General features: G+C 40.5%; 3 protein-coding genes across 3 annotated transcripts in view; all 3 read left to right on the top strand.

The window, feature by feature from the left end:
* Positions 1 to 17,762: 17,762 nt before the first annotated feature.
* LOC137024866 (complement C1q-like protein 4) lies at positions 17,763 to 24,327 on the top strand. The gene is made up of 4 exons (XM_067392804.1): positions 17,763 to 18,728; positions 18,894 to 18,944; positions 19,035 to 19,166; positions 23,636 to 24,327. The coding sequence occupies exons 1-4, from the start codon at positions 18,581 to 18,583 to the stop codon at positions 23,914 to 23,916; spliced, it is 612 nt and encodes a 203-aa protein (XP_067248905.1). The 5' UTR covers positions 17,763 to 18,580; the 3' UTR covers positions 23,917 to 24,327.
* Positions 24,328 to 56,242: 31,915 nt separating this feature from the next.
* LOC137024046 (complement C1q-like protein 2) lies at positions 56,243 to 57,768 on the top strand. The gene is made up of 4 exons (XM_067391199.1): positions 56,243 to 56,573; positions 56,748 to 56,801; positions 56,897 to 57,028; positions 57,217 to 57,768. Exons 1-4 carry the CDS (start codon positions 56,276 to 56,278, stop codon positions 57,495 to 57,497), a joined length of 765 nt encoding a protein of 254 aa, XP_067247300.1. The 5' UTR covers positions 56,243 to 56,275; the 3' UTR covers positions 57,498 to 57,768.
* Positions 57,769 to 69,274: 11,506 nt separating this feature from the next.
* LOC137025211 (uncharacterized) overlaps positions 69,275 to 72,089 on the top strand; it is a 5,390-nt gene continuing 2,575 nt past the window's right edge. The window contains exons 1-3 of the mRNA XM_067393237.1: positions 69,275 to 69,658; positions 69,833 to 69,886; positions 69,976 to 70,107. Coding sequence (XP_067249338.1) covers positions 69,319 to 69,658; positions 69,833 to 69,886; positions 69,976 to 70,107 — 526 coding nt within the window. The 5' untranslated portion in view covers positions 69,275 to 69,318. The remainder of the gene's footprint in view (positions 69,659 to 69,832; positions 69,887 to 69,975; positions 70,108 to 72,089) is intronic.

Raw genomic sequence — 72,089 nt, 5'->3', positions numbered from 1 at the left:
CAAATGGCATGTATTTCAAAGTTTCCTTTGAGTTCTGGACGTTTGCCCTACATTTGGTATGTGAGCTTGATATGCTGCCACAGGTTGGCACCTGCTTATGATAGTAGGCCTTCTTAAAAGCAGCCTCTATGTAAGTATTTGGTGAATCCTTTCCCCAGTGTTACTGAGTGCATCACCTGTTGGATTGCATACTCAGGGTAGCTAGATCACTTTTTGAGAAAAGTTAGTATCTGTCAGCTCCCTTTCAGTTATCTGTTTATCAGCTATATTGCATATACGGTGATTGTAGGCTAGACTGTTCAGCCTCCTTCTAGTTAGCAATAGTTTTATACTGCTGTATAATAGATTTCAGTCTGCTCACATACTGTTTTTGGATTTTACACTGCTTCAGGCCCTGCAGCATGTTGTTTGAGGTAGCAGGCTCAACTAGCCTATCTTAAGCCATGTTGGTTGTGTGTGGTTCCCTTTAGTCACAAAACTTAGGGTACTTTGCCTGTTTGGAAAGTGTAGCCTAGCACAGGTAGCAGTTAGCTTCCCATAGTTAATTGGGTTAGAGCTGGTTCCCTGTAGCTTGGTTCCCTGGAAATTCACGAACTGAAGCCACGTATCATTGAATCGGCAGGCCCCTTCAGGCCTCCTTTTTAGTTTACATGTTGGCACAGATTGTGTTTTTCTGTGCGGCTTAGGATGAGATGACAGTAGTGAAACCTTACTGAAGTTTGGTTTAGCCTATTGTTGCCTCTCTGAGTCGATGATTCTAGTTGAGCTAAGAGCCACCTAGCGCTTAGGTTGGATCTTTAGGCTCCTGGAAACGGCCACGAGACTTACGCCATGTGTCCTAGAGGATGCTAAGCCCGCGGGCCGCCTTTTTGGACACACTGGTGTTTGTTTTGGGTGTATTTCTCTCTGAGAACTATTTCTATACACTTTCACTGGCCAGGGGCCCAAGTGGTAGATACAACCCCCTCTTTTGCGGGTTGTTTACCAGGCTTGGGACCTAAACACTGCCACGAGCTGATGCCACGTGTCTGTTGAGGTTATAGGCCCCTTCAGGCCTTCCTTAATACGTGTTGGCGTACGCGGTACTCCTCTTGCTGTAAGAGTAAAAGGTACTTTTACTGAGTACACTGTTCATGGGATCGTGGCAGGTAAGGACCACCCCAAAAGGCCATGCCCCACCCCGATGGATAGGCCCTAATCAGGCCTGTTCACGTTGGGTGGCAGCATTCTATGTATTTCTTCTGAGGAAGTTTTAATACATGGCTTTTTGGTGGTCTGGTTATCTTATTCTAGTTGAACTAAGAGCCACCTAGCGCCTAGGTTGGACCTTGTGCTCCTGGAAACGGCCACGAGACTTACGCCATGTGTCCTGGAGGATGCTAAGCCTGCGGGCCGCCTTTTTGAACACACTGGTGTTTGTTTAGGTGTATTTCTCTCTGAGAACAATTTCTATACACTTTCGCTGGCCAGGGGCCCAAGTGGTAGATCCAACCCCCTCTTTTGCGGGTTGTTTACCAGGCTTGGGACCTAAACACTGCCACGAGCTGATGCCACGTGTCTGTTGAGGTTATAGGCCTTCCAGGCCTTCCTTAATACGTGTTGGCGTACGCTGTACTCCTCTTGCTTAAAGAGTAAAAAGTTGTTTTTACTGAGTACACTGCTTGTCGGATTGTGTTGGGTGGATTATCATAAGAGCACTGTGCAGCTTCTTTTGCTGCCATGGAAGTTATCTGTCTGCCGCAGGCTTAGACAGATGTTCAGAATGGCTTTTACCAAAAACGGGCCACTTTCTGAAGTTTACTTCTGTTTTTATATAAAACTGTTGTCATGTTGTAAGCCCTCTCGGGCCTCCATGATTATGTGCTCTTGGCATAGTCTACCTGTTAGGTGAGCTCTGCGCTTCCCCCTTGGGGTTGGGCTTGTAATAGTGCTTAGCTCCCTAAGCTGATTATGATGGTCAGGCCTTGATCAGGCCCCGTCTTAAGAATCAGCCCCAGGCTGGTTTGTGCTCCCCTTTCAGGGTTTTCAGCGCACAGCCTCCTCAGTGCGTTAATTAAGCACTGGGTAGATCCTAGGTGAGCGGATTATCTCCCCTCGATGTGAGGGTTCATAGCATTCAGCTGAGTTCTGCTCTCCAGGATGCCCGTCTCTACGCGTGGGTCTGAGCTGGTTTCTGCCTTTCTGCAGTCACTCTTACCTATTTTCTTCTTCAAGAATGCATTCTAGAGGCTCTGTATTCAGACAGGGTTGGCCTGGACTAAGTCTGTTCCCTTAGAAGACCAGGTCGGCCTCCCTGGTGGCAATTAGGGTGACCCCGTTCCCCTCATGAGTGGCTGGCCGAGGTTCCCTTTGGTTCCTTGGCCACATTCCCTTAAAGGGACCACTTTTTCCTTCGGGAAAGTGGGTCCCGGACGCCTTAGCGATTTCTTTAGGCTCTATTTTGTTGGAAGGGAAAGGTAGAAGCCTTTTGGAAGTTCAGCTTGGGCTGTTGGCCAAAGGGAATGCTGTCACTGACAGCCTGGTGTGACCCGAGGGGGAGTTGCTGAGCAGTTCGAGGACTGCTTTTGAGACCTTTGTTTCAGCCATATTTTTTGGCAGGCACTCTCCTTAATCATGGCGGCGTTGGTATATCGTTCCCCAAAGCGTGGCAACGCAGAGTGGAGTTCCCTTCGAAAGGGAACGTCTCAGGTTACGTATGTAACCATAGTTCCCTGAGAACAGGGAATGAGACTCTGCGTTCCTTTGCCATGCTTCAGGCGGCCTGCTGGGCAGTCCCTTCAAGACGATGGATAATGACTGCTCCCGCGGGCGCGCTTTTATACATCCGGGTCGCGCCCCTATGACGTCATAGGCTGTCGCCGGCCAATGAGCATTGGAGTTGTTGGATAGTTGGTTTTTCAGACACCGAGTCACGTGTGACGTTCCCCAAAGCGTGGCAACGCAGAGTCTCGTTCCCTGTTCTCAGGGAACTATGGTTACATACGTAACCTGAGACGGTATGCAGCCAGTGCTTCCCATCCCATTATATCTCTCTAAGGTCCAAACCATTTGTAGAGTTATATCTTGCAATAGTTTTTATGATGCAAAATCTGACTTCAGTTTACAAGCAATGCAAGTAACAGACACACACATTTTATTTGCACTTTTTAGTATGTTGTTTCTCTCTGTTAAACTTGAAGTATTATTTTTTTTCTGGCATTGTCATGTGATGCTATTTTATTTATTATGTTTTTATTTATTTTATTTAAATTTATGTGTGTGTGCTTCTAACATGTTTAGTTGGTAAAATAAAGATAGACTAAAATGTCAACAGTTTTCGTCGACTAAAACTAGATGAAAATAGTCATGGATAATTCTGACTAAAATAAGACTAAAATGCTCAGACTTTTAGTTGACTGAAACTTGACTAGACTAAAAAGAGTATGAACGTGACTAAAACTAATAAAAAATAAAATGACAGCTTGACACAAAGACTAGACTAAGGCCCAATCCCAATTCTACCCCTTCCCCCTTCCCCTTTCCCCTTCCCCTTTGTTTCGCGCATTCACGTGAAGGGGTAGGGGTGTCCCAATTCTCATTTGGTTGGAGGAGAAGGGCCAGGTAGCCCTTCAAACGAAGATTTTTCGGGACCACACTTCAGACGAAGGGGTATGATAAACTTCCAACATGGCCAACTGAGCGAGCAAAGAGACCCATAAATGTAAGTATTTTTTTTTTTTTTACGGTAAACAGTATTTTAGTAATAAATAATTACTTGCTTTATGTTGCATGTGTTCATGTATACGGTTATGTTCTCCGAAAAAAGATTTGTTAAAATCGCTATGAAAAAAGTTTGCTCATGTTTTTTACTTTATGATAGTTCCACAACATATTTTTTTATATTTTATTGAAACCCGCGTTGATTTGACAACATAAATTCAAATCCGGTGGCAGCTAACTTGTCTTTTTGCCGCATGCCTGGTTAATGTATTGTTTTGTTGTGGTTCCGTCCATAAATACGTGTACGTTACATGATATAAACAAAAAGTGCATTCAGTTTGCGTGCTTATTCATCAGTATTGCATGTTCTGTATCAACCAGGGACTCCTGAGGAAACATGCAGGCTCATACGTTTTCATGCAGAAAACGAGCACTGCAGCTATCGATGGCATCTTAGAAGTGTGTGATAAACATCGGCGCATCTATGACGTAGGAGCTAGCGACGACTTATGATGACGTGTAGAGGTCTAGTAGTGGTGTCCCATTTCTTAGGGGAATATATTCAGCCCTACCCCTTGACACTCTGTTTCAAGGGGAAAGGGAAGGGGAAGGGGTATAAAATAGAATTGGGATTGGGCCTTAACATGGGCTTTATAAAAAGTTCAGTGATCCGTCAGATCCTGTAGGCAGGTTAGTACAGTTTACTGCTGAACAACTAATTTTGTCGGTGTGAAATAACACAGAAATTCAAAATTAATATTTATATATTATTTATATATCTTCAATCTCCCCTCGAAGCTCCACAGTCCTCAGAGAAGCTGTCAGTCACAAATGTCAATCATAATGACACGCCCCGTTTCTACAGCATCAAATCGCTAGCTGTCAGCGTGATAACTAACTTAAATGACCAAAACCATCTTTCGGAAAATTTTATTTGAAGCGTAATTTATTTTTTTATTTTCATTCATTCCCATTCGTTAGGGCGAAGTTTATGGTCTGTACTTCATCCAGCCACCAGGGGGCGATCAAAGAGCCCGCAACTTTTCCAGGACGTATGAGGCACACCCGGGCTCCTGTCGCTTGCTGCACGCCCACATTTGAAATAATGAACTTGCGCAAAAATGCGATATGTGAACGTCCCCTTTAGCAGCAAAACAGACTTAAAATACTCCGTCATTTCTTGTCATAGAGACATAAGTAATATATCAATTGAAACTATAGAATATCTTCTTTTATTTATATACACTCAAAGTAAAAACAAAATGTTGTGCTTTTTGTAAAATAAAGAAAACTAACATGATGCGTGATCTCTCGTCTCCCTCTGAACGAACTCCAATCTGATAATTCTCAGAAAATGAACTATAACTTAGTGAATACTAATCACAGAAAAATTAAACTTATGTCTAAAAAAACGTTAAGATGTCAGGTTTTAAATCATGTAAGTCAAATCGAAAACAAACATTCTGTGTTTATGTAATCTGTATGAAAAGAGAGCCATGTCAGAAGTCTGTGATTCAGCTCATTATACGCTAATGCGGCCACGCCCACGGAGCCAGCGCTATTCAGAGGCAAATTCAGAGGAAATACATGCATTCATCGTCTCAATCGTGTATTTATTGTCTTGAAAAGTGTTTATCTGGATGTTAAAGTCATGGTTAGCGATCTCTAGAAGACATGCAGTTAGTTCTTGTTTACTTTTCTTCTACAGATAAAGTTTAGATGAGTTTTTGTTTCTTTAGCGCCCTCCGGCTGCAGTATGAATTGGAAACTCCATTCATGGAATAGCCTCTTCTTTTTTTAGATGAATTTGTGGACTAAAATGCACAGAGAGCGCCCTCCGACTTCAAGGATGAATTAAAAACACCAGCGCTTATAGTAATGACAGTGAATATTAAATAAAAATAACTCCTCTGTATAGAAAATTGACATAAGCATATGAGAATCCAATATTTCTCTAAATGTGCATGCTTTTAAACTAAAAGCCTATATTCAGACTCTTTGCATCACAGAAATACATTTTAAAGTATAATATAAAACCATTACTTCATATTGTAATAATATTTTTCTGTATGTTTCATATATCATAATGAGCTTGAGACATCACAGAAGGTTTTTTTTCACAGCCTACCTGACTGAAATGCCTCATTAATATGCAAGTCATTTCAGCTCATTACTATCCAATTCTTTTGTCTTCTCAGGTGAGAATGGCCCATTATTCAGTGGTGATTCACGTCTCCTCGCATACTGTGTTTCTTGGCAAAAAGTGTCTTACAAAAACTAAATCAATATATTGTTTTATATGAAGAAGTAGGCAACATAATTTTTACATAATTTTGAAGCAAAAACTCCTACAACCTCCAATACCCTGAAGTCTTGTGAACACAGATTTACTATACTTTTTTGGGCTTATTTCAGTGACTTAAGTTTTTTGTTTTTTCAATAACCACGCATAAATGTTATTCCTTCAAAAACACAAACATGTACATACATGTTCCTCACATATTATTGTCGCCTAGTTTGTGCTGAATACAGTCTAATGACACTTTTGTCATTTATATGTTTATGAACAACTGAAAAAAGCACAAATGTCAGGGCATGTCAAAACTTCTCCAAGCCCCAAATCAGCCTCAGACTCCAGAGGGTTAAAGGACAGTGGATTTAAATGTTCTGCCTACAAAGGCTGAGGTAATTTAATGGACAAAAGCGCTTACGGTGGCTTTGCCTTTACTGGCGGCCCATCATCGAGCTTGTGCTGCTGTGGTATGCCAAGAAAACCAGAGTGTACAAACTACCTTTTTATTATGAGCTAATCTGAGGTACTCCCATACTTTAGACCCCTCAGCCTTTAAAAAAAACTTTTGCTAACAAACTCGTTTGACATCGCACTCAACTCCGCTTCACCCGCTACCTTGGAAACTTTGACGTGATGCGCGTAACGTTAGCTCTGACTAGTGGTTTGGAGGAAACAGTTGTTATTTTAGTCAAAGTTTGAAAACAAAATTTAAAAGGTAAAATAATATAAAATGATCAGTCGATTAAAAATATTGAAGTCGACTAACTATCAGCGTTGACGCAGTCGATTATATCGATCAATCGCAACAGGCCTAGTGATGTTCTATTATTCAAATTAAACATAACTAAACAAATTAATAATTAATTAGGTGAAACTGTGTGCTTGAATTTGCTGTTGCTTTATTGGCTACATCTTATGCAGCACTGTAGAATAATAAAGAAGACGCTGTAAGACAGGAGTACTGGCTGCAGTCTTCAACAATATTTAATTGACTCTCAATATTTTCTTTCCTTTCAATGTATTCACAAAATGAACATTTTTAACTTTACAGAACAACCAATATTTGCTTCTAAGTAAAACATTTTTCAATAAAGACAGTTACATTACAATAAAGGCCTTTCATAAATTATTTGTGTCTTCAGTTCTGTAACATATTACTATCAAACACAATACATTCACCTTTTACAGCATTTTCAGTCAAACATCATGTATTTCACATCACCATAACATTCATGAGACATTAATCTCATTTTTAGACTGTCACAAATGAATATAGCAATTCATTTCATGCAGTCCTCGTGTTTTACATGTATTTCACCATTTTGGCTCTAGATAACTTCCAGTTGCAAATGCACATTTAACTCACTTAAACTTTCTCACACCTCAGTCATACAATGAAAAGGTGTCATGCCTCAGACTAAAAGGCTTCAGTCATCGGACAAAACAGCAACGTGCCTCAGACTGAAAGGCTTCAGGTCTCAGGAAAAATAATGTCACGTCTCGTAAAATTAGGCATTGAATGAAACAGCCTCAGACCAAAAGGCATCAGATGAAACGGACTCAGATAAAAAGGCATCAGACAAAGCTAATTTCCTCCACTTATGTGACGTCACATGCACACAGTTTTCTGTTAAATGTTACACTAAGATGTATAAAACATATCCCATTGAGATTGTAAATTTGTATTTATTATTTGCATGTAGAAAAAGTTAGCTAAATAACTCATTGCAACTTGCTTGCATTGCAAACTATTGTGAACACATAGGCTGCAAAAATTAATGGTTAAGATTAACCATGATTTTTTTGTCAGACTGATAGGCTACTATTTGTATAAGAATAATTTTTCTACAAATACCATAGCCTATAGTGTAGCAAAACTGGTTAATTTGTTGTTACCATGGTTAAGAACGGAACTATTCAAGGTGTTTTTGAAAGATATGGCAGATTAACATCACCAATAAAAATGATTCCACTCGGTCTGAAACATCTGGATATCAAGCATGTTATGTCTTTTCAGCGATATACCACAGGATATTGAATGCACAACAAGATCCACTCCACTTGGCTGTAAAGAAAACAAATGAAGGCAAAGATTACACAATCTTTTGCTCGGATCACATGTTTTTTTGTGTGGAGAGCAAGGGCATGATAGACAAACATTGTCATTTCAAGATTCCAGTAAATACGAGGTGACGTGAACACAGCTTTAGACAAACATTTAACTCATTTAAGCCAACACAGATAAGCCATCTAATTTGCAAACAATTGAGCAACGTGTTCGATAAAATAATGACCTTGTTCCAGGTTGCTGACAGTAAATGAAAAAGAACTAACAGGTATAAAAAATAATAAAGCAGTCTTTGGACACAGTCTTACTGTACACAGTAAAGCAAATGAATGACTTTCTAGATGAAACAAATTGACAAATCCAAGATAGCAGAGCTGAAGAAATTATACCAGGCAGAATGCAAACGATAGATATTAATATTTGCATTTGCCTGAGGCTGTCCTCTTTGCTCTACAGAAAACACAGGTCAGATGTGTCCACGTGTGATGGGTGGTAAATCTAAAACATATCCCACTGCAAATTTAAATCATATCACATGCTTAATGCACTTATTACAGTGGAAAAAAATAGAAAAAAGAATATGGGTGATCTTTTTTTCTCAATACTCACACTTGGCAGCCACAAACATGCCACAAAAGTGAAGGAAGCACGCAACATCTGCTCGCTCTCATTGGCTATTGCAGATATCACATCAAAGGCAGCCTGACCAAGAGTTGTAAATATCAAACATGTTTTATATTTATGATTTAAGATCAGGGATGCTCTGTCTTGATCAGGAGCAGTTAAATATTCGTAATGACACCACACAAGATCATTTTTTTGGACATTACATTTTTTGCGACAAGCTTACTTTCAATCTGGTCGCATCCCCCAATCGCTCAGGGGTTCAAATCGGGCTTAAAATCTTCAAATGTGTGGCCACAGCCTTAGCAAGCATTTTCAAAACATGCTCATGTACACAAAAGAAAAAATTGTTGGAGCCACAAAAGTCAAATTATATAGAAATATAGTCGAAATAAAGCACTTTCCTCTTTGTACAAAGAAAACTGGATCTAGTTGAGTGTTTACTCATGGTTATTTAATGATTGATAGAAGCAGAACCACACTGACAGTTTTCTAAGAGATAATAATAATAATGTTTAATTTGTATAGCGCTTTTCCAGAGCTCAAACCGCTTTACATACAAAACATAAACACAACACTGCAAAAAATGCTGTTCTTACTTAGAGTTTTTGTCTTGTTTCTAGTCAAAATATCTTAACGTTCTTAAATCAAGAAACATTTTCTTGACAAGTAAAAATTATTTTCTTGTTTTCAGGAAAAATAAGTCAAAATTAAGTAAGTTTTTCCTTAAAACAAGCAAAATAATCTGCCAATGGGGTAAGCAAAATAATCTTATTTCAAACCAAAAATAAGTTATATAATCTTGTTTTCAATTTGGATTAAGATTAGTTTGCTTACCCCATTGGCAGATTATTTTGCTTGTTTTAAGGAAAAACTCACTTAATTTTGACTTATTTTCCCCAAAAACAAGAAAATAAATTTTACTTGTCAAGAAAATGCTTCTTGATCTAAGAATTTTTAGATATTTGGACTAGAAACAAGACAAAAATTCTAAGTAAGAACAGCATTTTTTTGCAGTGAAGAAAACACATATATACATATACATATCATTCATCACAGATAATCATGTTATCGGAATAAAATGCTTAATGCGGAGTGAGACACATAAAATTATCTGACTAGATTGTCTGTGCAACAGAAGCAGTAGGAAAAAAATGCAGGAAAAAGTCCCTTGTGCAAGCAAACCGTGTCAAACTGCACCTCGATGTTTGAATGCAACGTCCAAAAAGTACAAACTCCAGGACCTCAAGCGGCAAACAGGAACACTCGATGATAACTTGATGATAACCACAGAGCCCGATCGAGTGCAGACCAGACCCCAAACGGCAAGCGGGAAAAGCACACTGACCATGAACTCTCTCTCTGAAGTGCAAATCAACTCGAGTTGTTTATATGTTCAATGTTCAAACTAATCCAATGATTCTCATTTGTATGACGTAAATTCAGTTTGCTTTGCATTCATTCTTGAGGTCATTCTCAGGTTGCAATGAAATCAATTTCACTGAAACTTTATTGACATGACAATTAGACAAATCTGTGGATCAACAAACTCTGTCCAATAATCATCTATCGACCCGTCTGCTCTTTTAGGACATTATTCCTACAGGCACATTGATTAACATCAGTTTACACACACTTGCTCACGTCTCTGTCTGACTTTGAGACTGAGGCAATCAGTCGCTATTCATACTGTCACAGAGACGATTAACATACAAATACACCCAGAGGAACATTTTATTGTTTAGAAATTATAATGACATCTTCATGTGGACATCTCAGAGTTTTGATAGCAGACTTTGCTATCTATGCCATCCTAAGCACAGTTTGAGACATTCTGAAACTCTCGTGTAGTCCATTATCTCAGAATAAAAAAACTCCATTTGCTCTACATTTAATCTCACGGCTGCCTAGCAGAAATTTGACCAAGTCGCTCTGCTACTGTAGCATCAGTTAGAAAAACCACACGCCACACAGTAGGTATTCAACCAAAATGCCTATTGCTGCCACGTTTCCGAGACCGTGGCGTTAAATACAACCCAGTCATGTGCAACACTCATTCGTGAAATTACCAGCAGATGGCGCAAATGTATGGAACATTTGACTTCTGTTACATTTAACTATTTCTGGGACAGCAGTGCATAAATGTGCTTATACTGTATACTACTAGTCAGTATTTTAGATTATTACACAATAAATATATTGATAGAAAAGGTGGATTACTCTTAAAGGAACGCTCCACTTTTTTTGAATATAGGCTCATTTTTGAATCCATTCAGCTGATCTCCGGGTCTGCCGGTACTACTTTTAGCATAGCTTAGCATAGTTCATTGAATCTGATTAGACTGTTAGCATCTTGATAAAAAGACCAAAACGTTTTGATATTTTTCCTATTTAAAACTTGACTCAGTAGTTCATTAGTTACATCACGTACTATGGCCGATGGAAAATGAAAAGTTGCAGTTTTCTAGGCCGATATGGCTAGGAAATATACTCTCATTCCAGCGTAATAATCAAGGAACTGCTGCCGTAACATAGGTGCAGCAGATACAATGATATTACGCAGCATCTCTCACATTTGCTGTGCAGCCAAAATTATACACCAGTTATCACTGTAAAGCTGCTTTGACACAATCTGCATTGTAAAAAGCGCTATATAAATAAATAAACGTGACTTGACTTAGATGCATTTACATTTTCACTGTACCTCAGATACATTCAGCTCTATCTGTGTCTGTAAAGGTGTGAACCAAATGGCCCATTCAGACGTATGGCCCACAGAAACTGATGGCTGTGAATGACAAACAAGCAGCATTGCTCAGATCAGATTGCAGGGTAGATCGATCTCCTGTGGGAGGTCCTAACTGTTCCCTTTCAGTCGGTCACGTTCGACGTACGTCAGTAGTGACCGACGAATTGGGATATCGCTTAGAGAGCCCTATCATCTTCGTGTAAACTAAAACAAGCCAATGGAATTGGCGTGCGATATTTGCATAATGCGCACCGCCCCCGACAGGTGTATATAAATAGGAAGCAGATGCAATCGCACTCTGTCTTTCGCTTCGGAGCCATTCACTGGTGTCCTATTTAGAAGACTCCTTTCTTCGTGTGTTTTTCTTACTAAAACACTGCCTCAGAAGAGGATCTGCAGCGAGCTTTGGTGCTGGTGAAGAGGGCACGTGCAGCGAGGTCGCGAGTGTCTGAGGAGCCGAGCTATAAGCTCTAAACTGCTGTTTTCACAGCAACACAAAAAAGAGTGTGTGTGAGGCAGCGATTTGGGCCGGTTCCTCGGTGTGTCAGGGAGTGGTGTACCTGACACATCGCGTCGCTCCCTGGGTGCTTCAGCACGAGTGAGTTGACTTCCCCTTCTAAAAGAGCTTTACAGACGAACCCTGACAGTATGTCATTTCGTCTGTGCGTTACTGGGTGCGGTCATTCCCTGGTCCCTGCTGATGGGCACAATCGCTGCATCTCGTGTTTGGGCGTTCAGCACGCTGAAGCAGCGTTTGTGGATGGTTCATGTTCCCATTGCGGGAACATGACCATCGCGGTGCTGAGGTCGAGGCTCTCCTTCCTGAAGTCTCAGGAAGCGGGAGTCCCCTCTCCTATGCCGCGTACGACCGTTTTTTCCGGCCCCGGGAACCGGAATGACGGTACGGCGCTATATAGGGAGGGCGACCTGAGGATAACGGTCAGGGCTCCCCCGTCGAGCGGAAACGCTCCGCGGGCCCCTGCCCCCTCATCAGCACCGCAACCCATCCTGCCGCCGTTGGTTTCCGCTGGGCCCTCTTCGGACTGTCCAGCCGTTACCTTTGGTGCGCCGGCGGAGGATCAGATGTCGATCGCTGCGTCGGAAGGCGAGTTTGAGTGTTCGGGGGAGGAAGATCCGGACGCGCTGCCGCCCGAATCGGATCCCGAACTCTCGGCTGTGCTCTCCCGGGCCGCCTTGTGTGTCGGGCTCGAGTGGAACCCTCCACCCTGTCCCGGCCCATCGCGGCTGGATGATTGGTATTTGGGGGCGGGTCGCGCTGGCCAGCCCCAGCGTCCCGCCCCAATGCCTTTCTTCCCGGAGGTGCACGATGAGGTGACCAGGTCTTGGCAGACACCGTATAGTGTTCGTTCGAGGCCTGGCCCCCTGTCCGCCTTCACCTCCCTGGACGGCGGGGCAGCCAGGGGGTACGCGAGGATCCCGCCAGTCGAGCGGTCTGTTGCGATGCAACTGTGTCCAACGGCCGCTGGCTGGCGTGGTGAGCCGCGACTCCCGTCCCGGGCCTGTAAATTCTCAGCCGGTCTGACTGAGAAAGCTTACAGTTCCTGTGGGCAGGCTGCCTCTGCCCTGCATGCGATGGCGCTTTTGCAGGTCTACCAGGCAAAAGCGCTGTCGGAAATGCCCCAGGAAGGTCCTGACCAACAGCTGCTGGGGGAGCTGCGCGCTGCCACCGACCTCGCCCTCCGAGCGACGAAGGTGACAGCACGCGCTGTTGGTCATGCGATGTCTACCTTGGTAGTCCAGCAACGCCATCTCTGGCTGACCCTGGCGGACATGCGGGATGCCGACAAGCAGAGGTTCCTAAATTCCCCCGTGTCCCCGGTCGGCCTATTCGGCGACGCGGTGGAGAGCTTCGCCCATCGGTTCTCCGCTGCACAGAAGCAGGCTGAGGCTATCAGTCACGTTATGCCACGGCGGTCCGCTGCTGCCTCCACCCAGCCGCCCGTGGCTCAGCCTCAGCCCGCTCGTCGCCGAGGGCGCCCGCTTGCATCGTCCTCCGCCCCTGCTAAGACGGCAAAGCAGCAGCCTACACCAGCCAGACAGCAGGGTGCCGGTCGCGGGCGTGGTGCCCAGCCTGTCTCCGCTAAGCCCGGTGGTAAGCGTAAGAGCAAAACACGGCACTGAGACGGGCAACCTGGAGGGGAAGGATCTTGCTCTTCGGGAGAGTTTTCCACCATCTCTCCCACCCCCGGAGGAGGGCCGGGGGGAATTTGTGTTTGTCTGTCTACCGCCGCTGGCTCTCCGGAGTCCAGCGGTACCCACTTTTTCACAAAAAGAGCAGTTTCCTCAAACTCCAGGTCACAACAAGGGGTGTCTGTCAGTGTGCCAGGCTCCGCCTCGCCGCTGACAGCTCCCCCATTCGCCAGCAGGTGGCAGTGTGATGGTGCAGACCGCGTCCCGTGCGCGGTCTCCCATGCACACTGCTGCCTCGCAGAGTCTGACCCCACTCCGGGCCGCCCCCAAGCCGTCCGGGTCGGGTCCCTCTCTGCCTTGCTGCCCCACCCCCGGTGCGTCTGTGGTGCCTTTGGTCCTGCTGGCTCAGTGTCTGGAAGCGTGGAGCACGCTCCCCAGCCTGTCCAGTTGGCTCATTCGTACTATCAGACTCGGCTATGCGATTCAGTTCGCCCGGCGTCCCCCGGTCTTCAGGGCTGTCCACTTCACTCCGGTGTCGTTGGACAGTGCTCCTGTTCTCCGGGTGGAGATTGCTGTCCTCCTGGCGAAGGGTACAATCAAGCCGGTCCCTCCAGCCGATATGAAGTCGGGGTTTTACAGCCCCTACTTCATTGTACCGTAAAAGGGCGGTGGGCTACGGCCAATCCTGGACCGTCCCCAGGATTGGTTTGCAGCAATAGACCTGAAGGACGCATACTTTCATGTCTCGATTCTGCCTCGACGCAGACCCTTCCTAGGTCGGTCTGCGTTCGAGGGTCGGGCATGTCAGTACAAAGTCCTACCCGACATGGTTGTAGCTCCCAACCGGTTGGGTCTTCAGGTCAACTGGGACAAGAGCAAACTCGCCCCCGGGTAGAGGATCTCTTGTTTCGGTCTCGAGCTAGACTCGGTCGCACGGACTGCGCGTCTCACCGAGGTGCGCGTCCAGTCGGTGTTGAACTGCCTGAGCTCGCTCAAGTGCAGGACAGCGGCTCCACTGAAAGATTTTCAGAGGCTCCTGGGGCATATGGCATCTGCAGCCGCGGTAACGCCGCTCGGATTGCTTCATATGAGACCGCTTCAACACTGGCTCCGCGGCCGGGTCCCGAGATGGGCGTGGCAGTGCGGCACGCTCCGTGTCCCCGTGACACCGAGCTGCCGTCGCACCCTTATCCGGTGGTTGGACCCTTCGTTTCTGTGGGCCGGAGTACCCCTCGAACGAGTGTCCAGGCACGCTGTGGTCTCCACAGATGTCTCTGCCACGGGATGGGGGGCCACGTACAACGGGCATGCAGTGACAGGTCTTTGGACGGGGCCTCAGCTGCATTGGCATACCAATTGCCTCGAGTTGCTAGCGGTTCGTCTTGCGCTGGCCCGCTTCAAGGAGCTGTTGTCAGGCAAGCACGTTCTAGTCCGCTCACTAAGCATTGCGGCCGTTGCGTACACCTACCGTCAAGGTGGTCTACGCTTCCGTCGCATGTTGCAACTCGCCCGCCATCTCTTGTTGTGGAGTCAGAAGGATCTGAGGTCCCTTCGGGCCACTCGTGTCTCAGGTGTGCTCAACCGTGCAGCCGACGAGCTGTCACGGCAGCATCTACTTGCGGGCGAGTGGCGGCTCCACCCCCAGGCAGTCCAGCTGATTTGGCAGCGGTTCGGCGAGGCCCAGGTAGTCCTGCTTGCCTCCCCGGAAACTGCCCTCCGCCAGTGGTTTTATTCCCTGACCGGCGGCACGCCTGGCACGGATGCCCTGGCACACAGCTGGCCCCCGGGTCTGCGCAAACATGCGCTTCCCCCAGTGAGCCTTCTCGCACTATTCATGTGCAAGGTCAGGGAGGACGGGGAGCAGGTTCTGTTAGTGGCTCCGTACTGGCCCACTCGGACCTGATTCTCAGACCTCATTCTCCTCGTGACAGCACCTCCCTGGCCGATTCCTCTGAGGAAGGACACCCTGACTCAGAGACGGGGCACCCTGTGGCACCCGCCTCCCGATCTGTGGAACCTCCATGTGTGGTCCCTGGACGGGATGCGGAGGTTCTGAGTGATCTCCCGCAAGCGGTCGTAGACACCATCACTTCCGCTAGAGCTCCTTCTACTAGGAATCTCTACGCGCTGAAGTGGAACCTGTTCGTCGAATGGTGCGCCTCTCGCCGAGAGGACCCCCGATCATGTTCGGTCGGATCCGTGCTTTCCTTTCTGCAAGATGGGTTGGAGCGAAGGCTGTCTCCCTCCACCCTCAAGGTGTATGTTGCCGCCATTGCCGCACATCACCATGCAGTTGAGGGTAAGTCCCTGGGGAAACACGATCTGATCGTCAGATTCCTGAGGGGGCCAGGAGACTGAATCCTCCTCGCCCTTCCTCCGTACCCTCTTGGGATTTGACCCTGGTTCTCACAGCTCTCCGGGGTCATCCCTTCGAACCTTTGCAATCAGTCGACCTGAAACTAATGTCCCTTAAGACGGTTCTTCTGGTTGCATTGGCTTCCCTGAAGAGGGTAGGGGATCTGCATGCATTTTCGGTCGACGAAACGTGCCTAGAATTCGGGCCCGGTGCTTCTCACGTCATCCTGAGACCCCGGCCTGGATACGTGCCCAAGGTTCCTACCACTCCCTTCAGAGATCAGGTAGTGAACCTGCAAGCGCTGCCCTCGGAGGAGGCAGACCCAGCCCTAGCTTTGCTCTGTCCCGTCCGCGCTCTGCGCGTTTACGTGGACAGAACGCGAAGCTTTAGGACCTCAGATCAGCTCTTCATCTGTTACGGAGGCCAGCAGAAGGGAAAGGCTGTCTCCAAGCAGAGGATGGCCCACTGGATAGTGGATGCCATCGCCTTGGCGTACGAATCCCAGGGCGTGCCTTGCCCGCTCGGGTTGAGAGCCCACTCCACCAGAGGGGTGGCCTCTTCCTGGGCGCTGGCTCATGGCGCCTCGCTGACAGATATCTGTAGAGCTGCGGGCTGGGCGACACCTAACACGTTCGCTAGGTTTTATAGCCTACGTGTAGAGCCGGTATCCTCGCGTGTACTCGCATCCACTAGTCGGTAGACGTGTTGTACCCACTCTAAGTGTCGGCTTGCAATGCCATTCCCGCCTCTGGCCGGATACGTGCATACTTTCACTCCAGTCGTGTTCCCCGCTTGGCGAACCCTGTCGAGTTCCTCCGCCTCCCACTTCGGCTCGGACATTGCGGAGTGTCTGATGCCAGGCCTACATCCGTCGCTGACGCTGTCTGTTGGCTGGGGCCCATATGTCGTGACCCCTCTACGTGAGCGGTCCCATATGTGTATTTTCCACGGTTTAAAACTCCCTACGGGCCGAGTCCGTGTCTTTCCCTTAGCAGAGCCAGCTCTGCTGTCACCTGTCAGATGAGTCTCCCCCTAACCAGGTGGAGCCATCCCAGGGACTCCATATGCGTACTGCCCCCTGGGCCAGTCCATATGTGTATTCCCACGTAAACTCCTCCCCCATTGGGTAGGTAGTGGTCTCCGCAGCGTCCCTTCGGGTTCGCTTTCCCAGTGTGTCTAGTTTACTTAGTGGGTAGTGGTAGACAGCAGTAGACTCTCTCGGTGTAAGCTCGCCCCCTTCACCGCCAGCCGGTGCTATGGGCGGCTGAGCTTGCGCTGGGCACTGGAAGGGGTTTCGTAACTGTGGCGCTTTAGTTGGGATCCCAATTCGTCGGTCACTACTGACGTACGTCGAACGTGACCGACTGAAAGGGAACGTCTCGGTTACGTATGTAACCCTCGTTCCCTGAAGGAGGGAACGGAGACGTACGTCCCGTCGCCACAGTTTCTGTACCCTCGCTGTAGTGCGGACACCAGTTGTCTCCTCAGCGAAAAACAGAGTGCGATTGCATCTGCTTCCTATTTATATACACCTGTCGGGGGCGGTGCGCATTATGCAAATATCGCACGCCAATTCCATTGGCTTGTTTTAGTTTACACGAAGATGATAGGGCTCTCTAAGCGATATCCCAATTCGTCGGTCACTACTGACGTACGTCTCCGTTCCCTCCTTCAGGGAACGAGGGTTACATACGTAACCGAGACGTTTTCTATTGTTTGTAGCCGTTTTGTCTTCATGTATAAAGTTCTGTCCCACAGACAGAACTTTGGATTACGATCTTTTGAAGGCTGAGGTGCTAACATCGCTGCTGAAGTACTGTGCTACACTACTACCTTCAATAAATTCTTCTTCCCGCAAGAACTCTGGTCAAGCTTACTTATTTTATGTGTTAGAGAAATCTAATACATTGGCGAGCCATCAAAACGACTGCTATTTTTGATGATGTCCATCACCACAGAAATAAATGTTAAATCATTCTTTAGTTAAAAAATGTCAGGCACTCTTACAATAGATGTAAATGGGCCAAGCAGTAAACGTTTAAATACACACTGTTTCAATAGTATAGCCACAAGGCTTAAACATTGTGTGTAAATGTCACTTTTTAATTTTTTCTGTGTAAATTTCCGTACAATTTTTTTGTTATTATTATTTAAATAAAGACACTCAAACTTGCATATGGATGTACATTTTTGAGGTAATCATTCCTCATAGTCACACAGCCTGTTTTATTAAATAGGGTGCCATAAATATTACTGCCATAAATAGATATTTTATCCTGATCCGACAATGTATCAAATATATCTGATCATCCCTCCTCATCCAATAAGGATGTCAAACGCTGATCTATAATTTTTTTTATATATAATACAAATACAAATAAAATTAATAGACTCAAAAGTGACTTTTTATTATTAAGTTATTTTCTGTTGAGATCCACATTGTTCCACAAATGTTGTGAATAGAGTTAAACATCTACTGAACCTGGAACATTCCACTAATGATTAACAGTTAACTTGAGTTACTTATTTATCTGAAGCAATGTAAATCAAGTACTGAAGACTGAATCAGGACACTATAAAAGGAACGTGAGAGGCTGTGAGGATGACAGAGCAAGAGCTGGAAACAAACATCAGTGAAGAATGAAGGCTTTAGTATGTATACTGCTGCTGTTGGAAACCTTTGTGTTTGTCGTTCAGCAGGTAGATGGAGGACACAATGAGTATGAGATCGCTGACATCCCTACAGCAGTGAGAGAACTGAGGGAAGAGATGAAGAAGAAAAATGAAGGTACTTCACCAAAACATTTAATCTTATATCAATGATCTTCAAAGTAAAACACCAATGCAGTACAATGTATATGTTAGTGTAAAGTTGAGTGTATACTGTGTAAACTGTGTTATCTATTATAGTAATCAGTGTAAATGTAATTTAACAGAATCTTTTTTCCTTCAGAAATTTCATATCTTACAAGTCAAGTGGTGGAGTTGAGAAAGGAAAATAAAGGTGAAAGTGTGCTTGAATGATGTTAAATTCAGTGTATTTATTCTCAGCATAATCCAGTAGTATATAATATTGCTTGTTTTTTAATAACAGACAGAGAAATAGCTTTTTCAGCTGGACTGTTGGAATCTGGCGAAGGATATACTGGTTCTTTTTCCACTGATTTGACACTAACCTACAAGAACGTCTTCACAAACATAGGGAATGCCTACAACCCAATTACAGGTAATTATCAATGAAACTCAGTCATAAAACTCAGTTTATATTAATGCAAACAGTAACGCTTTAGATTACAGCCCGGAAAGTACTGCGTAATTACAACAAATTTACAGCATAACTTTCAATAATTATAGCGTACCTATACATTAAATACGTGTAAGTATAGGGGAACAATATGTAAAGTCTTGGGAATAAAGGGGTAACAACCAGGAAAATAACAAATTAATTATACTGTAAGTATTTTATAACTAAGGGGTACTTATACTGTTATGATAGACAACAATCTTACATTTGGGAGCAATTTAAAAAATGAGAAAGTTTTCTTAGTTTTCTTCACTTCAGAAGACATTGATTCATTCATTGGCGTCATATGGATTACTGTAGTTATTGCTGTACTGTATGTGCTGTTTGATGCTTCGACTTTTAGGAACACGTGAGCTTGCATTATAAAGCGTTTAATTTACCCGCAATGTCATACTTACCCTGTAACTACATGAAACAAAAGCATATTTCCCCATGTATTAAAAAAGATTGCAATAGTTCTTTTTACAACCTTGAAACAACTTAATCAGTGCATTTTCTTGCTAAATTTCTCCCAAATGTAAGATCATAATAGTATTAGTACCCCTTAGTTCTGAAATACTTACAGTATAAATCATTTGTTATTTTCCTGGTTGTTACCCCTTTATTCCCAAGACTTGCATATTGTTCCCCTATACTTACACGTACTTACTGTATAGGTACGCTATAACTATCGAAAGTTACGCTGTAAATTCATTGTAATTATGCAGTACTTTGCAGTACTCTCTGCAGTTGTTTTATATGTGCATAAAAAAATTAGGAGCCGTTTACATGACACTAGTGTCTAGCGCAATTGGGAATGCCTCCACGGGAAATGGTGTCTGAAACACTGTCAAATCACGACAACCGTATTGGCCGGTGACAGCCTATGACGTCATTATAGGGCTAGTGTTTATTTACAGTGTTTATTTCGTATGATTCAGCAGCTGACGAGAGTGTTGTGCTGGATGCATTGTCTCTTGCATCATCAATATCAGCAGACTGTGCTCTTTATACGTTCGAGTGTTGTGTGGATTTGTGTTCAAGCTTTTGACACTTAATCACACATTACTTGTCCATTGTTTGTTTGTTTGTTTGCGACTGGAAAACACTGCTTCCTCTTGTTTGAGAGTCTCTATTTGTAGCCACTGCTCCATAGAGCTCCAGGTGGTGAGTACACCTGTGTGTTGTGAGCCGGCCTCCCTTTATTTTGGGCTGCACCGATATCCGGCCTAGGCTAGTACTTTAGGAATATGTCTTTTAGAAAGAGGCTGTTCTGCTGTAGCTTTTCTGTTTCCTAACATGCCATAGCTCGGTGTAGGCTACTCCTAGGAGAGCCTCTCCAGCTTAGGACTGGCAGCTAGTAATACTAGTACACCTCCTCTCATTGTGGTCGGGGCCCACCTTCTGCATTAGGCTATTAATGCGAGTAGCAGGCTTTATGGCCTCTTCAGTTTGTTCTTGTCTAGGAGCAAGAGTTTTTACTTAGGCTTTCACCCTTGAGCCCTTTCTCTGGTTTAGCTCATTTCACTCCCAGAGCTCCCTAACTGAGGCCTCCTTGTAAGCCCGATCACACAGATTTGTACTCCCCTTGTTTTAAGGGTAGAAAGTGATGCTGAGTACACGGCTCATGATAGCAATGCAAACAAGTATCACAAGCCCGCAATACCTCTAGTGGCTGTTCCTGCTTGAGTTAGATTTGCTACCAAGTAGTTGGCCCTCCTTGGGTCTCCTTGAGAGTGATCCTATGGGTTGAGCTAGGTTCCTGATTGTCCTAGTTCCCTAGAGTTGACCATACGGTTATCAGGTAGCTCAGGCTCCAGTGGAGCCTCCCTGATACTAGCCCTGTAATTTTAGATCTGCTACCAAGTAGTTAGCCCTCGAGCGGGCCATCTTGAATGCGATCCTCTGAGTCGAGTAAGTCTTTAGCACTTTGAACTAAGTTAGTATCTTGACTCCCTAGAGTTATATTAAGAGTGTAGGCTCTTCAGGAGCCTCCCTGGTACTTAGTCTAGTTGGTAATCCCCTCACATTGAGGATCATTCTTTAGAGTACAGCGCTCCCGAGGTTTGGTCGGAAGGACGAAGGTCTCTTGTGAGACCTCCCTGGTAGATCAGTATTTTAGGCTGTAGGTACTCCACTTTCTTGCGTGTGTTGTCATATAGAGGACCTCGCCCCTAAGGTGGACTTAGAGGTTTAAGAGATTATTTTAGTAAGAACTCCCTTGGTAGACCATCTCCTGTTGAAGCTGGAGGTATGACTCTCATTAGGGACCCTTTGTAGAGTACTCAGCCTCAAGTGTGCTTTGTTAAAATTTTCATTAAGCTTTTGACATATAAGATATATATGTATAACTTGTATTGCTTTGGTGTGTTGTATTCTTATTTGCTTGTTTTATGTAAAGCTTGAAAAGCTACTTTAAAGGCACTATATAAAAATAAAGTTATTATTATTATTATTGTAGTGAAGATCTAAATATAGTGCTATAGATCTAAATGTAATGCAGCACTTTTATTAACACTATTATTAGTTAACCTTGAGAGCTGTAATAATAAAAATGTGCTAGAAGAGAGAGTAAGTTCAAATGGAAAGATGTCAGCCAATCACAGCAGTGGGCGTTTACACTGAAGTCTCACAGCAGACACACCCCTTAAAACATTGCGATCCAACCAGAGGGCTAAAATCAGGGTAGGAAAATGCCTTTTATTTCTAAATTATGACAATTTTTGATGTAAAAAGCATAATAACATTAAAAGTGCACCCCAGGAAACATTAAACAATTAAACAACGCAGTTCATGACCCCTTTAAGAAGTGCTCTGTAGATCATAAGTTGAGCAGAGTAACTCCCCTTGATTGCAAGGGTTCAAGTCAAGTCAGGTTACCTTTATTTATATAGCGCTTTTTACAATGCAGATTATGTCAAAGCAGCTTTACAGTAATAACTGGCAATTAATTTTTCTTAAAGAAAATGGCGTCATTGTCTAGCTTAATTAAATCCAGTATCGATTCATTCTATAGTAAATATCAATAATTAGTTAAATTATCTATATATCAGCACTAGAGAAAACAGTGATGTCATCGTCCAGCTCTGTTCTGTTTGCATACAATGTTGTCAATGCAGGCAGATCAAAAAACTTTGTTGAATATTAAGTGTCCCCAACTAAGCAAGCCAAAGGCGACAGCAGAAAAAAAACAAACTCCATCAGGTGACATCAGATGACAATCAAGTGATTAAAAAATGGAGAAAAAAAAAACCTTGGGAGAAACCAGGCTCAGTCAGGGGCCAGTACTCCTCTGGCCATCAGCGAACAGTACGTGATTATGATTCAGGCAGCGTTACAGGTCAGAAGTCCGATAGGGATTGCAACAGTCAAAATATTTGGTCCAGTTCCATATAGTTGAAGAATGTATTCATCACACCAGTATAAGAACGATTTGTTGGGAATCTGTGCCACTGGCTGTCGTATCGATGAGGCCTTCACAGGGGATGATCTAGTTGACTCAGTCTCTGCTGACACTTAAGGGCTGCATTGTCGTTATGTCTAGGCAAAGGTCCTCCATCTGATCTGGATACGGCCCGGATCCGTCTGACTACGGTAAACCTCAGGATAAATAGAGACTAATATTAGCGTAGATGCTATTCTTCTTCTGATGTAAGAAGTACATCTGGTGTTACAGAAAGTGTTCCCGGTTGCGGATGACCTAATTTATACAGCCTAACAATCCTTTAATGGATTTGAAAATATAAATTGATAATGTGTTATGTGTATGCTAGGTTCAAAAGTGCTATGCTGAGTCCTGCTTCCCAGGATGGATCTCTATGATCCGGTCTCAGTTGATTACTGCCAGTTTGCAGTCCATTTTTCTTGATGCCTCCCCTGGAGGCAAGTGCATTTAGAGACTTTGTTTAGGTAACAGACAGGTTGCTGGCCAGACTCGGTTATTACTAAAGTAGGACCAGCTACCGACCAGGACATAATAGCTTTTGACATTTGTCACAGCCATTCTTTGGCATGCACTGCCCTCAGGTTACACATGTAACCATGGTTCCCTGAGAACAGGGAACGAGACACTGCGTCTCCCTGCCATGCCTCGGGGGCCGTCTGCTGAACAGTCCCTTCAGACGTTAAGTGGATGACTTGTTCTCTAGGTGCCCCTTATGTGCGTTCGGGTCGCACTTAGTAGAGATGTCATAGGTTGTCGTCGACCAACACAATTGTCGTGATTTCATAGTGTTTCAGACACGGCAGAGGCGTTCCACATAGCGCTAGACGCAGTGTCTTTTTAGGAGATTGTTGCTGGGTACATGTAGTCTGAATTTATCTTCCATCAATCAAAACTATTTCACAGTGTGTTTGGTAATTAATAAATCATACAGGAAACAGATGATTCTGTGTCTTGTTATTTGATTTAGGTATTTTCACAGCCCCACTGAAAGGAGCGTACATGTTCAGAGTCTCTGCATTTGGTAATGGAGGAACTGCAGCATCTGTCTTCATTGTTAAGAATGGACAGCAGATGGTTATAGCACATGATAATCAGCCTCATTATGATTTAAGCTCCTCCAATGGAGTTGTGTTGATCCTGGAGGTTGGAGATGTTGTTTATGTGAGGCTTGTGGCTGGTAGGAGGTTATATGATAGCGAGAAAAACTACAACACTTTCAGTGGTTATCTACTGTTTCCCTTAAGATAACAGGAGGTTTGCAGAATGTGATTCCAATAATTCATAATGTGATTCCAAAAATTCTTAACCTTCAGTGCATGATTTAAGATGAGATGATACAGTGATAGTATATTAAAAGCACATTTTAGTTCATATTTCATGGTGTGTAAAAATAACACAGTTGAGTACACTTAAAAAGTACAAAAGAAGAATTTTTAGTATATTAAATACAAAATTAGTGTGCGAAATTAAAATGATTAAAATGTGCTTTTCACCTGGGGAATGAAGATGAATTAATTACATTGTATTCATACAGCAAAGAATATGCAGTTTTACACTAGAGAATACATCAATGTGTTTCTAAATATGTAAACTGTTCATTGTGATTTCAAAATAAAAGTTTTAACCCTTGCTCTGTGTTTGCATGTTTTGATGTCCACATATTCTTGCAAGAAATTACAGTGTCCGTTGCATTTCTATCAGAAAGAAGCGGCCAAATATTAAAGAATAAGTGAACATTTTAAAGGAACACTCCACTTTTTTTGAAAATAGGCTCATTTTCCAACTCCCCTAAAGTTAAACAGTTGAGTTTTACCGTTTTCGAATCCATTCAGCCGATCTCCGGTTCTGGCGGTACCACTTTAAGCATAGCTTAGCATAGTTCATTGAATCTGATTAGACCGTTAGCCGTTCCATGGCTGCAGCAGTGCAATGATATTACACAGCGCCCGTGAGCCCCTGCTTGCACAGGGAATGTGCCTTGCAACCATGGAGACGTATGTGAGAGACACTGCGTAATATCATTGCACTGCTGCAGCCATGGAACGGCAGCAAAGTTCCTTGATTATTACGCCTGAATGAGAGTATAGTTCCTAGCCATATCAGCCTAGAAAATCGCAACTTTTCATTTTCTGTCGGTCTTAGTACACGAAGAGTCAAGTTTTAAATAGGAAAAATATCAAAACTCTTTGGTCATTTTTAAGCGCGATGCTAACGGTCTAATCAGATTCAATGAACTATGCTAAGCTATGCTAAAAGTGGTACCGCCAAAACCGGAGATCGGCTGAATGGATTCGAAAACAGTAAAACTCAACTGTTTAACTCTAGGGGAGTTGGAAAATGAGCCTATTTTCAAAAAAAGTGGAGTGTTCCTTTAATCAAATGTCATTTGGCCAATATTAATGGTGCCCTAGATTATAAAATTGAATTTACCTTGGCATAGTTGAATAATTAGAGTTCTGTACATAGAAATGACATACAGTGAGTCTCAAACTCCATTGTTTCCTACTTCTTATGTAAATTTGATTTGTGCAAAAGACCTCAGAAGAACAGGCGAATCTCAACATAACACCGACTGTGACGCAACAGTCAGGATCATTAATATGTACGCCCCCAATATTTGCATATGCCAGCCCATGTTCAAGGCATTACACAAGCCAGTATTAACATTGTGGAACTGCACAGCCGAATCAACAGAAGTTCTGCAGGTATTGTGAAGCAAGCAAGTAAGGACAATAGCAAAAATGGCAGATGGAGCAATAATAACTGTTCATGATCCATGATCATGATATTTTTAATGATATTTGTAAATGTCACCTGATCCAGCAAAATGAGTCACAGTGACCCAAATCAATGGAAAGATGACAATAAGCTTTAAAATGATATCCTAGTCAAAGTCATACCTTGAATGGTTTTAAAGATATACCCATTTGAATTATGGTTGTCTGCCCTCTTTTTCCAATTGAAAACATGAGAAAATTTCAAAGTTTTCAAAGCTTTTAAAGTTTTTTGCCCGTTTTTTGGTTGATATCTTTCAAAATCCATTGCATTTAAAGGGATAATCTATTTATTTTACAGCTTAATTTGACCAAAGACATTTATATATATATATATATATATATATAAATGCTATTAAACCAGGCTGAAGCTCAAATTATTTGAAAGTATTTATTTGAATTAACCCTTTAAGACCTGAAGGCTTTTTTAGAGGTTTTTTTTTTTCTTTTCTGAGCGACACACACAAAAGTAAAGACTCATAACTCCAAAACTCTAGCAAGGAGAGTCAAAGGGTAGGTATCATTTAATAGAAAACATTTAAAATTTTAAGAAAATATAAATGACATTACATTTGGACATTTTTTTTTTTTGCTGAGAAACAGCTGATAAAAGACAAAAATATATATACTTTTTTTAAAAATATTTTTTCTTTTTTTTTTCTTTTTTTTGACATGGAATAACTCAGGAACACAATAAAATTGCTAAAAAATATTTTTTGGTGATGCTCTCCTATATGTGAGCTGCACCTGGTTCAAATTTCGTGGTGATATTATAAAGAATAGTTTGAAAAATTGTTTTTTCTGCAGCCAGGTGGCGCCAACGGGCAGTAAACTCTGGTTTAGAGGTGCTTCTCAGCACTCGTTAGGAGTTTTTCAAAATGGTTAGATGCATTAAAAAGATGAGATTCTAAGCTTTAAAATTATATCTATTTTCTGTTGTTCCACATTGGAAAAGGAACATGGATGGGTCCGGGAACATTGGATACACACTGCATCCCGGAAAGATGAGAGACATGTTTTTAGCCAAGTATGTTAAATCATTCCGTGAGTAATATCTTGTGATCAACGCAATATATTATATTGATTTTGGATTCATTTTAATCTTGAGAATCTGCTTTAAATATTGATGTGCCATTTTTATGATCTGTCCCAGTTAAAGCACAACGTAACAGTTACGTAATTTATTAGTAATTTTTGGTCATTTCATGACTTACCAACTGACAATGTAGGGAGAGTGGGGTAAAGTGAGACACTTTTTACATTTGCTCCCCTCTAAGCGAGCTAAAATGATATATCAGTAAAATGTACGCATTTCCCATTAATTCAGGATGTTTCCTAGCCATAGAAATTATCAGAATGCATTCAGGACGAAGGTCAGTGAAAATATGATTGTTTTTAAAAAAGTCACATTGTGTCTCACTTTACCCCAGCTTAGGGGTAAACTGAGACAGACCAGAGAAATCAAGGGGGTAAACTGATCCACTTACTTTTTCCACTCTGAAACTACCATAACAACACATGTTATAACAGTTCGAATCCTGACAGCTAGCTTGACAACCACACATTCCAGAACTAATGTCGGACTAGTAACAGAATCATGGGGATATGTCAATGGACTATATGCACGGGTTACTTCCTGGTTGTCGTTAAGCCAGCTCGAGCACTTCCGGTGAACTGTTAGCTGTTCATTCTGTAGTCGTTGTACATCGACACAAAACCATCTATGGTTGACTTTTTAATGTTGTATTTATATTTTAATGCAGTTATCACATTTACCTAATTTGCCAATAAACCAGTTTTATTGATTGCAATAAAGACGAAGCTATTGGGACTGTTTAAAAATGCCGTGTCTGTAATTAGACACGCACACACATTTTTTCCCAGCACTTCAAATGTTATTTTTAATGCGATGACCACAAACATTATTTGTTCATCCTTCTGAGATTGTCCCCATTGTAAAACCGAACTTTTAAAAATATAGGAAATTTAACATTTGATAGAAAATAAAAAAGACAGTAATTAGCATTTTAACCACCAGATGGCGGCAAAGTAGCATTTATTTGCGCACATATCAGCCATTTCTTCTAAACGTTTTTCACTTCGTTTTTGACTAAATATTAAACATTATAAAATAACTAGGTTTAAAATACATTTTGTCAATGTGAAGTATGAAATACTCACAAAATCTTATGAAAAACAATAACTTTTATTGTGAATGACAGAGAAAGCGAGCACCGTGCTCTCCCTTTGTATTCACAGCAGCTGTCAGTCAGTGCAGTGCAAGATCAATGATTTCAGCACACTTGTGAAAACACACATTTATTCAATCAATCTAACTAAAGTGCACAATAAATATTTAATTTTTGAAGCTTTTTTTTCACATAAAAGTGTGAAAAATAATGGTCGAATTGAATTTAGCCGAGGAGGAACATTGAGGTACGTCTTTATTTATTTATTTTTTTATGCTGTCTTGCGTTTGAATAACTAAATTAACTGAAGCAATCGATTTCCCCATTGACATAGCTAGGTTCCTAATTTTGTATTTCATTATTTCCCAATTTTCCCCATACACATTCATTATTTTAGCCTGTGACCATTGCTTGTCTATTAACTTTGATACCATCTTTTGGAAATTATCATCATCTAATAACCTTTTATTCAATTTCCAATAACCCCTTTTTAACTTAAATTCAGCTGGACCATGTATATTAATCAAGATTGATATACCCTTATGGTCAGTTAAAACTGACGGCTCTATCGAAACAGTCTGGACACACTGTTCCAATTCATGTGATATTAGGAAAAAATCAATCCGTGATTGTTTGGAATAATCTTTGTTGCTCCATGTATATATTCTTTTGTCTGGATTTTTGAGGCGCCAGATGTCAGCTAAACCTATACGGGTACATACATTCCTGATTTCACATCGAGTTTCATTGCTCCTTGATGGCCATCGATCCAAATCTTCATCAAACACACTATTGAAATCACCTCCCCATATTATTTTTGCCAAGGGAAATTTATTTTTTATTTGCTTCAGTTTAACTTCGATATTTGTGAAAAACGTTTCATTAAGTTGTCTATTATTGGTGGCATATGAGTTCACAAGAGTGTAATGAGTTTGATTAATGTTAACATGCATTATTACCATTCTTCCCAAACTATCAATTTCGTGACTAAGAACTTGACCCTTGAAATTCCCCTTTAGTATAGCGACCCCCGCAGACCTAGTGCTGAAATGTGAAAACCATACGTCATTTCCCCATTGACTTCTCCAGAACCTTTCATCTTCCTTACAAGTATGCGTTTCTTGAACAAAATAAAAATCGACACCCTTTCCTTTACAGTATAAAAATAAGGATTTCCTTTTCAAAGGATCACGTAAACCTCTGGCATTAATCGAAAAAACTGAAATAGACATCAAAACTTACACTTGCTCTTTTTACAAAAAATAAACTCTTAAATTAGGGTCTTTAAGGTGCTGTTGTTGCGTAAATATCTTCTATATAATCCTCTGCAATATACAATGTAAATGTAACAGCCTGTAAATGCAGATTAAAAATCTACAGTTACATATGAACACATTTTTAAATAGACTGTAAAGGTATCATTCTTAACATAACTACAACTTGTTACCAATATAGCCTACATAAGCTACTTCTTACTCAAAAATAGAGAAGTTGCTTGAGAGCAATATATGTTCCAGTTAACAAAACTTTATGTAACTCGAACCTCTTTCTTATCTATGTAAGCCTTGTTACCTACAAAGTATGCTCTTTTACCCTCTTTGCGTGCCTTTTCTACAAGAGGCCATAACTTAGTGCGTGCTTCTTTGTCTGCAGCAGTCAGATCCTCTTTGAAGCGAAGATGCTTTCTTTGCAGATAATCATTGGCCTTGGCAGATCTCCACACCAAGTCTCTTGCAGTCCGCGAAAGAAACCTGATGATTACTGGTCACGGCGTGACGTTGTTCTTCATCTCTGGAGGTTTGCCAATCCTGTGGACTACATCGGTGGCACCTGCCACAAGTGTGCACTCATCTTCTGGAAGGATCTCTCTACATATTTCTTTCACGACCGCTTTAATGTCTTCTTCTGTTCTCTCAGGGACTCCGTAAAGACGCAAGTTCCATCGCCTGTTATATCGCTCAGCATCATTCAGCTTTTGTTCCATTTCTTGAATCTTTTTTTGAGATTCCACGCACTGTGTTTTAAGACATGCACTTTCCTTTTTTAAATCAGCAATGTCTTGATAACAGTTATCAAGTGACTTCTTAAGTCCTTCAATTTGCAGAGTGTTTTGTTTGACTGCCATATCAATTTGGTCAGCTCTTTGGTCGATTTTTGCCGTCAGAACGCGAATGATGTTCTCTTGCATCTCGGTCAAAGACGGTTCATTCTCTCCATCATTCTTAGCTTTCTTTGGTGGACGTTTCTCTGGAGTATTGGGGTTGGTGTTACATGCACCTCCTTCAGCCACTTTACAGGCATAAGAGTGAAGATCTTTACGACACCTCTTTTCTTTCGCTAATTCAATCTCCATCTCCACAGAGTCCTCCATCTCAATGATCCGAACGCAAATCAGTTGTTAAAAGTCTCCAAAGTGTCTTTACAAATGTATCGCTAACAGTAATTGGCAACCACACTGGTTAAAACTTATTATAAAAAGTGGACCCTATATTCTCTGTCTCAGCTCGAAACACCACAACCGCTCACGTCGCCATCTTGAGCGCCCCCTCTGCCTACGAACTCCTTGTGAGACCTGAAGCTGGCTTCTGCTGATGAAACTGCAAACTATTCTTCATTAAATTTTTCTTCAATTTATTATTTTTTTAAACTTTGACTCCGGGTCTTTATTCAACATATCTGGTTTCAAGGGTCCTAAACTGTTTATCCCCAACAATAGTATTAGTGGACAGCACATGTGTCCTGTGAAGCAAAGGGTTCAGATGTGTCATAACACCCTACTTAAAGGGATAATTCACCCAAAATGAAAATTGTCTATTTTGGTTTTGGTACGGTACGGTACCACAATCTAATACCGAAATATCAATATTAAATTGATACCATACTGTGTCAAGATTTTCGCAGCTATTGAGCAAAATTTTACAGGTTTTGCGTTTACAAAGCGGGAAATTACCGCAAATTTTTATTAGTAAATTAATTAATGCAGATTATCCCATCAAATCAGTAATTTAAAAACTTAGTAATAGCAGCAATACTTTCTCTCCTCTCTCTAACTCTCAAAATGAGCAAATTGCTTCTGGCTTCAAAAGACATCGCACTTATACTATAAACGATACAACACTCTCCCTTGCCAATTCGAACATCCAAGCAATTTTATCATTCGCGCACACAAGCCGCCTGTACAGAGCTTGCGATTTTCCATGTTGAGTTGTTTTACCTTAAACGGTCAAATACACACAAAATTGTCAAAATGTCTGTCTTATTGAGTATTCACATAAACAGTCTGTTATTTCTTACGTGAATTTAAATAGTTTAATAGTATGCGTCATCGCATGTGCCTAAAATACATGCTGCTGTCTGTCATTAAATAACTAAAGATTTAATGTATTAACAGTGACTATCCAGTGTTATTTTACATTTGATTACTTTATTCAATTTCTGTAACTAGCATCTCTGTACCTGAATACTACTGTTAGAACTACCTAAATTTAAGTGCAAATATTATGAGATATAAACATTGTTTTAAACGCATGCTGGAGCTTTTGTGTTATGTAAACGATATGATCTTATGTACGTGCATTGATCAGTGTTTAAGGAAAATAAATGTCTAAATTAGATTGTTTGCATGACACACTGACCTGTTGATTTCGTACTGTCTTGTACAAGTCAGGGTCACGAGCAAGAGATGAGATGCTTGGCAAGGTTTGATGGTTCTTCATCATTTTTATAACCAAAGTATTTCCAAATTATACATTGTGGCGACCAGGGCGGGCGAGAGCTGTGAGGGAACGGCGCGAGGCCGGTGACGCAAGTGATAATAAGCATCACCTGGGAGGCGCACCGGCCTTGAGTCTCTCACGGAGGTGCTCCGGGAGCATAAAAGGAGGAGCGACAACCGTGGAGGACGAGAGAGGACCAGGCCTGGACTTTATGTTATGGTTTTGTTATGTTTGTGTGGCCGGCCGACGTCTGCGAGGGTCTGCCAGCATTACTTTCGTTTTGTTCTTTGTTTATTTTTGAATTAAAGTTACGTTGAATGTTCGCCGGTTCCTGCCTCCTTCTTCCCACAACTACTAACTGTGTTACATACATCTACTGCTCTCATTATTAATTAGTTTTGGGCGTGTTGAGTAAGGTTCAACTGCTTTATACATTTTGTTCCTCTATGTTGTCACGTTTGCCGGTTTCGCGTCAGTTTGGGTATCAAAGTGAGTAAATACAGTTCAGAAATTGTTAGTTATGCATGTATGTGACTACCCATGAAAAGGAGCAGCAAAACTGGACTGCCAGTACACAGAAGTGTGTGTTTATATGTGTGAGTTCGAGGACACAATGAACTGTGGTTTTATTATAAAAAGTAACAGTAACACTTTACAATAAGGTTAATTTGTTAACTACATTAGTTAACATGAAGAGCACTTATCCAGCATTTATTAATCTTTGTAAATATTTCAACATTTACTAATACATTATTAAAATCTTGTTAACATTAGTTAATGCACTGTGAACTGTGAACAACTGTATTTTCATTAACTAACATTAACGAAGATTAGTAAATGCAGTAACAAATGTATTGGTAATCTGACTTTGGCACTGACAATTCGAACAACCTCCAGTTGTCAATATAATAATAATATAACCTACTACTACACTACCAGTACAGTACTACAGTACCTTCAGGGTAATTCCCATCCCGAATTAAATACAATATACAAACCCGATTCCAAAAAAGTTGGGACACTGTACAAATTATGAATAAAAAAGGAATGCAACAATTTACAAATCTCATAAACTTATATTTTATTCACAATAGAATATAGATAACATATCATATGTTGAAAGTGAGACATTTTGAAACGTCATGCCAAATATTAGCTCATTTTGGATTTCATGAGAGCTACACATTCCAAAAAAGTTGGGACAGGTAGCAAAAAGAGGCTGGAAAAGTTAAATGTACATAAAAGGAACAGCTGGAGGACCAATTTGCAACATTTTAGGTCAATTGGCAACATGATTGGGTATAAAAAGTGCCTCTCAGAGTGGCAGTGTCTCTCAGAAGTCAAGATGGGCAGAGGATCACTAATTCCCCCAATGCTGCGGCGAAAAATAGTGGAGCAATATCAGAAAGGAGTTTCTCAGAGAAAAATTGCAAAGAGTTTGAAGTTATCATCATCTACAGTGCATAATATCATCCAAAGATTTAGAGAATCTGGAGCAATCTGTGCGCAAGGGTCAAGGCCGGAAAACCATACTGGATGCCCGTGATCTTCGGGTCCATAGACGGCACTGCATCGCATACAGGAATGCTACTGTAATGGAAATTATAACATGGATTCAGGAATACTTCCAGAAAACATTGTCGGTAAACACAATCCAGTGTGCCATTCGCCATTGCCGGCTAACTCCGTAGGTCAAAAAAGAAGCCATATCTAAACATGATCCAAAAGTGCAGCCGTTTTCTCTGGGCCAAGGCCCATTTAAAATGGACTGTGGCAAAGTGGAAAACTGTTCTGTGGTCAGACAAATCAAAATTTGAAGTTCTTTTTGGAAAACTGGGACGCCATGTCACCCGGACCAAAGGGGATAAGGACAACCCAAGTTGTTATCAGCGCTCAGTTCAGAAGCCTGCATCTCTGATGGTATGGGGTTGCATGAGTGCGTGTGGCATGGGCAGCTTACACATCTGGAAAGGCACCATCAATGCTGAAAGGTATATCCAAGTTCTAGAACAACATATGCTCCCATCCAGACATCATCTCTTTCAGGGAAGACCTTGCATTTTCCAACATGACAATGCCAGACCACATACTGCATCAATTACAACATCATGGCTGCGTAGAAGAAGGATCGGGGTACTGAAATGGCAAGCCTATAGTCCAGATCTTTCGCCCATAGAAAACATTTGGCGCATCATAAAGAGGAAGATGCGACAAAGAAGACCTAAGACAGTTGAGCAACTAGAAGCCTGTATTAGACAAGAATGGGACAACATTCATATTCCTAAACTTGAGGAACTTGTCTCCTCAGTCCCCAGACGTTTGCAGACTGTTACAAAAAGAAGAGGGGATGCCACACAGTGGTAAACATGGCCTTGTCCCTACTTTTTTGAGATGTGTTGATGCCATGAAATTTAAAATCAACTTATTTTTCCCTTAAAATGATACATTTTCTCAGTTTAAACATTTGATATGTCATCTATGTTGTATTCTGAATAAAATATTGAAATTTGAAACTTCCACGTCATTGCATTCTGTTTTTATTCACAATTTTGGAATCGGGTTTGTAATACTACAGTATCTCAAGGTAATTCCCTTCTCGAATACTTCTAATACGTTTCTAATACTTCAAGGTAATTCCCCTCCTGAAGTAAGGCGTCCCGTCAAGAAACTGCTGTCACTACCTCAATCACACATGAGCACACAAGTCTTTAGCATGTATATACTGTCACCGTCCTTCTCAGGTGTACGCTGTTCAGACACAGGATCATTAATACTAACTCTAAGTATTACAGCCTCACCCGGAGGGCGACTCTATAGTCTTCCAATACTATCGCTGTCTCTGCTGTGGTCTGATGAGCGTAGAATCTTTAGTACTTCTATTCCTCAGCTACGCAGTATATACCTTACACGACTTCAAAGTTGCTTTTTGCAGAAATTAAGTTTTATTTACAGCGGGGAGATTACTGGTCACAACAACCAAGTGAATCTTTAAACAGAAAGATACATGCACATTTTAAGTCTTACAGTTGAGTAAAAATCAATGTTGTCTTCACTGTGATTTGTTCTGGTGATTGGTTTGTAATACTCTAAGCAAATCATAGGACTCTTAGTTCTACTGTGTTAAGCACTTGAGTAAGTGGCTTCCGGTTGAAAGGGTACGCTGGCGCGCGTGGCTGCCGCTCCGTTCTCCGGACTATTATTATTTTATACTATTTTTAGCGCAACTTATTGCATTTTCTAATGTGCTACGAGGAGTTTTAATTGGATTGCATTTCCCTCTTTACGGTGATGTCGAATCATGTTTTATTTGCTGGATTGCTTGTATTTCTGGGCGTTGTTGGGATTGTGTATAACAGAGTGATTCAGGACGTGTACTGCAGAGAAGCGGTTGTCGGCGTGGATTCCACCGGCATGGCCCTTAGGTACACTGCACACCAGCTGTTGAATCTTAAATGGAACTTTGTGCTGGAGAGGACACGTGTACGCGCTGTGGAGCAGCGGGAATACTGCAACCAAAGCGATACCTTCATCGATCATCACGAAGTAGGTCTAACATCCTTTTGACATCCACAAACTATGTCACTCATCCTACAATTCTGCGTAAACCACGAAAGATACCGTGGAGACCTAGAGGTGTTCATTTAAATAACCTGGTTGCAGTACGGCGAAATGAGGCCTCGTCAGACTCACCAGCTTCTACGTGTCTGCTTATAAACGTATGTTCTATAAATAACAAGGCTTAATTTTTGGCAGATATAATTACAGACTACAACCTGGACATTATATGCTTAACAGAAACCTGGCATAAGGAATCAGATGGCCTTCTTTTTAATAAACTGACCCCAAACGGCTACGGATTACGATTCCCCGCGATCCTCTGGCAGAGGTGGTGGCATCATTGTGCTGTATAAACATCCACAAAACCTGTGTCCGGTGGCTGTTCCTCAGTTTCAGTCTTTTGAAAGTCTTGTTCTGAGTATTTGTGCACCAATATCTACTGTTATAGCAACTATCTACAGGCCTCCAAAGAGAAATAAGGAACAGATTTTGCTGACATGCTATCTGTGTTGATCCTTAAATTCGAGAGAATCCTCACTTTGGGGGATTTTAACATTCACATGGACATTATTGACTGTTCAACCACAAGAGATTTTGCATCGCTATTGGAGTGCTTCGAGCTACATCAACTCGTGGATTCTCCCACTCACAATAAAGGCCACATTTTAGATCTTGTCATCTTAAATGGATCGTTTGTTTCTCACCTGTGTATCACAGAGTTAGGACTGTCTGACCATCGGGCGATCTTCTTCAGTATGGTCTGTCCTGTTACAAACAAAACTGTTCCACGCACTATAAAAAATCGGAAATGGAGATCCATCGAGCCTCTCGAGTTTTCTGATTATATTAATTCTTCATCTGATTCTGGTCTACTATCTGAGGAGTTGAATGACAAAGTAACCGGCTTATACTCAATTTTGTCTACTGGTTTGGACAGATTTGCTCCTTTAAAGTCTCGATCTGTCTCATTTGTACGAAATGCACCCTGGTATACTGATGAACTACGATCCTGCAAAGATCATTGCCGTAAAATTGAGCGTAGATGGCGTATGTCTGGCTTAACTGTCCACCACCAGGCCTGGAAAGACAGTCTGGTTGAGTATAAGGGACAAATTGTATCTGCTAGATCAGACTATTTCTCAAAAATGATAACAATTCAACAAAACAACCCAAAGCAACTCCTAAATAGGAATAATATGTCCAAAGTGCCAGCTTCAGCTCATCTTTGCAACAGGTTTTTACAGTTCTTCAGCAGCAAGATTGAGGACATACGTAACCATATTGCCACTGCACAAGTGTCATCTGTTAACACATCAAATGGTTATGTATTTACTGGTGTTCCATTTTCCAACTTTCCTACTTTAGACTCACAGCCTCTGTGTAACATTGTCTCAAGTATGAAAGCAACCACTTCTGTTGTTGACCCCATACCAACTTGTTTGTTTAAGTCATGTTTTCAATCTCTATGTCCTGCTGTACTGAGTATAGTCAATGATTCTCTGAGTACTGGTGTGGTGCCAGCTGCACTTAAAATTGCTGCTGTTACCCCAGTGCCAAAGACAAATAACACTGATTTTGAGAACCTTACAAATTTTCGACCCATCTCCAACCTTCCTTTTCTTTCTAAATTCTTATAACCCTTTGAGCGGTACGGTCCCACATATGAAATTTTTATTTCAGTGCCCCTGGGCGTACGGTCCCACATATGGGATTTCGAACGTTCAGCGACGTCACATCACTGCCAGATTCAAACTGTGCTTCGCGCCCTGGCTGCGAGACGGATGCACGCAGCTCTTGTCATATATCACAACTATGCAGTGTTTTCAGCCACGTAACTTTTCTTTTAAGGTTTCAGACATTTAAATACGCATAAGCACCATTAAAACAATATATTTAGAATTTATAAAATACACACTGATGTCAGACATCAGTGGAAGGAACAATAACAATCCATTCAAATACAATTTGCCGACATTTATTCATATCAGACACACATAATGGGCCTAAGTAACTATAAAGTTTACTCTCTTATTCTTCCAGTTCACCAGCCACTTGCTTATATTTCGGGAGAAACGGATGAATTCACCTGCTGTAAATCAGACTGACAGAACTCTGTGAACTGCGGGGCAAACTAAGATGGCGGCGCCCATCTCGCATTATAGATCAAGATAAAGATCATTTATAAAGGCTTTTAAATGACAAAACACACTCACTTACACATATTTGAGGATCGGAATATCAGATAGTTGATGACATGGTAAGCAAGTTTGTGAATATTTTAAAAAAACAAGGAAAAACAAAATAATAGTGATCCATCTGTCATACAGTGTTATTGTTGCTGCGTTCAGCGCTCGTGACAAGCAAGACGCGTCGCTATGGAAACATTAAAGGCAAACGTTCTAAAATAACGGTCACCTTAAAAAAAACTCACTCTGGGGGGTCAGTTAGAATATTTTAAACTCACGATCGAAAGGGTTGAGAGCTCATCTGACTGTTAACAAACTATTTGAGCCCCTTCAGTCTGGTTTCCGTAAGTTGCACAGTACTGAAACAGCACTGTTAAATGTTTTAAATTATTTATTAATTGCCTAAGATTCTGGTTATATATCTATATTGATTTTACTTGATCTCAGTGCAGCATTCAATACCATTGATCATTGTACTTTACTCTCACGTCTTGAGTATGTTTTTGGTGTTTCTGAGATTGCTCTGAAATGGTTTGAGTCTTATCTCTCTGACCGTAAACAATTTGTTGTATTGGGGGGTTCAAGATCTGAAGTGGGAGTTATGAAATCAGGTGTACCTCAAGGATCAATACTTGGTCCATTACTATTTAGTCTGTATATATTTCCCCTTGGTCAGCTTTTAAGGTCGCTTGGTCTTAACTTTCATTTTTATGCTGATGACACACAGATATATACAGTATACATTCAAAATCAGATGTAAATGTTGATATCTCTACTCTGTCTCAATGTATCTCTGAGGTAAAGAAGTGGATGTCTGAGAACTTTCTCTGCCTTAACAGTGATAAGACCGAAGTCATGCTTATTGGTTCACCACATCAGTTACGTAGAATGGAGCCACCATCCTTACAGTTGGATGACCCCATTGTACGGTTTAAAGACAAATTAAAAAATCTGGGGGTGATATTTGATCCCAACCTAACATTTGACTTACAGGTTAGAAACACTGTTAAAGTATCCTTCTTTCACCTCAGAAATATTGCCAGATTGCGCCCAATGTTAACTTTTACTGTGGCAGATAAGCTAATTAACACATTTGTCTTTTCTCGCATTGACTACTGTAACTCTTTGCTGGCTGGAATTCCCAAGACTACTCTCAACAAATTACAGTTGGTACAAAACTGCTGCACGCATCTTGACTAGAACCAGTGCAAGAGAGCATATTACACCTGTTCTTAAATCACTGCACTGGCTGCCAGTCAAATTCCGTATTGATTTTAAAGTTTTATTACTGACTTACAAAGCATTAAATAATTTGGCACCTCAATATTTGACTGACCTATTGATACCTTACACCCCAGTTCAAAATTTTAGATCCGTCAATGCTGGTCTTTTAACCGCCCCTGTAACTCGCCTGAGATCTATTGGTGATAGGGCTTTTTCAAATCTTGCGCCTAAATTCTGGAATTCCATGCCTGTAGAAATATGAAATGCAGAATCATTGCACATTTTTAAATCCAGTTTAAAAACATTCTTTTTTAGGGAAGCTTTTATGTAATCTTGTTAAGTTGCTTTTAGTTGTACTTTAAATTTTGTACTACTTGTGATTTTATGTTCTTGTGTACAGCGCTTTGAGAAGCTGCTTTAAAGGAGCTATATAAAATAAAGTTATTATTATTATTATTATTATTATTATTAAGTATACATGGTGTAGTGATTTTGGATTAGCCTCACATGAGGACGCCACAAATGTAGTGATTTTTGGTCTTAAATATTAATAATATTAATCAGATGATTCCTTCCAATATTTGGGGGCATCAGTGAGGATTCTCGCCTTGACAATAAAGAACAATCATGAAATTGTTAACTGAATTAATATTTTATAAATTGGAGGAAGTTTATCATCTGACCAATCTGAAGGATTTATTGAGATTCGGTGAGCTTGTAGAGCCTCTGATTATCAACACAAGAATGACACAGTTTGCAATAAAATGAATTTATTAACAAAAAGATATACAAGAGTAAAATATCACACTCACAAAATACTACGAAGGAAAATGACTAAACTACTAAGGAAACTGAATCAATAATCAAACAGAAACTACAAACTACAACACAAATGGATGTTAACAAAACTGAATGCCAAATAGATGAGCAACAGATTGGATGAAGCAATGAATGGGTAATTAGCAGTCTATGAGGGGGTCAATTGTGGTCTTTCTGGATGCTGGTATTAAAAATAAGTAAATAAGCATTTACTCTGAATACAGATAATGTGTCTAATGTATCTATCTGTGTACGCTGACCCTAGAAAAACAGTATCTACACAAATAGCAGTCTCATTTAGCAACAACCTAATGCCAAGGCTTTTGGAAAAGGTTTGGTTAGCTTATATTTACGTTTCACTTTGTCGGGTGATCAGTCCGGGAATGGGAAACGTTGTCCACTGGTATCCTTCTGTGTGCAGTGGGAGACTGGATTGCTTTCCAACAGCTACAGAGCTACACTGAGTGCTGGAGGTCTTTGTGTAATCCAGAGAACTGTAGGACAGATGGTGGTCGGTCCGTAGGATCTTCTGTAGGTTGGAGGTACTTGAGTTATGTAAGTCAGGAGTCAAAGTCCTCTGCAGAAGCACTTGGGCTGCCTGATCCGTGCGGTGAAAGGTTTACTCGCAAGAGTGTTACCTTGGGCGTGCTGTTGTTCTTCCCTCGTCAGGTCAGAAACTCAGAACAAGAGTCTGTTCACTCAGGAAAACTTTTATTCCTTCTCGTTGGGGAGGGGATTACTAATCCCCACCTTTCCTGATGCGGTGATGTGATTGGGTCACAGCATTCCAGGTGTCCGCCCCTCAACACGCCCACCTTTCATCCTGTGAAACTTGTTGTATTGTTCCAAAGTTCCATGAGTCCAAATTTGATGTGAATTGGTTGAGGTATCACACTTCTGTACCAGTGGGTGTAGTTGCATTGGCTTTTATTCCAGGTGTGGTTTCTACTGTGTGTGCACAGTTTCCTGGATGAGTACAAGGACACATACGACATTTTCCTTACAGTATTCCTGTCCATTTTTGGTGATTTCAAGCCAATGTTTTAGAAAATGTCTTTCTTTCTGAGCATTTTTTTGTTCTTGCTGTGCTCTAGCCAGAACCGGTTTGGCAGCCCTAGGAGTCCATGGTCGTTCACACCTTGAACTCAGGCATGGAAGCCTGAGGTGAACAAAGCAACTCATGATGAGATTAGCCTATTGTCAATGGGCCGTTGATGTCATCTTTCCTGTCTTCCACCTTTGGCAGTCCTGATTACAATAGTCATTTAACTTGTCGTTGAGGGTCCTATCACGTTCTTTTGATTAATCAAAGTGGGACAAAAGAATGTCTGTAAAGCTCTGGTGCCATCACGTCTGTTGTTCACTACTATGGTCTTTGACCTGAGGATCCATAGTCTGCATTTTCTGTACATTTCATGTTGACATTAAATATTTCTATCACACCAATTAAAAGAAATATAACTGATTACAAAAACTGTCCATCAAAGCTTTGATTTATAGTGTTTTAAGACTTTAATCAAGAGCACACTACAGAGAAGTCTTCTGACTAAATTGTAAGTCATTTAAAATGCTTATAATTTAGGCCAGACTCGACTTACTTTACCTAACCTGAGAATACTAAATAACAAGGTTAAATGTGTTAAGATCAAAGTACACACTGCAAAACAACAGCTCACTTTATGATACCGTAAAACAAGTTGTTGTAAACTTTATCATAGGTGCATAAATCCAGTTTCCCAGAATCTAGGGCATTCTTGTACTGGACAAATCAGGTTAATAATTACATGTAATGTTTTTATAAGTGTCATTATATTTGTTAACTTGACATGTTTTGTGTTGAGTAATAATATTGAGTTGTACACATATAGTCTGTTATCTTCAGTATATTTTGTATATAAATTGTACAATAACAGCAAGGAAATAATGAAATTGATTTTGTCCTCAAATTACTTTTTTGTATTTTTTTAATCCATGCATTTATACAGCTCTACTTCTGTTTTTATTTACTGTGTAAATTAATATCCTATTTTCATTTTTTTTTTTTTTTTCATAACATAAACCTGGTAACTTTTGTAAGATATTCTACTGGATACCAGAGAGTGGAGTGACCATCTATTTTGGAGGACAGAAATATATCAGAGATCAGGATAATCACTGGCACGACAATAGCTAATGTATTTAATTAACATGCCAAATATCTTACGAGCGTCAGCGATGCATCGTCGATTCTCTTAGATTGCATCTTTGATAATTCATATTGTAGTGTGATTGTCATTCACGTGAATGAGCACCAATTTGTCTCTAATTTTGGGTATTTGATGACGATTTCACTAAATCTTTGCACTCTGTCGCGTGTAAATGGGGCCTAAAATTTTGCGCATTCCACGGATGACAATCCATGATCTGCATTATTAGACCGTTACATAAGACTGTCTGTCTTAGATCTCTACAAATGATTTGTTCACAATGTACACTTGTTTGTTGTGTTTTTAACTGTGAAAGAGAGACGTGCCTGCATGCAATGCCAGTTAAAAATTTAACTGAAAAAATCCCTAAATTTAAAAAAATGCCAATTTAAAGCAGTTTATTTCATTTGCATCTTTATTTTATTGTATTTGTCCTGATTTTATCATTGCCTTCTGCATAAAAAACATGATTTAAGGAAAACAATTCAAAACAAATGTTATTTGCAAAGATGGATGTGTGATATAGTGCAAGAATACTGATGTAATATTGCAACAATTTTTGTGCAAAAGATAAACAACTTAAGCTCATTCAAGAGCATTTGTAGCAATGTCATTTTATTACATAATATTTAATTACAATAATTTTTTATTGGTTATTGGGGCATAACGTAAGTGAATGGGATCAAATGTTGAAGGCCATAGGGTCAGCCATCAAACACTGAACTGGACTGGATCCAAAAAGCAACAATATGAACACAAAGAGGTCTGAGACCACATTCCTACTTGAGTAGACCAAAAAGGGATCCGAGTCCTCTTTCAGAGACAGGAAAACTGAATGAAAAGAGAGCTTGGTCCCTTTTCACTTGGTTCATCTCTTGGTCCACTTAAAGGTACAATTTGTGATATTTTTTTTCCGCTAGAGGTCGCTATAAGCCTATTCAAAACAAAGGCGTAGTTTGATGACGCCAAGTTTTAGAGCGGAAACTTGAACCATGTGGTCTCCATCTCAACGGACGGTGCAAAAGAATAGGGATTGGAGTCTGGAAGAACTCATGTTCGTGGATGCGATTATTAACGTTACTGTAGTATGAAGCAGAACAGGACCAAGTGTTGTGGAGCTGAACGAGGAGCTGGAGCGATTGATCAACACACGCCTCGTGAGCAGCGGGACTTTTATTATGACACAGCCGCCGGCGCCGCTTCCGCTTTTCCGGTTATGAGTTTACGGGAGCTGTCCTTGTCGACAGAACCAGCGGCAGATGGTAAACAGTAATTATGTTCCATAAATAAGTAACACAATCCACCATAAAACGTGCAAGAAGTAAATAAGGAACTGCTTGAAGCAAGCTAGTGGTTTGCTGGACGCTAGACACTACTTCCGCATTTGTCCACGGCACTGTTGTCATGTGGTTTCTACGTCAGTAAAGGCGGTAACAAAGGTAACTGACGTCATTGACAGGCGACTGCACTGCCCCGTGTCACTGTTTAGAATGGGAATTTTCTCATGATTTACAAGTAGTTGAAAACATTAGAGATATTGTTAGTAATCAGCTGGACAAAATATTTAACACTAGCCTAGTGGTTTTTGGATATTTTACTGCAAAAATTTTACATATTGTACCTTTAAAGGGGTCTAAGGCTCTTTTAAAGAGGACTCTATAATGATCTTATCTTAATCACAGTCAAGGCTGGTGTAGGAATTAACACACTTTATTCCTCCAGTAGTCTCCCTCCACTTCACACATGCATTTCAACACACTTCACTTCTTCTTCTTAGTTGTCTCTCCCCAAAACCCTTAACTATGTTTGCCTGCCCCCTAGTGTCTATAATTAACATAACATTAAACATTACAGACTCCATCTCTGCATCTGCTGTGAGTTTGGGTTGCTTATAACATTCATCTGGGAACACAATGAGCACCATTTCATCAGATTTGTAAGGTATATCTTTTATAAATGTGTGCCAATACAGGAGAATACATCAATATGTTTCTAAAATATGCAAACTCTTCATTGTGATTTCAAAATAAAAGTTTAAACCCTTTCTCTGAGTTTGCATGTTTTGATGTCCACATGTTCTTGCAAGAAATGACAGTGGCTGTTGCATTTCTATGGTAAAGAATTGGCCAAAGATTAAGGGAACATTTTCATTAAATGTCATTTGGCCAATATTAAACAAGGATCGATCTGCTGTAAAGGGGGACAACAACAACACCAGGGTGTTAGCACCCTCTGCAGGCATTTGTTTTAATGTACAAGTACCAGCAGCCCTGCACATTTTGTGTCTCCCTGTATCTCACATACCCATTTCAGGTCTTATGGTCTCTACTAATGAACTCATGAGTATTTTGTACGTATATTATGCATGTATCTTAATTAAGAGCTAGATAATCTTGTATGCTTTCTAAATTGAGGTCATAATGTCTGTTTGTTGTTCTCAGGGTCCTTTTTGCAAGTGTTAGGGCTGAGTGAGAGCAGTCACCTTAAAGGGTTAGTTCACCCAAAAATGAAAATTCTGTCATTTATTACTTATAGTAATATATTTATTACTTACCCTTAACGAGAATATTTTTGGAGCGCTAAAAATAACAAAATACTTACATTTATAATTTTAATACTTACTTTGCCTACGGCAAGCCCCAAAGGACAGAATGCATTACACATGCATAAATGCAACATCCCTATAACCTAAACTTCAACTCAAGTCAGAATTTAACCTATTAAAACTGCCCATCCCTCCAAAATAAAACATTCCCATTTATCTACCAAACAATGAGGGATAGAACAGAAAACAGACACAAGAATACAGTAACAGATATTAACATGTACACAGCTGAACCTGTGTTCAGCCATAAAACAGTTTGTACCATATGAAATGCTAGTACAGTTATCACTAATACATGGTTTTCACTTTGTTTGTTTTTTTGTTTTTTTCCCACAACAGTGATCCGGTACATCAGTCAATGACCACATTTGAGCTTCTCACTTACTTCTCTCAAATCGAGATCTGAGAGTTGTAGCCAAATCTTTGGGTAGCTCTCCAGATAGCCTGCAGTCTCCCTGTGACTGTTACATCTACAGAGCGGAGCTTTTCTAAACACAAATTGATCAAAAACTACTTGAGATCTTCTATGGATCAAGAAAGACTGAGTGGACTTGCTCTAATTAATATCAATGACAGAATTGCTATTAGATCTCTTGTAAGGATATCATAAATGAAAAGAGAGTCCAAGAAGTCAAAGAAAGCTACAAACAAGAAAGTGGCACAAATGATTAAGCCAACAAAAGGCTTGAGCTGTTATCTTAGTGTAAATGGCATCTATTACTAAGAAAATATGCTCTTTGCATTAGATATGATTCTAATTTCTATTTACACTTCAGCCCCATTCACACCACCAGCGGCACGCAGAGACATGATCCCATTCATTTTCAGTGCAACGCTGGTGAATTATGGTGACAATGACCGGCAGTAACAGAATGTAGTCATGTCAAGCGACACAAGATATGTGACAAAAATTTAGAAATTTCAACTTTATGCAAATGTCCAGCTAATTTCAGGAGTGACAACCAACAGGAGTGAAGTCAGTGGAGTGCATGTGATTCGTCTGCTGTAGTGTGGTGTCGTGACAAGATGGAGAAGTTGATTTCAGCGGTTAGCAGTTTCCCTGTACTTTATGATATGTCTCTGTGTACATACAAAAAAATGATGCATGGAAAAATGTGTCAGAGATTGTGGGAACTTCACTAAACTGCCTGTAATATAGTTTACCTATTAATTGATTACAGTATGTTTGTCCTATTCTAATGTACAGTGTTCTGCAAAACACTTTTTATAAACGGTTTTATTTAACAATTTTATAGTTGTATGATGTCATTGAAATACTTCTACTACGAACCCTCATAGTAACGTTATAACATAATTTTCAAATGTATCTAATATGATAAACAGCGCTGCTTTACCCCACATAGGCTTGACTGGAAGAAGCAGAAGTGACTGTGGCATAATAAAAGTTCCTCTAATTCTCGAGCCGTGTGTCGTGCTCGTCTCTCATTAACAACCCTTTTTTTTTTTTTTTAGGCATCATTTTGTCTGTCAGAGATACAATTGCCCGTATCTCAAAAGACTGTTGGAAATCCGCTGGACAAGTCATTAAGAAGTCAAAAAATGTGTGGTGGATAATGAGGAAGTCATTCTTGGCATTCTTTTTAAGGTTTCCAATGATGATAATGCATCAGTTGACCTTGCAAAAGAATCATCCAGGCTTCTCTCTCAGCTGAAGCGACGCCATTTTTTAAAAAATTGGCAAATTTCTGATACATCTTCTTGCCATTTTAAAAACAGCTAATGACATCCTACAGTCTCAGCATGTTGATTTGTGCAGTGCAGCTGAAGTTGAGCAGGGATGTCTTGGTGCACTAAAAAATCTCAGAGAAAATGACATTGAATTTCAGCAGTACTGCGCTGACATGTCTACTGTTGAGCCCTCACCAAAACGTCTAAGGACTGTGAATCCCTCCTATGGTGACTCTGTCATTTTTTCACCTTTAGGGCAAGAAGGGCAGTCAGGTTCTGAATGTGCCACTGCAGCTCTAAGACGACATATGTTGAACATCTCTGATACAGCTGATACAGCTGTATCAGAGATAGAAAACAGGTTTTCCACAAAGAATTTACAGCTGATGCAAGCCCTCTCAGGTTTAATGTCAAAATCCAACAAATTTCTTGACATCCAGTTGCTTGAACCTCTCTGTAGTCTTGCAGGGGTTGCAAAAACTGAACTCCAGAATGAAATTCTTGTTGCCAGACCAATGCTGTCCAAAAAACTTCCATCTGATGCTGAATGTTCTGCTGTTTGCAAACTCTTGCAGGAATACAAAGATGCATTTTCAGGTCTTCATAAATTGGATGTATCTGCTATGGTCATGGGTGTCTCTACTGCTTCATGTGAGAGCTCATTCTCTACTCTGGCAAGAATTTTGACACCATTCCGCCAAACAATGCTTCATGAGAGGAAAAAAAACTTTGTGCTTTTAGCTCATGAAAAAGCAATAACACATGAACTGGACATGGATGAGTTTGTAACAATTCTCTAAAATGAGTAGAAAGCTAATGCTGTAAATAGAAGAAGTAGATCTTTTTTAAGACCTGCCCTGTTTTCCTCAAATCTAAAGTCACTAAACTGATACAAGATCTATTGTGTGGTTTAAAAAAAATAAAAAAAAAATCCTAAATATAGGCCTACATAAGATTGTTGTTACATGTAGCTGGTAGAGAGACGAGGCAGATACGGATTTCCACAACAAAGACAACACTTTAATAAACTCAGGCGAGGAGAAACCAAACATACATTTAACAGAGAACCGACGAGGAGTGAATGGAGTGAGTGCAATATAAAGGCAGTGAGGATAATCAAGTCCAGGTGCAGGTGATGACTGATGATGGGGAGATGACGAGGGAAGTGAGTGCAGGTGTGGAGAACAGGAGGATCATGGGATATGGAGTCCAGGGGAACAAGGGATCTGTAACAGTACCTCCCCCTCCCGGTTGTTCCATCTACGGTGCGAGGACGCGCCTACCGGTGGGCACCCTGGAGACCTCAGCCGGAGCAGGGGGAGGAGTAGACTGGAGTGGAGGTCTCCAGGGCGGGTTCAAAAGCCATGGCGGGTCAGGGGCCGAGGGCAGCCATGGCGGGTCAGGGGCCGAGGGCAGCCATGGCGGGTCAGGGGCCGAGGGCAGCCATGGCGGGTCAGGGGCCGAGGGCAGCCATGGCGGGTCAGGGGCCGAGGGCAGCCATGGCGGGTCAGGGGCCGAGGGCAGCCATGGCGGGTCAGGGGCCGAGGGCAGCCATGGCGGGTCAGGGGCCGAGGGCAGCCATGGCGGGTCAGGGGCCGAGGGCAGCCATGGCGGGTCAGGGGCCGAGGGCAGCCATGGCGGGTCAGGGGCCGAGGGCAGCCATGGCGGGTCAGGGGCCGAGGGCAGCCATGGCGGGTCAGGGGCCGAGGGCAGCCATGGCGGGTCAGGGGCCGAGGGCAGCCATGGCGGGTCCGCCGACCAAAGCGCAGCCGGGGCTCCAGAAGGCCACAGTTGAACACAGACGACATACAAAGTGAACACCAGGAGGAGTGAGGAAGCCAACTGGAACGGAGGGACGGAGCGGAGACGGAGGAGTGTAGTCCAGAAGTGAGGGCAGGCTGAGGAATGACCAAGGTGTGAACGGAGGCAGGATGGCTTGCTTCCTCCTCCTCCTCCACTTTCTGGACCCAGTAGAGCAGTATGGGTCCAGCATGGGGCAGGCAGGGAGTTCGCTGGAGGTGTATGCGGAGGAAGACGGTGGCTGACTGACTGGCCCGGCCAACCGTGTTTCTGGATGGACTGGAGACAAACACTCATCCTGAACCTTGTTGACAAAGAATTTGGAGCCATTTAAACACAAAATTAAATTGATAGTCTCGCTTAAGGAGAAACGATAATCAGGTTCATCTAAACAGATAGTGTCGTCATCCAATCCATCCAGAAACAGGGAGATCAAACATGTTTCAGGCCAGTCAGATAAAAAAGCAAGCTCAACGAACTCCTCCACATATCTCTCCAGCGAACGACCCACCTGTACGAGTCCAATGAGCCGTTCGCCAGCTGTCCAAGAAGAGACAGGCATGGGAGAAGTTGGAGCCCGGGAGATGAAGGAAGCTTCCATTTTTTTTTTCTGTGGAAATCCAGTCAGTTTAAGGTCGGTTCTTCTGTTACGTGTAGCTGGTAGAGAGACGAGGCAGATACGGATTTCCACAACAAAGACAACACTTTAATAAACTCAGGCGAGGAGAAACCAAACATACACTTAACACAACAGAGAACCGACGAGGAGTGAATGGAGTGAGTGCAATATAAAGGCAGTGAGGATAATCAAGTCCAGGTGCAGGTGATGATGGGGAGATGACGAGGGAAGTGAGTGCAGGTGTGGAGAACAGGAGGATCATGGGATATGGAGTCCAGGGGAACAAGGGATCTGTAACAATTGTAAATAAAATATAAATAAATAAATAAATAAAATGTACAAAATAACAATGGCCAAAAATCTGTAATTTTATACTATATTAACAGACGTGAGAATAATTCTTAAGAAAAACAGCATTTCAGATAAAGTTTGTTTTAGTTGATGTAAATAGTTATTTTAAAAGAACTGCCCCTTTTTATCAAATCTAAAGTTACTTAATTGCTACAAGATCTGTTAAGGGGTCAAAAAAAAAATTACAAATGCAAAAAGAGAACGTAAAAATAACATGTTAACCATTTTTATCTCTATATATATAAAGTTACTAAATAGTTCCAAAATATGTACAAAACATATTAAAAATGAAGAAAACACAAACACAACAATAACAAACAACCCTAACAATTGCCTTATCTATATCAATAGACATGTGAGATTAAAGCATTAAAGAACCCCCGTTCCTATGCGACGCTGATGATAAAATATGCCAACCATTTTAATTCTACTGAGAATATAGTAAAATGATATGCAAAAAGTCAAACATGATCTAAAACATAAAGTAAAATGACTGATGAAAACGGGGCCTCCTTTCATGTCTTACCTAGCATGTTGGCACAGCTTGTATGGGTTTCTGTATGTCTCATACCCCTTGGGTGTTGTATAAACGCACAACTATCACCGCGCGCTTTTAAGGTTACAGGCCACTTTCAGGCCTTCCTTTGCTAGCATGTCGGAGTTTAGCTTGGTACTCCTCTCGGTGAGAGTAAAAGATGTTTTTACTGAGTAATTTGTGTTTGTTTATTCCCTTTAGCTCTAGTCGAGCTAAAATATTTTCTGTCTATCTAACAGGTTCTATTTTTGCTCCTAGAACTTTAGTGGCCGCTGGCTGATGTCGCGTGTGATGGGTAGGCCGTAAAGGCCTCCTGTGGAGCATGCTGACCTTTGACGGCAAAAGGGATGGTTTCGCCAGCTGGCCGGGTCTCGGGTGGACTATGACCTCCTGTGTAGTCGGTCTGTTCAGCTTGAACCCTGATAACACTGCCACGAGCTGATACCACGTGCCTGCTGGGATTATAGGCCCACAGGGCCTTTCCTTAACACATGATGGCGTATGTTGTACTCCTCTTGCTTAAAGAGTAGAAAGGTACTTCACCGAGTGCACTGCTCGTTGGTTTGTGTTGGACGGGCTGTCTCGTGGGCACTTGCAGCTGTTATGTCTTGGTGTTTGCTCCACCTTGATATGCAATAGGGTGTGGCCCTACAGGCCATCCTGGGCTACCGCCGTCTGCATTCAGTTCTAGTTCTCTGGTGAACTTTGGTTATGTTGTAGGCCCTTTTCCCGGCCTCCATGACTATGTGCCTGCTTTACGGTCTGTCTGTTAGGTTGAGCTTTGTACTTCCCTTCGGGGTTAACTGCGTAATTGTGCTTAGCTCCCTAAACTGGTATGGTTGTAGACTTCTATGAAGTCTCCCGTTAGACCGGCCCCCAGGCTGGTTTGTGCTCCCCTGGGTCAGGGGTCTTTAGCGTACAGCCTCCTCAGCACCTTGTTAACGGCTGAGTAGATCCTTGGATGAGTGGTTGTACTCCCCTCATACGAGGGTCCAGAGCGTTTAGCTGAGTTCCGCTCTCCAGGATGCCCATCTCTGCGTGTGGGTTTGAGTTGCTTACTGCCCTTTCGCAGTCGCTCTTTCCTGCTCTCCTCTCTGGAGTTTGCGCTTGGAGATTCTGTATATCAGACAAGGTTGGCTAGGTCAGATTTAGCTTCGCTGGATCTGGCTAGGCCTCCTTGGTGGCAGCGGGATGGATTTTTCCCCCGAGTGACTGGCCGAGGTTCCTTTGGTTCCTTGGCCACATTCCGTTAAAGGGACCACCCCCTCTCGGGCTGTTGGTTCCAGATGCTCGAGCAGCCTTGGTAGGCTTTTTTTGGAAGGCCTCTTTTAGGCTCAGCTTGGGCTGTTGTTTTGTTTTTCTCAGGAAAAACGACGTCAGGTCTCGTACAATTAGGCATTGAACGAAACAGCCTGAGACCAAAAGGCATGGACTCAGACTATAAGGCATCAGACGAAGTAGAATAGGGAAGGTGTAGGACATACAGCGTAAACTGTTTGGAGAATACGGAAATGCGGTTTTGGAGGAAGCACTTAGAAGGCGAACATTTATTTATATAAAACACATACATTTTTTTTTTGAAAGTGACCGATGGTTTCTCTAGATAAGACCCTTATTCTTCGTCTGGTATCGTTTAAAGCCCTTTGAAGCTGCACTGAAACTGTAATTTTGACCTTCAACTGTCTGGAGGCCATTGAAGTCCATTATAAGGAGAATAATCCTGGAATGTTTTCATCAATCTAGAGTCAAATTACTGCTTTATTATTTTCTATTCCTGTTAGTTTTTTTCATTTACTGTCAGCAACCTGGAACAAGGTCATTATTTTGTCCAACATGTTGCTCAATTGTTTGCAAATTAGATGGCTCATCTGTTTCTTTATTTGGACAGGTTTGTCTAACATGCCCTTGTTCTTCACACAAGAAACATGTGATCCAAGCTAAAGATTGTGTAATCTTTGCCTTCATTTGTTTACTTTACAGCCAAGTGGAGTGGATCTTGTTGTGCATTCAATATCTTGTGGTATATCGCTGAAAAGACATAACATGCTTGATATCCAGATGTTTCAGACCGAGTGGAATCATTTTTATTGGTGCTGTTAATCTGCCATATCTTTCAAAAACACCTTGAATAGTTTCGTTCTTAACCATGGTAACCACAAATTAACCATGGTTTTGCTACACTATAGTTTATGGTATTTGTAGAAAAATTATTGTTAAACAAATAGTAGCCCCTCAATCCGACAAAAAAATATAAATCATAGTTAACACACTTTAACCATTCATTTTATACCAATAATGTGTTTACAATAGTTTGCAATGCAAGCAAGTTGCAATGTGTTATTTAGCTAACTTTTTCTACATGCAAATAAAACTAGCAAATAATACAAATTTACAAAATAATCTCAGTGGGATATGTTTTATGCATCTTAGTGTAACATTTAACAGAAAATTGTGTGCACGTGATGTCACATAAGTTGGGGAAATTTGCTTCGTCTGATGCCTTTTTATCTGAGTTCATTTCATCTGATGCCTTTTGGTCTCAGGCTGTTTCGTTCAATGCCTAATTGTACGAGATCTGACAGTTTTTCCTGAGACCTGAAGCCTTTTAGTCTGAGGCATGACGCCTTTTCATTGTATGACTGAGGTGTGAGAAAGTTTAAGTGAGTTAAATGTGCATTTGCAGCTGAAAGTTATCTAGAGCCAAAATGGTGACGTACATGTAAAACACGAGGACTGCATGAAATGAATTGCTATATTAATTTGTGACAGTCTAAAAATTAGATTAATGTCTCGTGGATGTGATGGTGATGTGAAATACATGATGTTTGATCTGTAAATCCTGTAAAAGATGAATGTATTGTGTTTGATAGTAATATGTTACAGAACTGAAGACACAAATAACTTTTGAAAGGTCTTTATTGTAATTTAACTGTCTTTATTGAAAAATGTTTTACTTAGAAGCAAATAATGGTTGCTCTGTAAAGTTAAAAATGTTAATGTTGTGAATACATTGAAAGGAAAGAAAATATTGACAATAAATTAAATATTGTTGAAGACTGCAGCCAGTACTCCTGTCTTACAGCATCTTCTTTATTATTCTACAGTGCTGGCCAGAGTCATATGTTTAGCTTACCCACTCAGGCTTCCCAGACTTGAGGCGGGTAACACATAGATCCTTGTAATCAGCCCGTGCTTTCACTGCACCTCTGTGTCGAGGCTGCTCTGTATGATCCTTTAACTGTGAATGCATGTTCTTCCAGCCAGTCAAGTCACAGCAGATCTTCGTGAACCTTGTCACGTCTCCGCAGACCTCCCAGAGCCTCCTTGCAACATTATGTCTGACACCCCAGAGTCACGTCTTGTTGCCACAACCCTCCTCTGTTCTGTCAGGGGAACCCTTCATCAAGCGTCAAAGGTTTACATGCAGCATGGAGGATCCACTGCTGGCGTCAGTTTGAACCGCTGGTTCCTCAAACCAATTAATTTTAGTCCTCCTGCTCCTGAACTGATCCCCCTGTCTGCAGCGCTCCCCATAATGGGGGTCGCCTTATGGTGTACCTGGGCCGCGTACATTACCGCTGAATCTCCAGAGGTGGCGGCATATGCTGCAGAACCTCACAAAATGACGGTGCTTGCTTCAGCTACATGCACAGTGTTGGCGCTAGAGGAATTGAGTTAGAGACACCAAATTGGCTATGAACACAGTTCAGACTGTCCTCACAACTTACCCGCAAGCGGTTCTAAGGACTGCCATAGACTTCAAGAGCGGAATAATAATAATAATAATAATAATAATAATAAAAAAATAAAAAATAAAAAAGAACGCCAATGGATACAATAGGTGCCTACGCACCTTCTGTGCTTGGCCCCTAATTATTATGTTATAAATTATTAGGCATATTTCTTTGCTTCACATGCATTGATAAAGTCATATATTTTCTTTCAGCTGCCTTCTCAAACTTTCACTGCAGCAGTGTTTATTCCTGCCTTGTAAATGCGTTTAGTGTAATTTTTCATAACAATCTCTTAATCTTCAGAAGGGAAGTGAATTGCGCTGCTCTCTCATGAGAAATTATTCAAACAGATGCTCGGCAAGTTCTGTGTGATTGGCTGTTTGCTGCACGTGTCACACTTTCAGGGGCACGCACTTCAGAGTTAATCGCAAACTCTGGATTAAACCTGAACGTTTATACTGAGTATTGTGCAACAGCTGATCCTGATCTAAACCAGGTTGGATTTGTGAAGTTAATAAACATAATTCCAGGAGGAGTACGCCCATCTATTCTTCCAATTAATACCAAGGTATAAAACCAGCATCTTCCCTCTTCCTGTTGTTAGTTCTTTCGGCATCCCTCCTCCTCCCCTTCTCCTTTTTGTACAATTTTTCCTGATATGGGGGCAATGGGAGCTTGAGTGGAATATCCTCTCCGAGCCCCTCTATAGCAGACAGCAAGCCAAATCTGTTTACCATTTACGCTAAGATTATATGGGCACATGAACTCGTGAAATCTGGATTTGTCAACTCTAAACCTACTCTGAAACTCAGAGTTTGTTCAACTAGCTTCATGCAACAGGCCACTGAGCTACTAAGGATGCAGTGGTGTAATTTTATCTATGAAGGGAATGTGGCTAGATGAATTCACATACCAATATGTGCAAGTCATTAACACAAGGGTCTGTAAAACACAGGATTTGCACAGAAGTTGTTTCTCAAAGATGGATCAATACTAACTGTAGATGATCCAATTTCATATATATTTATTTCGTGATGTTTGCAAATTGTCTTCCTGATTGTGTTTAGTTGGCACAATCATTCAGAACTGAATTTTAGCAAACATCCACAAAATACATGCCATAGCTGTTATATGCTTAATCAAGAACAATTTGTAATAATCTATTTTGTGAATTATATTTGCTGTGTGAGCTTCTGTATTAGGTATGCCTTGGTGTAGTGAAATGATGAGTGACCCTTAATTGGCGAGCTTGGGAGATGGTCCTCACTGCAGAACACAAGATCCTGGTTCTAGATCCAACTCCTCCCACTTTACATATAGAGACAGAGCGCATTTAGGCCACACCCACAGCAGAGGGGAAAACAATCCAACCATCTCCATTGACTTTGCATTGCATGAGGCTGCCTCCTTGTCGTTTCTGACTTACATAAAAAAACAGAACAATGCCTTAAAGCTGCTTTGTGATGCTGTGTACTCACAATTTTGTGATCCTAACTCTCAGTATGCCTCAGTAAGCCTACGTGTGCAGTAAACATTTAGTCACTGTTAAGTCAAATATCCAAATGTCAGTTTTATATATTATATTTCCTGTCACTGATTACATTCCCCTCCAGTGGGCGTAGTTCTCATAGTAATATGACATGTCGCGCTCTGTCTCAACTGTATCCTGTATCCACTTTTTAGACCTTAAACGCTCAGGGTTTTTTTTTGGGTCGACAGCTTATAAATAGATTTAGGTATAGTAAATGAAGAGAGTTATGTGGATTAATCCATCCGGCTACAGAACACCTAAAACGCTCGGGAGTTATTCTCGTCAGTGCAGCAATGGCGGACTCGCTGTGAACGCGCTCAGGGTGGGTCTATGTTTAAACTTCAGTGTCAGTCAACGCTGTGGGCGGGGCCTGTGGCTTTTGTGACGTCACACTGCCAGGGATCTGGAAACGGCTTGTTCTGAGAAACTGCTTATGATTTATGGGGAATAAAAAAAAAGGAGTGGGTGGATTTTTATCACTATAGGGTGGTTCTGTACACACACTGCCAACACATTTATGTCCAAACACCAGGCAAAAGTGAATTTTGCATAATAGGTCTCCTTTTAAAAAAAAATGTCAGGCACTTACAATCGATGTAAATGGGTCAAGATTAAAATACACACATTCACTTTTCAATGACTTCAAGACTTAAAAATTGTGTGTAAATGTCACTTTACCTGCAAAGTTTTTTTTTTTTTTGTTTTTTTGTCATATACCTGGTAAACCTGGTAACGTTTGTAACATATGCACATAGATAACAGAGAGTGGAGTGACCATCTATATCAGAGGTCAGAAATATCAGAGGTCTAGATCAGTGTTTCCCAACCCTGTTCCTGGAGGCACACTAACAGTACACATTTTCCAAATCTTCCTAATCAAACACACCTGATTCAACTCATCAGTTCGTTAGTAGAAACTCCAAGACCAGAAATATATGGTTCAGATAAGGGAGACATTCAAAATGTGTACTGTTGGTGTGCCTCCAGGAACAGGGTTTGGAAACACCGGCCTAGATAATCACTGGCATGTAACAATAGCTAATGTATTTAAATTAAATAAAGTCACTCAAACTTGCATCTGGATGTACATTTTTGAGGTTATCATTCCTCATAGTCACACAGCCTGTTTTTCTCATGATCACCAGTTGGAGTTCCCTGGTTAGCCACCCATGATCCCTTTGTCCTGGACTCATCATCTCTGTTCATTGCACGCAGCTGTTTTGATTTATGTCAGTAGTTTCTGCCTATTTATACCTGGTTTGTTTCGGTCTGTTTTATTGATCGGTTTTGTGTAATGTTACCTGCATGTCTGAGCACTTTCTCTGATTTGTTTTCTTGTTTCTTGTGGACTGTTTTTCATTGATTTTGACCCTTTGCCTGGCATTGTACTACTCTTTGGTTATCCCTAAATAAACGCTGCAATTGGATCTTACTTTTAAGTCTCAGAGCACCGTGACAGTTTTAGTAAGTTAGGTGCCATTAATACTATTAAATTGTGAGATTTTAACCTGATCCGACAGTCTATCTAATACAGTGGTTCCCAAACCTGTCCTGGAGGACCCCCAGCCCTGCACATTTTTTATGTTTCCCTCATTTATCACACCTGATTTAACTCATGTGCTCATTAGTAGAGACAGCAAGACCTGAAATGGGTGTGTCAGAAACGGGGAGACATACAAAATGCGCAGGGCTGGGGGTCCTCCAGGACAGGTTTGGGAACCACTGATCTAATATACCTGTGATCATCCCTCCTTGTCCAGTAAGCATGCTGATCGCTGATATATATATATATATATATATATATATATATTTTTTTTTTTATTATTATTATTTTTTTTTACTAATAATAATAACTTTGAGTCAGTTATTTTCTGTTGAGATCAGCATTGTACCACAAATATTGTGAATAGAGTTAAACATCTACTGAACCTGGAACAATCCACTAATGATTAACAGTTAACTTGAATTACTTCTTATTTATCTGAAGCAATGTAAATCAAATACAAAAGACAGTGAATCAGGACACTATAAAAGGAACATGAGAGGCTGTGAGGATGACAGAGCAAAGCTGGAAACAAACATCAGTGAAGAATGAAGGCTTTAGTATGTATACTGCTGCTGTTGGAAACCTTTGTGTTTGTCGTCCAGCAGCAGGTAGATGGAGGACTCAATGAGAAGGAGATCAGTCAACAGATCAGCTCTGAGGACGGAAGACAGAATCCACCTCAAACAGACACTTTGAGAGCTGAAGCTTCAACTGACAGACAACAATACTGTGATCTGGGCATCCCTGACATCCATGCAGCACTGAGAGAACTGACTGCCACCGTTACAGAGCACAAAGAAAATATCAGAGAACTGAGGGATGAGATGAACAAGAAAAATGAAGGTACTTCACCAAAACATTCACTCTTTTATCAATGATCCTCAAAGTAAAACACTAATGCAATCCACTGTATAGTGTAAATGTTAGTGTAAAGTTGAGTGTATACTGTGTAAATTGTGTTATCTATTACAATAATCAGTGTAAATGTCATTTAACAGAATCTTTATTCCTTCACAGAAATTTCAAATCTTACTCTGAGTCAAGTGGAGGAGTTGAGAAAGGAAAATAGAGGTGAAAGTGTGCTTGAATGATGTTAAATTCAGTGTATTCATTCTCAGTGTAATACAGTAATATATCACAATATTGCTTATGTTTTTCAATAACAGACAGAGAAATAGCTTTTTCAGCTGCACTGATGGAATCTGGTGATGGAAATATTGGTCCTTTTACCACTGAAACCACACTAACCTACAGGAACGTCTTCACAAACATAGGGAACGCCTACAACCCAATTACAGGTAATTATCAATGAAATGGAGTCATAAAACTCAGTTTATAGTAATGAAAACCTTCTGCTCCATTCAGACCTCTCTGCAGTTGTGTAAGTTAAATGATCTGCCATCTTTCAAAACGATTACAGTGTGTTTGGTAATTAATCAATCATAGAGGAAACAGCTGATTCTGTGTCTCTTGTTATTTAATTTAGGTATTTTCACAGCCCCACTGAAAGGAGCGTACATGTTCAGATACTCTGTATTTGGTCTTGGTGGAACTCCATCATCTGCAACCATAGTTAAGAATGGAAAGCATTTGGTTGTAGCATATGATGTTCAGGATCAGGATCGGTTAAACTCTTCAAATGGAGTTGTGTTGATCCTGGAGGTTGGAGATGTTGTCTATGTGAGACTTGGATCTAACACAAGGATACATGATAACGGGAATAACCACAACACTTTCAGTGGTTACTTACTGTTTCCCTTAATATAACAGGAAATTTGAAGAATCTGATTCCAGTAATTCTGAACATTCAGCATATTTTAGATGAAAATAATCAAGAATCATTAACAAATGAACCTGTATTAATGAGGACTAATATGTGATTGAAGTTTGCATTAGATTACTGTATAAAAATCAGTATAATACACTATACTCATACATTTTGAGCTGTCTATACATTTAACTTGTATAAAGAGTTTCAGTACTGAGACAGACAGAACTCATGAATATCATGTGACTCACTTGGCTTGTTTATAAATAAAGAGACATTATAGCATTTTCTTTTCTTTTCTTTTCTGGATTTTCTTCTCTCATATTGTCATGAATATTTCCCAAACAGTACTTGCTTTGAAGCAATCCTATCATATTTATCAGTCCCACCTGGATTTTTTTGTCTGTTACATATTATATATATTATAGCTAGACTAGTGGTGTAGTTTGATAACATGATAACTTAGAATGGGCAATATGACTAAAATATTACAGACTAAGAAAAATTCTTGCCTGTAAGTAAAAAGTTCTCAATTAATAAATAATCAAGTAAACCGTCAGTAATAAAATTAGAACAAAGAAACAATAGGCAACAATATAACAATATGATTGTGGCGAGGGGGGCGTGGTTCAGCGGAGTTTGCAGCGGCAGAGAGCATCAGGAGACGCGTGGTGAGTGAGCGGGTTGAATGTAAATCACGAACACCTGTTTCTCGTTCCAGTAATTGGCGTGGAGACAGGATAAAACGCCAGGAGAAGCAGGAGCGTGTGAGAGAGAGAGAGAGGGACTGCTGACTGAGCCTTTTGATGTGGAATTATTGAGTGTGCGTTGCACCGTCTTTTGTTTGTTTGGTTTTCTTTCTGGTGAAAATAAACTCAGTCAGCAGTCACAGCCGACCCTTGTTCTCTTCCTTCCCTGACGAACATGACTTTATTACAATGATAAATAAAACACTGTGTCTATCTGTATATTCATGTTTTAAGTTTAAGTAGCCTACTGTTTTTTTTTTTTTTTCACCTGTTGTTTTTCATTAATGACACGGACAGGAGGGGCTATATTAGGTTGCTTTCACTTTATTATCTACAGAAATGCGCAGATCCAATACTGGAACACATTTCAAACTGTTTCTCAGTTTGTTTTAGTTGCGGGGAAGTGGTTGTTGCAAAGACACTCAATGAAAGGAAATCTGACATCATTCTTGTGTTATTTCTTTTCTTTTACCTGAATAAGTTATTAAGTACACCCCCTATTAGTAAGCTGCTGTTTTGTTGTTGTTTTGGACAGGCCCTTTCCTGAAGACATTTAATGCTTCCCTTTTCTTATTTTCTTTTTCTTTTCTTTTTTTTTGTGTTAAATTCAATAAACGATTTACTTTTGCCAGCTCGAACAATTGTGTTATATTTCTGGACTGAAGTGATCCCACCACTTTTTTTATTTTTTATTTATTTTTTTATTTTTTTTAAATTTCTGTTATCGTTTTCAGTTTTATTTAACCTGTTACTCCCTCTCGCAACCCTAGACTGGGAGAGAATTGTAACAATTAGAAACAGTGCTTTACATTTAAGATGTCTACTGTTTTTTCCTGTTATTGTTTGATTAACATTCGACAGACAGCAGCATATTAGGTTGCTTTCACTTTAACACCTACAGTAATGTGCGGATCCAATACCAACAAGCAAATTCATGGGCTGGAGAGGATTCAAGGACTGGAGTGAGCTCTGGAGTGGATTCAAATAACTTCCCTCAACGTATCAAAATAAAATACAACAAATTACCCTCACTATTCTAACAAAACAAAGCGAACTTAGTTTCAAAAGAAAAGGGCAGGTCATCCCTACAGAACACCTTCACTGTAAACCAAAGAAAACATAACATAGTCAAAGTTAATGCACAACATAAAAAGGTGGTCTGGCGGCTGGAGAGGAGGCAGGAGAGGTGCGACTGGCCCGAAGCCGCAACAGCTCCCGGGCAGGAAACGGAAGAGATGGTTTTAAACCCTCGCTCAGTAATTGTAACCCAATCCCGGCAGAGAGAGGTGGAGCCATCCCGTGATATCCCGCTTGACAGAAACAAAGCAAAAAGAACACACACACACACAAAAATAACAATAAACCAAATAAACAATATACAGGATTACACAGTTCAGTAACAGAAGACAGACAGGTTCAGGCAACAGTACTGGGGCTAGGAAAATATCCTGTCCACACTTAGAGTCTAGCAGTGTCTCAGCTAATAACTCACTCTCAGTAGTGGGGGGGTGGACGGGGCTCACTTCCAAACCCTCAAAGTCCACCAACACTCTATCGGCAATGGATGGCTCAGCTGGCTCACGCACATGGTCAGGTGCGTGCTGCTCGGGCTCTGTGGCGATGTAATCCCCAGTCGCTCTTGTGGGCGCGGGCTCATAAATTGAGGTGGTCTCCTTTGTGCTACGTGTTGTGGGCTCAGGTCATTGATCCTCGCCATCAGGATGGTTCTGGCTGGGCACTGGATGGGGACTACAATACAAATGTACAATACAAGACCCGACCCTGAACTGAGGAAAACCAGGAACTCAGTGTCCAATAGACGATTAGTGTCCATGGTGACAGATTAGTGGCAGGAAAATAGAACAAAGGAACATGTGATCAATGACAATAAACTGAGAGTCCAAACAAACATAATTGTGACACATATGTGATATCTTATTAAATAATTAGCATCAAACAACCAATATAATTCTTATTCTGAGTGAATAAAAATTACTTATACTAAAAGGTTGAAAAATTATTGCACAACCACCAAATAAGTGGCTATGCACTAAGTAGGTTATGTAAACGCTATTAAACATAAGAAGAAGGAAATAGATTGGCTCGTTTTTCTTAGTGACTGTTTCCATGGTGAATAATCTATTCGTTGCTCTGCTGGGAATGTCTTGTGTGTTAACCTGAAACATATTTTGGGTTGGCTGCACGTGCACGTGTTTTTGGAACCAGCAAACCTCAAGTAAGCTAGGTTTGGGTTAATCAACCGAGAGTTCAGGGTATATGTGACAGTAAGTTAACCTTGCTTTCTGGAATACCCCTGCCCCCACCCCCCAGGGGAACTGGGCATAGTTCCCCTGGGGGGAAACAATATCAGATTGGAGGAAACACTTGGAAAGATGGGTCAGATGGAGATGGTTAAAACCAAATGACAAGCAGTCTGGCTTTGCTTTTTGCCTTAGATTTTGCCTACTTGTACTTTTGCACGCTCTTCAAGAGCTCACTCAAAATGCTCATCAACTCTTCTGTATGAGCCTTCATTGAAGTTCGCAGAAGAAAACCTTCGCAAAGTCAATTGCTTCTAACAACTCATCGAGACGCAGAGAAACTTTGTTGTGCAGCAATGTGTAACCCAGCAACCAACACACGAGGCTCCACACTGCAAAGCCGAATATCCATTCACTGTGCTGTCCCTCAGAACTCAACAACGACTGACTGCCAGCCAATCAGTGCTGCCGAGTCGTTCCACACCCGGAAGACTTTTGTTCATCTTCAGAAGACAAATGAAGATCTTTTTGATGACAGAAAGCTGTCAGTTCAGAACGTCACACGTGAGCTTATGTCTGAAAGCCAAGTATCAAAAACTCCAATCCTATTGGTCGGCGACAGCCTATGACATTATATAAGGAGCGGAAGTATATAAGGAGCGCCTGGAGAAACAGGCAGTATCTTTTCGTCTTTCGGGACTGTTCTGTCTGATCGCGATTGTATCGACTTCAGTAAGGGAATCTATATTATGTCTTACAAATGTTTAAGAGAGTGTGTTCATCCGTGTCCCAGGTTTTGACACATGATATACACATTTCTGGGCGTTTTCTGTCTGGGAGAGGAGCTCGCATAGACAGTGCTTGAGGACGCTGTTTGTGTTTTTCTGTTATTTACTGTGAGCGTCTCCCTATCAGACGGGAGGAGGAAGAAGCGAGAGTGAGATGGGTGATCGATTGTAAACACCGCTGCATTTGTAATCAATCCCCCAGCTACAAAAGGGCGATTTACATCTACCCTCTCCTCTTCTTCTTCCACCTCCTATATATATATATATATATATGTATATATATTTTATAGACATATCATGCTCAGATGCTTCTTATGGTCAGACTGATGGCTGGGCCCATAGTGATCCGCTTTTCTGGTTTGATAATGAGATGATATTTTAGGCGTAAAAAACCCCCTAGAATCTATCCTTGCATGTAGAGAAAAATTAGTATGAGGGATCTTCGGGCTTTGAGCCACAGGAAGGTAAGCTGGGTCTATATTTTATGTTTTAAAATAAGACCTTGTTTTTCCTGTATAGTTTTTCTGAGCATGTAGTTACTCAGGAGGTTGATCCATCTCGAGCTGAGGCTCAGAGACAGGGCCAGAGGTCCAGTATGGCCGCTCAGGCACCTCCTCCTCCTCCTCCTTTTCGGAGCAAGGCGCAGAGACGGCTGGACTCGAGGAGGAAGAAGCAGGTTTTAAAGGAGCTGATCGATCACATACACCAGTAGCGTCAGTAATCGATTCCCTCTCGTTGTGTGGGCGACTTTACATCTGCCCTCGCCCCTTCTGTATCAGTGTCCATAGCGCACAGCCTCCTCAGTGCAAATAATCAGGCGTTGAGTAGATCCTAGGATGAGCGGATTATACTCCCCTCAATACGAGGGTTTATAGCACTCAGCTGAGTTCTGCTCTCCAGGACGCCCATCTCTACTGTAGCAAATTAGCTCAAAATAAATATGAATAATTAATCATAACTAGTTATAATTACTTTTACTTTACTTTTTTACTTTTATGCATTTGGCAGACGCTTTTATCCAAAGCGACTTACATTGCATTATACTATACATTTGTATCTGAGTATGTGCAATCCCTGGGATCGAACCCATGACCTTGGCATTGCTAGTGCCATGCTCTAACCACTGAGCTACAGGAAAGCTTAATTAATTATTAATATTTGAATCAGTTAGTAAAATTAATATTACAATCAATTAACCTGTTGTCCAGTAAACACACAGTGTTAATTGTTTATTAATTCTAAGAAATGTTCATTTCCAGGTTATGGGAAATAACAATCTTATTCTACTAAAAGCCTGTAGTCAGGACCGACATGAAAAGGGACTCCAGCATATGAGCGCACAACACAGACAACTTTACGTGTGACATGAATGAGACTTTATTAACTAGACTAAACACTTAAACTACTCTAACATTCACACACATACATGCATACAGTTTACCAAGAGAGAGAGAGCTAAAGCAGAGTACAGTAAAGCAAGAAGTTTCAGCATTGTTTGACATTCAGCAGATCAACAGCCTTGAGCAAACCATCAGTTTAGTTTTAACAGGCCCTTCTTTAAAAGGGGTAAGGATACTCAATGTATCCGATAATGAGACTAAGTTTGATACTTGCATGTCTCTCCAAGTTGAATTAAAACTTGGAGACTATACAATACTTACATTGTATTGTGTAAATGTTAGTGTAAAGTGTGTTATCTATTACAATAATCAGTGTAAATGTCATTTAACAGAATCTTTATTCCTTCACAGAAATTTCAAATCTTACTCTGAGTCAAGTGGAGGAGTTGAGAAAGGAAAATAGAGGTGAAAGTGTGCTTGAATGATGTTAAATTCAGTGTATTCATTCTCAGTGTAATACAGTAATATATCACAATATTGCTTATGTTTTTCAATAACAGACAGAGAAATAGCTTTTTCAGCTTCACTGATGGAATCTGGTGATGGATATATTGGTCCTTTTACCACTGAAACCACACTAACCTACAGGAATGTCTTCACAAACATAGGGAACGCCTACAACCCAATTACAGGTAATTATCAATGAAATTGAGTCATAAAACTCAGTTTATAGTAATGAAAACCTTCTGCTCCATTCAGACCTCTCTGCAGTTGTGTAAGTTAAATGATCTGCCATCTTTCAAAACGATTACAGTGTGTTTGGTAATTAATCAATCATACAGGATGATTATTTATTTATAACTGATACAGCTGATTCTGTATCTCTTGTTATTTGATTTAGGTGTTTTCACAGCCCCACTGAAAGGAGCGTACATGTTCAGAGTCTCTGTATATGGTATTGGTGGAACTGCAGCAACTGTATCCATTTATAAGAATGGAGAGTTTGTGGTTATGGCATAAGTTCATCAGCCTCAGGGTGTGTTAAACTCCTCAAATGGATTTGTGTTGATCCTGGAGGCTGGAGATGTTGTCTATGTGAGACTTTGGTCTGGCAATAGGATACAGGATAACCAGAGTAACCACAGCACTTTCAGTGGTTTCCTACTGTTTCCCTTAAAATAACAGGAGCTTTGAAGAATGTGATTCCAATAATTCTGAACCTTCAGCGTATGATTTAAGATGAAAATCATGAAGAATCATTAACATATGGACCTGTATCAATGAGGACTGTTTGAAATTTGCAATAGATTAATGTATAAAAGTCTGAGCTGTCTGTACATGTATAAAGTATAAAGATTTTCAGCACTAGGACCCATCAATATTGCATGTGACTCAAAAGTGTTTTGTTAATGTAGTAAATCTAGAATGTTAAATAATACATTTTTAAGTGTATATTGTTACTGATCCTTGATCTGTATCTCTTCATCCTACAGAAATAAATAAGAATAGAGAGACATTATGGCCTCTTTTTGTCCATCATATTTTCATGAATATTTCAGATTTCAATTTCATTTCAAACAATGTTTACTTTTACATGAATATTTCAGATTTCAGTTTCACTTCAAACAATGTTTACTTTTACGTATTTATCAGCCCTGGATTTTGAAAACATTTTTTTTTTAAATTGTGTGTGTGTGGTGGCAATTTCCAGAAGGATGGGCCTAATTTCCTTAGGATGGGCAATATGACCAAAATCTTATAGGCTAAGCAAATCAAGGCAAAACAAATAAGTAAAAAGTTCTCAATTAATAAATAATCAAGTAGTCAGTAATAAAATTAGAACATGAAAATGACAATATGATAAATAAATACAACATGAAGATACAGATATATGACGCCATATTCATAATCATGCTGGTCTCACTCAGGCCAAACATAAAGTTAAGGTATACTTTATTGTCTCTTGGGCTCAACAATACAGCCACTACATCACATAAAACAATATAGTAAAGATAGCAAAATAACACAACAACAACAACAACACATATATTAAAGGGGAAAAAACGTACTAAGTGTTATTTATAAGCTTAATTGCAGAAGGAAAGAATGAGTTTTTAAACCCGTTTAATCTGCATCTTGGCATTCTTAATCTCCTACCCGATGGCAGCATTTCAAACTCACAATTCAAGGTGTGTGTTGTATCATGCAGAATCTTATATCCCTCAGTGTAGACTTTTCATACAGGGTCTGGAGATAAAAAGGTTCTGTTCTTCCCATGATCTTCATAACTGTATGAATAAGACGTCCAAGCCTGGATTTCAACTGTACTGTCAAATTACCTTACCAAAGCTGTATTCCATATCTAATCACATTTTCCATTTCAATAAGCATAAAAACACTTTTTTCAAACACAGCTGCAGATGTTTTATTGAAAGTATAATCTATCCAATGCAATGAACTAAAACTCTAATAAGATTTAATATCAAGTGTCTGTTTATAAACATTATTTCTGTATAATATAATTAATCATCTGATACAATGCACTTATTGTGTACATACATGTTTTTACATTGTACTTATATTTTAAAAATAGCTGCATGTAATTACAACTGTAATTAATATCTGTAATTACATCTATAATTACTCTTTTGACCTTCTCTTACACCTTAATACACCCTTAAACCTACCCATACCACCAAACCTGTCCCTAACCTTACCATACCCTAATAGCAGCAAAAATGTTGTGCAATATAATATGCGCACAATAAGTACATAGTAGTTGCAGTCACACTAAGATAATCTGAAACTGACAGTATGAAATACAATAGCATAACAAAGTTTAAAGTTTCTACGACTGAATGCAATACTGCACAATTTCAGCACCACTCGAAATGAACAGCGAACGATCAAACAGAAAGCACAGACGTGTGAAGAAGTTTACATCATATCCTGAAACACTGACTGACATCAAAAACAGGTGACAAGCGTTAACTGCAAATCAGTTGTATATATATAATCTCTACTTTGGTTATATTAACATAATCATTTCCAGGTAGCAACTCGGCCCTCTGGATCTGCGGGATAATATGAACCAATAAACAGAGCAGCATCAAGAAAGTGCACTTTTACATCATCTCACACCTCTGCAAAGCTAGCCAGGGGTGTTTCTGGACCACCATGATGGACATCGTCTGGCCAGGGGCCTGCGCTGTGACTTGCATCATGTATAGCTCAATCATGACTCCCCACATACAACGAGTGCTTTGGCCTTCCACAGACTTGCCAGGGGACAAGACACAATCAGGGCAGAGGTGGTGTGCCCGTAGCACTGCCACCCCACCATCAAGGGTAGTGAGAGAGAATAAACTTTTAATGCAGATTATGGTCCTTTTGGTGTTCCATATTTGGCACCAAAAGGCTTCCATCCTGCCAAGTTTTTCATGCACATCCGGGCTAAATAGCAGGGGGCGTGGCAATACGAGTACGCCTTGCGTGACAAACTGAAAGGGAACAACAAATTATAAAACACAAGTGTGGAGCAGTTACACTTATTATTAAAACTCTCTGAGGCTGATCTGACCGGAAATCTTTAATGCAATTGTGTGGCATCCAAATGACCTCTTCAATTCTTTTATGGTCAAATTTATTTTCCTTTTAAGGCCGGCATACTATTAAAGTGCACCTGTAGTCAATCATTTTATCCATTAAAACTAATTTTTGATCAAAATTATATATTTAAATGTTTTTCTGTAAAAAACAACAACATTTACTTCATTTTTAATATAGCTTGACTCTATCTTATATTTTTATTTAAATAAAGTCTGTTTTTCTACCCAAATGTGCAAAAATTATACTCGCCATCAAAAGTTTGATCTCATCTGTGATTCTCTTCTGGATGTAATGAGCTTTTTGTGTCGTGTTTGTCTTTCTCACAGGACTTTGAACAGAATTACTGCAAACATTAAACTGTTGCAGCTGTTTAAAGATACTAATAAATTCTTCTACTTAAGAGATATTAAACAATTTCTATGACATGTAAAGCAGGGGGATATTCCATGAAGCAAGATTAACTTCAGCCGGGTGCACACTTTGTACGCAATGCTTTTTTATGAATTATAACTGTATGAGTTATTACAGTCTTTCACGATTGTTGCTTGTCAGACTGTATAAACATGATCCCAGCTCTAAGCTATGCCATAATGCCATATAAGCCATAATGAAGGATCTCTGTTGTCATTAAGGTCAGACTGTAAGACAATCAAGACACGCAAACAGACTCATCCAAAGTTTCACACCATCAACCCGTGACACATTCGGTGATGGTGAGCATATATACATTAAGCTGATCCATTTGTTTATTATTATTGTTTTTTTTTTAACTATTGTACATTTCCAAAATAATATCAAAATGGCATATACCCACAGTGTTTCTATGTTAGAATATTATGTTAAAATATTACAGTATATAGCAGTGAAAGATCATTACCATGGAAGGGATAGTTCACTCAAAAATGAAAATTCTATCATCATTTACTCACCTTCATGTTATTACAGATCCTGTAAAACTTTCTTTCATTTTCAGAACACAAATGAGGTATTTTTTTAATGAAATCTGAGAGATTTCTGTCCTTCCATTGACAGTTATGCAACTACCACTTTTACCCTTCAAAAAGTTCATAAAGATATTTTAAAAGTAATCCATATGAATTGAGTGGTTTAGTCCAAATTTTCTGAAGAGACACAATCGCTTTATACAATGAACAGGTTGAAATAAAGCTTTTTATTCACATGTAAACTTTGATCAGCAAAAATAAACAGAAGCTCAATCAAAATATCTAAAGATTCTTAAATCCAGATGCTTTTACTAGATAACTAAAAGAACAAAAAAAAAAAAACTTTAAATCAAACATAGTGTCAATGTCGTGAATAGAAATAAACATCTACTGAATCTGGAACATCCCTTTGATTATGATTAACAATTAACTTGAATTACTTGTATTATCTGAAGCAATATACAGTGCCCTCCACAATTATTGGCACCCTTAGTAATTATGAGAAAAGGTGGCTGTGAAAATAAATTTGCATTGTTTATCCTTTCATTCAAAAAATGCACAAAATTATAACCTACAGTATTATTGAAGGAAAAGAATTGAAAGTGGGGGGAAAATCACATTATAAAATAAATGTTTTTCTCCAAAACACGTTGGCCACAATTATTGGCACCCTTTTATTCAAAACTTTTTGCAACCTCCTTTTCCCAAGAAAACAGCTCTCACTCTTCTTCTATAATGCCTGATGAGTTTGGAGAACACCTGACAAGAGATCAGAGACCATTCCTTCATGCAGAATCTCTCCAGATCCTTCAGATTCCAGCTCCATGTTGGTGCTTCTTCTCTTCAGTTCACTCCACTCATTTTCTTTAGGGTTCAGGTCAGGGGACTGAGATGGCCATGGCAGAAGCTTCATTTTGTGCTCAGTGACATATTTTTGCATTGGTTTTGATGTTTGTTTTGGATCATTGTCCTGATGGAAGATCCAACCAAGGCCCATTATTGGATTTCTAGCAGAAGGTCAGGTTTTGATTTTTTATCTGTTGGTATTTGAACAAGATGTCCAGGACCTCCAGCAGAAAAATAGGCCCACAACATTAAAGATCCAGCAGTATATTTAACCGTGGGCATGGGGTACTTTTTATCCATGTGTGCACCAAACCTATCTGGTGGGTTTGCTACCAAAAAGTGCTTTTTTTAGTTTCATCTTACCATAGAAGCTCATCCTGTTTGAAGTTCCAGTCTTGTCTGACAACTGAGTATGCTGGAGATTGTTTCTGGATGAGAGCAGAGTATTTTTCATGAAACCCGCTGGAACAACTTGTGGGGATGTAGGTGCTGTTTGGTCATTTTTTTAGGCTTTCTGAAACTCAAAACTCAAATAATTTCCTCAATTCTCCAGCTGTGATCCTTGGAGAATCTTTGGCCACTCAAACTTTCCTTCTCACCACGCATTAGGACGATTTAGACACACATCCTCTTCCAGGCAGATTTGTAACATCTTTAGTTGATTGGAACTTCTTAATTATTGTCCTGATGGTGGAAATGGGGATTTTCAATGCATTAGCTTTTTTTATTATAGACATTTTCTATTTTGTGAAGCTCAACAATCTTTTTCTGCACATCAGAACTATATTCTTTGGTTTTTCTCTTTGTGATGAATGATGGAATTTGGCCTTTGTGTTTCCTCATGTTTACACTCCTGTGGAACAGGAAGTCATGACTGGACAATTTCATCCTCATAGTCACCCTGGTGTGCTAAAAAATGTAAATATGAATGGGAATATAATTCAGAGATATTTTACTATAAGAATTTCTAGGAGTGCCAATAATTGTGGCCAACATGAATAGGAGAAAAACATTTATTTCATAATGTGAGTTTCCCCCCACTTTCAACTGTTTTACTTTGATGAAAGGTTAGAATTTTGTGAATTTTGTGAATTTTTTGAATGAAAGATAAAAACAATGCAGATTTATTTTCACAGCCGCCTTTGCTTATATTTACTAAGGGTGCCAATAATTGTGGAGGGCACTGTATATCAACAAAAGACAGTAAATCAGGACACTATAAAAGGAACATGAGAGGCTGTGAGGATGACAGAGCAAGAGCTGGAAACAAACATCAGTGAAGAATGAAGGCTTTAGTATGTATACTGCTGCTGTTGGAAACCTTTGTGTTTGTCGTCCAGCAGCAGGTAGATGGAGGACTCAATGAGAATGAGATCAGTCAACAGATCAGCTCTGAGGACGGAAGACAGAATCCACCTCAAACAGACACTTTGAGAGCTGAAGCTTCAACTGACAGACAACAATACTGTGATCTGGGCATCCCTGACATCCATGCAGCACTGAGAGAACTGACCGCCACCGTTACAGAGCAGAAAGAAAAGAACAGAGAACTGACCGCCACCGTTACAGAGCAGAAAGAAAACATCAGAGAACTGAGGGATGAGATGAACAAGAAAAATGAAGGTACTTCACCAAAACATTCACTCTTTTATCAATGATCCTCAAAGTAAAACACAAATGCAATACATTGTATAGTGTAAATGTTAGTGTGAAGTTGAGTGTATACTGTGTAAATTGTGTTATCTATTACAATAATCAGTGTAAATGTCATTTAACACAATCTTTATTCCTTCACAGAAATTTCAAATCTTACTCTGAGTCAAGTGCAGGAGTTGAGAAAGGAAAATAGAGGTGAAAGTGTGCTTGAATGATGTTAAATTATTCATTCTCAGTGTAATACAGTAATATATCACAATATTGCTAATGTTTTTCAATAACAGACAGAGAAATAGCTTTTTCAGCTGCACTGATGGAATCTGGCAGTGGATTTATTGGTCCTTTTACCACTGAAATCACACTAACCTACAAGAACGTCTTCACAAACATAGGGAACGCCTACAACCCAATTACAGGTAATTATCAATGAAATGGAGTCATAAAACTCAGGCCCAGTCCACACATATGCGGGTATTTTCATAAACAGTTTTTCCACCTTCGTTTAAAAAAATAAATAAAAAAAAATAAAAAATAATAATAATGTATAAAGTGACATCTCCAGCTACTTGCCTGACAGCAGAATACAGTGTTTTTAAGACATTTCCAAGGATCTGTATAAACAGATATCATTTTGACAACATTGTTGTCACGTAATAAATGTAAAGTAAAAACATGTCTGTTTTTAGGAAATGGCTGTCATTTAAATGTAGCCTGAAATCATCTGCCATCTTTTAAAAAAAGGGTGAGTAGATGAGGGTGTGCAGGTGCAGGTGCAGGTGATCATTAATCAGGAGATGAGCTGTGGCAGGTGTGGTGATGGCTGACTAATTGCAGGTGAGTGGGTCAGGAGGATTGTGGGAAATGTAGTGCTGAGAAAGTGACAGAGCTGGTGACTGACACTATAGCTAGTGAGATTTCTCCCAAGTTAATTCTTTGCTACAGCATATTAAATCATTATATTATCTTTTTGTTTTTGTTTAATGTTTAGAAGCCAGAGAACACTGCCTCACCAGCAGCCCTCTCCTCTAATTTCACTTTCTCTCATACCCCATGCCAGACTGGGAGGGGTGGGCCCATGTTCTTTTCTCCGGGGAAACAAATAATCAGTACTACTGAACTGGTAGACTTCACGTCAGATTCAGATGAAGAGTCTGAGGTGTGCGTCACTGAACCTCCCAGGAAACGGAAAAACATAGATGGCTCTACCCTACACCAAACTCCTCAGGTTAAGCTAGGTTAAGCTTTTTACGATATTCACAGCATTACCTTTGATGTAGAAAGTGGTTTTTGATGGGTTTTTTTAAATTATTATTTATTTTTATACAAATAGAGGCATCGGCTGTGCTGAACAAATTATAGACCTCACATCAGATTCTGACGTAGAGTCTGACGTATGCATTGCTGAACCTCCGAGGAACCTAATAGGATATAATTCACACCAAACCCCTCAGGGTAAGACTTATCTTATTTTTCAGATTTACAGTTGTAGTTATCACAGTATTCCACAGCATAACAGCCATTAATGTGGAAAATTAGTTTTTAACAATTTAAAAAAAAAAAAAAATCTATACAGATAGACACGTCAGGAGCGTGGACGATGATTTAACATGGACGGAATCACAGGACAATGAATGGGATCGATCGACATGGACCGCTGATTGATACGACGACGATACAGTGAGAGACAGACAGACGCTGTATCCTTTTTACAAAGTGTCGGAGGAAGAAGAAGAAGAGGAAACAGAAGAAGTGCAGGGGACGGGGAGCAGAAATGATGAGTAGTATGATATTCGGACACTGTGTCGTGAAATCATTAAAAGATTAGATGTCCAGTCCATAGAGAATCGTAACAGAACAGCCGCCATTATGCGATTTGATGAATTTAATAGCAGATTGGATGACATTAATATCAGATTGGATGTCTACTTCAAAGAGAATCAAAACAGAATCGGCTCTGAATTTTTAGCGAATCATAACAAATTGGTTTACCACTTTCAAATAAATTGTGACAGAATAGCGGCAGATTTTTTTGAAGTTCATAACGCATTGGGGTCACTTAACCCCTTAGCATTCATGTCAAATTTGCCTAAGACGCCTGAAAAAAGGCATACCCGAATTAAATTGCATACTGTTCTTGAACCATTTGGAGTATATGAATGGTTTTGGTATCTTTTGAGAGGTTTGTTCCTAAACAGTCAGAATTACTGTAAGTCTTACTGGTACTGAGTAATAGAACTTGGAACACACTGAAAAATGGAAAAAAAATATTCTGCCTACTTTTTTTTTGTAAACAAATGCCTGCAGATGACTACAGTTGGCAGCTATTAGCTGGAAAACACAACAGAATCATAGCATGAAGCCTTACCAAGTCCAGTTTCAAATATGATAAAAATATCTT

This window comes from Chanodichthys erythropterus, chromosome 8 (assembly GCF_024489055.1).
Source record: "Chanodichthys erythropterus isolate Z2021 chromosome 8, ASM2448905v1, whole genome shotgun sequence".
NCBI classification, from domain to species: Eukaryota; Metazoa; Chordata; class Actinopteri; order Cypriniformes; family Xenocyprididae; genus Chanodichthys; species Chanodichthys erythropterus.
Note: the sequence above shows the minus strand (reverse complement) of the source record. Positions and strands in the feature narration are given on the sequence as shown.

Bases quoted from the DNA above. Each gene is read 5' to 3' on its own strand.
- LOC137024046 (XM_067391199.1), top strand. From the start codon at position 56,276: ATGAAGGCTTTAGTATGTATACTGCTGCTGTTGGAAACCTTTGTGTTT. The intron at 56,802-56,896 runs GTGAAAGTGTGC...TTTCAATAACAG, and splicing joins GTTGAGAAAGGAAAATAGAG to ACAGAGAAATAGCTTTTTCA. The intron at 57,029-57,216 runs GTAATTATCAAT...TATTTAATTTAG, and splicing joins CGCCTACAACCCAATTACAG to GTATTTTCACAGCCCCACTG.
- LOC137024866 (XM_067392804.1), top strand. From the start codon at position 18,581: ATGAAGGCTTTAGTATGTATACTGCTGCTGTTGGAAACCTTTGTGTTT. The intron at 18,729-18,893 runs GTACTTCACCAA...TTTTTCCTTCAG, and splicing joins GATGAAGAAGAAAAATGAAG to AAATTTCATATCTTACAAGT. The intron at 19,167-23,635 runs GTAATTATCAAT...TATTTGATTTAG, and splicing joins TGCCTACAACCCAATTACAG to GTATTTTCACAGCCCCACTG.